The sequence below is a fragment of the Periplaneta americana genome, chromosome 7 (genome assembly GCF_040183065.1).
Source record: "Periplaneta americana isolate PAMFEO1 chromosome 7, P.americana_PAMFEO1_priV1, whole genome shotgun sequence".
NCBI classification, from domain to species: Eukaryota; Metazoa; Arthropoda; class Insecta; order Blattodea; family Blattidae; genus Periplaneta; species Periplaneta americana.
In genome coordinates this window covers 97,381,744-97,453,832 of record NC_091123.1, presented here as the reverse complement: position 1 = coordinate 97,453,832, position 72,089 = coordinate 97,381,744, and positions in this window count along the sequence as shown.

Genomic DNA, 72,089 nt, shown 5'->3' with positions numbered 1-72,089 from the left:
ATTATTTAGACTTCTATGCTCCAAAATTCGATTACGGTGGGGAAAAATACAGCATAAATGAGAAAAATTTCTTAAAATAGAAAACGCTATGTTTGAACCAAGATGCAAAGTCTGAGAATGAAATATATTATAATGATGTGTCATCTACTACAAAACAATTCCAATTTGAATCTGCTAGTACAAGCATTCGAAGACGTCCACATAAACTTTTCCGAGAACTGAGCGAAAGATCAAAACAGAGAAAAAATAGTCCACTTTTTTAAGGCAGTTCACCCGATGGAAAGCTTTCTGCTGCCCAGATGAGTTTCTGGGCTTGTAGGAAAAGAGATGCGGCTAATATTGTAGGAGAGCTTTCACTTGCATCACCTCAATGTGAGACAAAAAAAAAAAAAAAAACGTGAAAATTTGTTTTGCAGGAACGACCAACAATGTCACCTAAGAAGGATATCGGTTTGATTAGTCATTTACAATAAACTTCTAATCAATATAAAGAATTAAGGAAAATGCAAAATCTTGTAACATTTTATTCAGGTCCACCGTATTATATAGTGTGAAACATTAAACAGTTCAGGCAGGAAAGGGGACTACTTGTTGACATGATAAAGCAAAGCAATCGCAATAAAAACTACGAAAATACCGCAAGAATATTTTTGAGGAAGGTTTCCACTTCCGCATATATTACGAGAATAGATGGAAATCTAATAAGTCATCTACACATATAATATTAAAAATCTTTTCTTGCGAGATTGCAATATTGATAAACGGGGATTTGGCATGTATGCAAGGGAGATAAGGGAATTATATGTATTCTTGTAAAAATAGTATTATATGCCTACAACCCTTCACAAACTCTTGGCTCATGGGCAGAAGATCAAATGACACTATTATATCTACTGGTAAACTATATGAGGAAGCTCAGGAAACGAGTAACAAATATATTAGACTTTTCAGAGAAGTTTTCACAAGAAAAAATCAAGAAAGACACAAATACCGATCTTTTACTCAGGCTACTTATTTCTTTGGACCCTTACATCACCAAAATAAAGAAGTTAAGGAGAGAAAATCGAGGTCGATTTCAATAGTAGGCCTAGTGTTACAGTTACTCTCCGAGCCTCCATTACTCGGTGCTGCCGAAGGAGAGACTAGGAGCGAGAATACAGTTTCTGATGGGGATGCAGCTGACGTATGATTTACTCTTTCAATTTTAAGCGCATTCCACATTAAGAACATGAACTTTTTTCGAAAAGTTGTTTACAATATTACTAATTTTATTTTCAGTAAAATTAGTTGATATTTTCATTTTCAATATTAAAAACCTGTCCACTTCAATAATTGAAGGTACATACAAAATGTTATGCAAATTGAGCGATTAGTTTTCGAGAAATTATTTTTGGCCGGTTAGACTCTCTGAATTACACACTGTGCAGCGTGGTCTTCGCCTACTTTTGTTGAGATATTATGAAAAACTGTATACGCACTTATAAGTGCTCCCAAATATTGACAATACTTACATACGAGCGGATGGAGTTTAAACAAATAAATAATAACCAGAGTAAAGATATTAAAATTCTTAGAAAAATAACTTCTAGTTAGATTTAGTAAAATTTTGGACAACTTACAGTTTCAAATGTTTATTTTATAATCATCAATTATATTCTTTCTATCATCTTCCGCGACGTTCTTCTATTCATGAGAATTATATACATCGCAATGTCGCTGTATATTAAATTTCTTAAAGATAATATGTTTTTACACATTAATGGCATTGCACCTCTACATCGTGATTGCAGCTTGATAGCTTGAATAACCAATCTTTATTCTAAGATTGAATAACAGCTAGGTACTGCTGATTCTAGAACTATTGTTACGATTTGTGTGTCAATTAGTAAGCATCATAATAACATCGGTATCAATAACGTAATTTCATCTTGTAATGAACAAAATGGATTATCTTCCTATAAATAAATTATAAATATAAACAGAATTAATTAATTCTTCCCGTAACCCCAACAAAATAAATTGAAGAGTTGAAAAAAAAAACAATCAGCCCAAAAACATAGATTTTCAGGTGGAACAAAGAAATATCTGGCATAGGTGTTGTTGACACTTCAATTATGAACTTCATCATGCCATTCTTAAGATGTTGTAGAAACTTGGGAAAACTGAAGTATATTTTATAACTTAAAGTGACTCATAGGAACACATGTGTAAATGTAGGTAACTGTTCACAATGCTTGTTTTAAGAAAAAATACTCGGTTGTGGCTGAAGTGTGCCTTGTCCTTCAATTTTCTTTCTCTTAATTATATCCTGTATCTTCTCCTTTCTTTGCTTATGTTTCTTCCATGGGGTTACTTCTGCACCTAAAGATGACTCCATAACTAATACAACAATTCACGTGCGAAAGTATTTTTCTCTGAGATGGCTTTTCTCGCGTACATAAGAAGCAGTACTGCCAATCTACAAGAGTTTAAAATTGTATGGATAAATGTTTCAATTTAATAAGTATGAAATGGATATTTGTAAATGCTACCATTGTCCTGGCTGCAAAGTTACTATTTTCACAGAAAAAGTCTATAATCTATGGTTGTTTTTTGAAAACCACTGAAAATTTCCACTCCTATAACAGAGCCCTATAGTGTTTTTCCCCCTATCAACTAATTCAGTAGATGGTCGCTACAATAAGGTCACCATATCCTTAATACGCCCATCTCAAATTTACAATACTTTGGACTATGGTTCTTTTTTCAAAAAACTCTTAAATTATACACGCTATCATGTTGTTTTCACTAGGTACTATAAAGCAAGAAATCGTATGTTTTGTACTACCAGTGTACTTATTAACCCTTGCCACCCCTTTTCTTGCGAATGAGGGTGAGAGTACAGGTACCCGAAAGCAGGACTGTTTACACGGCGGGCGACTCACTCATGGGGAACTGATGCTGACATGACTACGATACATTAAAACAGACAGGCAATGAGAACTCGGTTTGACAGAACAATCACTGATTATGATCCTGAAAACATTTCGGTCCTTATGAGGTACAGGCCAGTTACTTTATGGTGACAGCTCTGGCCTGGCGACGCAGTGGTTTGGGCGAGTTCACTGTTTGTTCAAAGGAGTGTTCATTTTATTCTTCCCCTGGCTGCGCTAGCGGTCACATCTCGGGAGCGTTAGTATGAGCGTACAGTCGCGCTAAGGACGTACTACACCACCACTGTCTTGTATATTGCAATTTAGTGTGTTTGTTACGTACATTTCATTTAGTTACTTAAATAGTTGTAGTGCTTCTGTTTTGTATTGTTTAGTATGTAGTATTTATTGTCTACATTCACTGTTATTTTCAGTTTGTGAAAATGCTGCCTGTTAGAAGCAAACTGTAAGATCGGGTATTGCATTCGCAGTCGCGAGAAGTCGTGAGCAACGTGTAGCGCTTTATGAAGATAGTGTCGGAAGAAAAAAACTTAACGATTGTTGGAAAACTTGTAGCAGAGTTTACCGCTGTGTCTGAGAGCTGTGTTAGCCAAATAATAAGGGAGACTAAAGACATTGATAATCGGCGCCAAAATCAACTATGGACAACTTTAATGAAACCGTCATAAGACGAACCAAAGCACGAGTTCTGTATTTCACAGAAATAGCGGCCCACACTTAAAAAAAAATATATATATATATATATATAATTGAAATTGAAAGACTATCGACTTTCAGGGAGGTATCTCGACTTTGAGGAAAGTTATTTTGAAATTAGGATTCCATTGGAAAAAAGAAACACAAAATAATTGCCAAATTGTGATGGAGCATCACAGCATTATGGCCGATAGTTTGCAGTATTTGAGGAAAATAAAGAAGTACAGAGAAGAAGGCCGCTCCATCTTTTACATTGATGATGATGATGATGATGATGATGATGATGACGACGACGACGACGATGGGAAAAGTAACAGTGAAGCACTGATGAATATTACCGGTATTTCCGTATGAGTATATTTCATTGTTAATTAGTGATTCACTTTTAAACATAGTCATTCGATTGCTGCTCATTGTATTTCCACATTAGTGAGTATTGTTCCGAACTGCTGCTCATTGTATTTCCACATTAGTTTACTTCTTTAGTGTTTATTATTGTTCCGAACTCCTGCTCATTGTATTTCCATTAGTTTACTACTTTAGTGTTTATTAATGACTATTGTTCCGAACTCCTGCTCATTGCATTTCCATGTTAGTTTACTTCTTTAGTGTTTATTAGTAACTATTGTTCCGGAGTATGAAGTGAACACAGTGACAGGAGCTCAAAATTATGCAGACGCTGCAACATGCGAGAGAGCAACGTGAGACTTCATTTCTAATATGACTGTATTTCCCTCCCTCCATTCGCTCCGTCTCGGATCGGTCTCCCTCCCACAGTCGAACATTCTCCTCTCTCGCGTCGACAAGCTGTCACCATAAAGTAACTGGGCTGTACAAGAAAATATCATAGGCTAACTGGAAAAGGTTGATTTCCCTATTTAGTTACCAAGTGTTTCGTCCAAGCCCACGATATACGTTTTACAGATAAAGTAATAAAAACTCCTTTTTATACAGCCTTACTTTTCAGAAAGTATCATTGCTTCTGTATGAGATTTCAGATTTATTTTATAGCCCATTTCACATTATATTCAATTAGGCCTAATCGAGGAACTCCCAGTGATTTATAAAACTTTAATAATTTCGCTTTCTCCTTTCGTTTATCTCCCCAATCGCAACACTTTTCTAACTTGCAATTGAAATGGTAGGGAATTTGAGTTAAAAACTATATCTTCTATCTTGATCTTCGTTCAAGATTGAAAATTAATTTCTAAATGTTATAATTAGCATGCATGTTGGTAGGATCACCCACTGGAGTGCAGCATATGTAACTGCGAGTATTCCTCTTTCTCACAAGCCCTTTGCAATATAATTCCCGTCCAGTTAGGAAAAGGCGAGGTGTGAGGATTCTGCAGCCAACCATGAGTATACAGAAAATCTGATGTCCCCACCTCCAGCGTCTTCATCTCCAACCCTCTGCACTGGATTATGATTGTTTGAAGCGCGAGCAAAGTTTTAATTGCATTAATCTACAAAGCTGCTCGAAATAAACTTTATTTCCCCTCCAATGAACCTAGTTTCATAAAGAAAAGACAAGAGACGATTGTAGGATTCTAATATAATTGCTGGTGATAAGCAGTATCCTCTGCAAAATGCAATAAGCGGGAAGAACAAGTCGATTCAATGTTGTTGTGTTACGACATATACAATAGCCCCGAAACTCTTCCGATAAAACTTCGTTAAGTCCGTTTGCGTCTCCGCCACAAATCTTCGCTTCCTTCGTTAATGTTGGAAATTAATTGACGGATATAGACGTTAAACAGCAATTCAATTCTATAGTAGTATATTACAATTATAATATTTAATGGATTGCAGTTTTGGTGTATTTGAGAAATCAATGTGTTTACGTTTAAATACTGGTCTGCGAAGGGCCAAGTAGCTATGTTATAAGTAAACGAGGATGATCGACGACAGAATTCCACTTAAAACTTTTAGATTGGGCATGAACTGCAAGAGTGAGGAAGTTGAAGTTATTCTCACACTAACGATCTCATAAAATACAAAATAAATTATTGCCAATTAGAATAGAGTGAACAAGTAGAGTTACGAAAAGCAAACACACATAATTAACTGCATCAATACTGATGTAGCTAATGAGAATAAGAGAAGATTAAACTGTGATGGTTGGAGAACATACGCAATATTTCTATTATTGTGAATGGAGTAAGAAGAGCAAATATTATAAATGTTGATAATGATGGCTACTATGAAATTTGCGACTCGAATGATTATGGTTATTATGTTCTTCATGGTCACAATAATGAATACACATAATTGTGGAGAAATTATATTATTTCATCTCTAAATGAAAAGTAATGATGTAGAAAATCTCTATCCCTCATAAAAAGAGAGCTTTAATATCTATTGCATTCTGTACACTGTGTAATGTACAGTATGCATTGTGTTATGCTTATTCATGATTTTTTAATTCGGTATGGACATATTGTCGAAATCATTGACGCTATTTTTACTATTATGTACCTCTTATTTCAGATCTCTATGCAGAAATATTGTCACTCAATACAATATCATATTTTTATACAATTGCACAATATTATTCTGCGCTAATATTAGGATCTCCTATCCCATAAAAGTAAAAGTAAAAGAATTTGTATTAAGTAAATTTAATAGATCCACAATTCTCTTAGACATACGAATTAATACACAATTTGCAGCCGACAGCAAAAGATTTTACCTACATTTAAAACATCAATAAAGAGTTTTACAGGAATTAGAATTGAATTAGACTGGAAAATTAAATGACTCAAAAAAGAACAAAAAGAAATTGGGATATATTAACCAAAATTGAGTGCAAATGAAAGATATTTAAATTAGAGACAAACACATTAATATTTTATAGATTTTCATACGCATAACATAACTCTAAATTAAGATAGCTTATTGATCATCAAAATGATGACACTAAGCAATAAATTTCAACCTTTTGATATATACTCGAATGGAAACACGTGATTTTCTATAGCTAGTCTATGCTGAATTCAGAATTGAAAAAAAAAATCCAATTGCCGGTTTGCGGAATATTGTTTTAATTCGTCACAAAATGCATGAAACAGGCCTAATCGAATATAATTCTTGTAATTAGCTCTGATACAGATTCTCATAAAAATCAAAATAATCACAAAATAAATGTGAGGAATTGCAAGTTCGCAGTTCGAGTGCCTTTAGTGAAAAAGTGATTTATTATCACACAAAATAGGAAAATATATCACACTTTAAACATTTTCTACAAGACATACGGTTGTAACTGAAATGAGGCTTGTCATTAACTAGCACCCAAGAACAGCCCGCTAACATACTAAGGGACCAATTCCCTCTTTATCGGTTTTCTGTGACAGCAATCTACTGAAAAAACTCTGTCCGTGTTCATGACATACGGCACGCAGATTGGAATGAAAAAGTACAAGCGAGATTTTAGGAAGTGTAATTCTTAATATTTTCTCAGTAGTTTTCGAGCCCTACATCTTCTAAACTATTACTGCACAAAACCTTATATCGCATTCATACTGGTCTCACAATGTACAAAAACAAATATTCAAATATATTATGTCACGTATTTCTGGACTAATAAAAGTAATTTCTTTCAATTTATCTTCACTTTATCTTGGAAATTTTTCCAAGTAAAAACTTGAAAACCATACCTTCTGTGTTTAAACCTTCTTAATTATATAGGGTGCTATTCACAGACATTTCGCAGCACGTGCTACGAGCGTACTAAGCTAGCCCCGGCTATCCACTGGTTACTAGTACAGAATTCAAATCATATCCTATCGCTAACATTGGTTTATGAATACGAAAAACGCTGATCATCCACCGGAAGCCCGCGCTAAAAATGTCTATGAATACGGCCCATAAAGTTTAATTACATCTAAAGATATAGAGCGGCGACAACAAAATGTTATCCTTCTCAGTTACTGATTGATATTTTAACGCGTACCCAACCATTCCTTGCAACCACTCCCTTATTTAATCATTTTACTCTTTATTTCGACTGTCCCGTTCACATAAATAAACAGCAAAATTGATGAAACCACTATGCATACCTAGAAGTACCGTAACTTTACGATCTCTTCAGATTTACCACTAATATTTTGCGTTGTTTATAGATTTTAAAAATAAATTCACTTTATTTATATTAAGAGCATGAGAGAGCGGCAAAAATGTGTACAATTTACCGTTGCGTAGCAACACTACATCTAAACAAAACTTCAACTGATCAATGAAAAGTTGCAATCCTAGAGTTACTCAGGTCTTCCATTAGTCCACCAACGTCATTTCAATACACCAGTTCGTCGACTCTGTATGCTGTTTCTTTGACATCTATTTCAACCGTTGAAAATGATTTAAACTGAGCTCAGGGAATTAAATGAGACTGAAGTAGTGATAACTGAAAATTAGGATGATCTGTATTGAATTTCGGGTGTTGAAGTTCCATTTCAGGAGAGATGTGTGAGGGTTCATCATCTATAGTCCATACTCTAGTTTGTTTAGAATATTAGTAGAGAATGACCTAGTGGTACTTGCTTTATAGCCAAGGGAAGATTCGAATAACCTATTACATGTTTCTATTTTAAAGAGAAAAACTTACTTGGCAAATAGTACTGACTTATGATTGCCATTTAAATAGCATGGGCATAAGTTACAAACCACTGCAACATGTGTGCCTAACTCTTGTTATGGTCCCTAAACTTATTTCCAAATTATAATTCATATGCATTTTAGACAGAAGAAAATAGGAATTGCGTTAATATTTTGTCCTCAATTCGTCACAGATACAATGAAATAAGTTCGTCGAATTTGAATATTTACGAAACATATTAGAGCACTTACCAAATAAATCAATAAATACTATCACACCCGTACCTATCTACTCGTACATAAATTATAATCATTGTAAGCACTTCGGCGAAGATTTTACTTTTATTTTCACTCTCTCTTTAAATAATTTTTTAATCTGAACACAGTTAAATAAAACACATAGTTTAAAACAACACACTTTAGAGGGCATAAACAAAATACCAGAGTGCCAAACAGGTGTATTTCAGGAAGGTGGAAATACTACTGAAATTGTAAGTAAACGATAAAAATATCGTAGTATAAACAGTCGCTTTGTGTCTCTCTGTAAATCTCTAGCATGCCACAAAATTGTGTATACAATAGATAATGTATTTGGTTGGGAATATATGCAACATGAGAGAAACATATGGGTGGCTGCACCGAGAGCACGTTGCGTCTGTAAATATAAGTAAACGATTTTTCCCGAAGCATTTTGTGATATCGTAAATTAGATTTCACATTAGTGATTAGGGCAAAATATATATTACAATAATAATTTTTGTCAGGTGTAAATTTCATTCTAATGTTGTATATTCGTTTTAATATCTGTTCTGTAAGTCTGAATATCGAAACGATGAAGCCAAAGAGGAATTTTGGGATTCCTTTATGCGTGCTATAAAAATGAAACAAAATATTTATATTACGAAGTTTGTATCGTTTACAGATCTTCGTAGATAATATACGACTGACGATGGTATTATTCTACGCCTATTTTCATTCTCAATGCTCTTACTAACTTCCTAAATATTAAATGGGAGCCTACCAAATACAGTTGTTAATTTTGTGATCTGAGTTAGTAATAATTTATTGTCGCGCAAGAGAGAATTAGAGGCAACTAATACACTCAGTGCATTTATAATTAAAGCTGTTTAGAGGGATAAGTAATAGATCCCTAAAGGACCCGAAGCTCACTGTCAGTATGACATACAAAATTCATAATCGAATTACAGTATAGATTGTACAATGGTAGGCAAAAGACTGCCAAGTTGGAATATTTTTCTAACAATAGTGAATAGAAAGACAAAGACTGCCAAGTTAGAATATTTTTCTAAGTCCAATTAAGCATTGCGCATGCGCAACGTCAAAAGAGCCTATTCACAACATTGTTACAACATGACTTGTCCGATTGCTGATTGAAGCACTGACGTGAAAGAGCTGCGAATTAAGATGCAATATGTGCGAAAGATTTCTTTATAATTAGTAGAGGATAGATTTGAGCGTATATTTTGCATATATTATTCCTTAGTTGTAAATCATGTGCTACCTTTTATATAAATGCACTTGAAGTTATTTGCAACCAAATGTAAAGAGTTTATAGTGCTTATATTCATTCATTCATTCATTCATTCATTCATTCATTCATTCATTCATTCATAGTATTCTACCCAAGGGCAGTTCTTTCACTTCAGACGAATTAAGAAGCAGTATGAGTGAAAGATTTCTTAATAATTAGTAGAGGGCAAATTTGAGCATATTTGCATTTAATATTCCTTAGTTGCAAATCATATGCTACCTTTTATATAAATGCACTTCAAGTTATTTGCAACCAAAGGTAAAGATTTTATAGTTGTTGTTGTTGTTTTCTAATGCCAGGCGTTTGACAATAAAGTCATTTGACCTCTTGCACTCCAATATTTTTCAAAGATATTATCATGACCAGCCACTGAAGCACAGATTTTGAGGTGTTCCGAATCCATTTCGGATTTTATAGTGCTTATACAGAATGTTAAAAAAAGTATCCATTATTTTAGGAGGTGCTAGTATGCATCAAAACAAGAAAATAATGTATATTATTTTATTATTTTTATTATATAAATATTTCTCCGTTCCATTACTCTTTCATCGTAAGAAAATAATGTCTAATAAACATGGGTCCTACAACACATACTTTCTGAGATCTGAACACTTGTTCACAGGAGGTGCTCAATGTTATGTCCATTCATGGCAATGCATTCCTCTGCTCCTCGGCGTAAGGAATCACGCACTCTTTGAAATTTGTTTTAATGCATTAATAAGAAAGTCCTGATACCGATCCGCAGTTAATCTCTGTGGTAGGACTCATGGCCGTATTAATCTACCACCAAGAACACTTGCCCATAAATAGATTGAGAATCGGTGCTGATGCCTTGTTTCTTCAATTGCATGGAGATTTTCATCAGCCTACACATGCTGATTATGAAAATTCACAACACCATCTCTGCTGAACTCCGCTCATACCCGCAACCATACTTTTTCTTCAGTATTCCTTACGACGTATCATTATTCCATACCAGGGGTGCCAACTACGGTATGATTATCTGGTAGTTTGCTGTATTGTAGGGCAGAGAAATGCATTGCCATGAATGGGTGTCACATTGAGAACCTCCTATGAATAAGTGTTCAGATCTCAGAAAGTATGTGTTGTAGGACCCATGTTTATTAGACATTATTTTCTTGTTTTGATGCATACTATCATCTCATAAAATACTGGTTACTTTTTAACAACCTGCATTCATTCATTCATAATATCCTAGCCAAGGGCAGGTCTTTCACTGCAAACCCAGCATTCTCCAGTCTTTCCTCTTTTCTGCCTTCCTCTGTGTCTCCGTATATGATCCATATATCTTAAATTGCGTATATGATATATGCATATTTAAGTGGTTAATGCATATTTCAGTTTTTGGCGCATATAAAAAAGCACATTTCGATATTTTTAGCAATGTGGTTCTTAATCCAATAGCCAAAATTTGAACTATCGAAAAAATGAAATACAGAAGAAACTCAGACGGAACACATTACGGTAGTTATATTTTATTTATTTCAATCTGACTACATTCAGACTGAGAGCTGTTTTCGGCGAATCACTGTGGACACTTAGCAATCAACAAAGCACTCTGTAATCAAATAGTACATTGCTGGCTATGCAAATGTATAAAATTGGAAAGTCATGATGGATTAAGTTGATATTACAAGAACAGATAAATAGATACTCGAAACAAGAAGCCGTCTTATGGTCTGATTTCGACTTGCATACGATTTTGACATTTGTTACGAGAACACTACAATATGATCGGCAATTTGCTGTTTTCTTCTTGCCGACGTGGCCAATCAGACTATTTAATTTTATTAGGTATGGTGACAAAAATAAGAGAAACTTCGACATGTGTTGAGTGCTTTGTATTTTAGAGCAGTTTAGCCCCAAGAAAATGATTAATTTTGAATTCGTTTTTTAAACGATGTCTAACGAAAAATGTGCCAGAATTGTACTGCTTGCATTGGGTTTAAGAATAAATAAGTGTTCGCGTAGGCTTCCGCGGCTAGTGTACAGTCTGCCAGACTATTTCCTTATCCAACAACTGCTCTGAAGATGACCACAACACAGCGGTCGAAACGTCAGCCAATAACACCAAGACAATGCGGTAGAAGCCCTGAAGCTTATCCATACACCATGAAGAATAAGTAACTTTTAAGAGAATTTAGCTATCCTACACTACCAAGCGCCAATGTTAAATTTGCTTATGATCCATTATCACAGGAATTACGATATCACACTGACATTTTTACAGGATAAACATTAGCCTATAATGTTTCTAAGACAACTAACACTGATTTATCGAGATATGCAAGTTGTAGATATAGATCTGAATCTTTAAAATAATGTTGACTTTATTTTGTTTTATAATGCAAATGCCCCATTTTCTCACAAACTATAAATGATAGAAGAATGAAAATTTTAAACACATCGACAAAAATACATTACTGAACATTGATGTATATATTTCAGTTTTATCAACAATAATCTCACTAGAGGTTTTGATTTATCTAGAGAAAATCAAAACTGGAGTGGGATTTAATTGACCTTTACACGATTAGATGAAAGTATATAAAAATTAAAAGTAACTGAATACTCCAATACAAAAAAATATTAATTGACTAAGGAAAATACAACTGTCTTCATTATTGTACCACGGTCGACTTGATATTCCCTTCGCTTCTTTGTATACGGCCTTGACAATAGTAATCTTATTCTGAAATTGGTTTGTTTCTCAATTCCACCACGAGGCGCTGTCTGCAAAGAGTTGGTGTCCAAAGAAGAAATACTCAATATGAATTAAAATAAATGACTAAAGAGTAATAACGACATTTATAAATATTAGATAAGAAAATAATAAGTATTATGTTCAGTTCTGTTAATTATGGTAAAAGCGAGAGTTTAAAAGGAAGGAAGATAACACATAGTAACCTGTTCAGTTTAAGTAACATGATGACAAATACGTATTTTGTAGTTCATTCGTTGAGTAGCACCCCTAGGCTAAACTGCGATATTTCAAAGTAATCACTTAGGTAATTATTTACCATAACTTGTACTAAGTTGTATAATTTCACTCACTGCACTGATACATTCCACTTGATATTACAGAGTCAAGAATCATAGTTTCAAGATTTTGCGACTTAGTGGATTATAAGCTGCATTCTTCGAAGGAACAAGCTTTTTAGTCAAAGCTACTACAATGTTATGTAAAAGTGGCCTAACAAATTTCACAATTATGATATTAGCAAGTCGTTTTTGGCTGTCTTCATCACAAATTGACATTGCAAGAGAGGGCATCTACACAGCAACGGCTCAATTTCTGAGCACAAATTTTATAATATATTCCTTTTTGGTATTCTCGTTAGATGATTAAGCAGCTGATCTAGAATAAATTTTGTATGAATACTGCATTCATCGGCCTCTTTCTTTACATTTTCCAGTTCTTTCAATTAGTTGGAGTTTTTCGATTGTTTTCGTTATCTCATCTTGCTTCTCTTGTAACACCTGATTAATTTTGCATAATTTTCACATGTAATCTGTTAATAGGCCTATTTCTTTTTAGCTCGTCAAAGTTGACAACGTCTATTTGCGTCGCTTTATGGTCATTTTCAACTGGCAAGAAGGGAATGTCATTAACTGTTGCTGAGCCCCTCGGAACATCTTGTTCAAATAGTGAAAAACCAATATTACGTTGCGTTTCTTGGGTGGAGGGAGATCAGTTTTAGTAACTGTTCGTCATGGTCTTTTAATATGTCACTTTATACATAGGATAATGAGGGAATATTGTTGGCATAGCATTTGGTTTTAATCGTCTAAATTTCCCATTATTAGAATAATCTTCTTCCCTGAAATATAAACTACAAACGACTGAAGATGGGAGTTGCTTTTGGAACAAAGTCTTGGCGTGAAATCACTTTAAGCCATTTTCGCATCTTTCCCTTACTTACTTACTTATTTACTTACTTACTTATGGCTTTTAAGGAACCCGGAGGTTCATTGCCGCCCTCACATAAGCCCGCCATCAGTTCCTATCCTGAACAAGTTTAATCCCTACCATCATATCCCAACTCCCTTAAAACCATTTTAATATTATTCTCCCATCTACGTCTCAGCCTCCCCAAAGGTCTTATTTCCTCCGGCCTCCCAACTAACACTCTATATGCATTTCTGGATTCGCCCATACGTGCTACATGCCCTGCCCATCTCAAACGTCTGAATTTAATTTTCCTAATTATGTCAGGTGAAGAATACAATGCGTGCAGTTCTACATGTGTAACTTTCTCCATTTTCCTGTAACTTCATCCCTCTTAGCCCCAAATATTTTCCTAAAAACCTTATTCTCAAACACCCTTAGTCTCTGTTTCTCTTTCAAAGTGAGAGTCCAAGTTTCACAACCATACTGAACAACCGATAATATAACTGTTTTATAGATTCTAACTTTCCGATTTTTTGACAGCAGACTAGATGACAAAATCTTCTCAACCGAATAATAAGAGACATTTCCCATATTTATTCTGCATTTAATTTCTTCGCGAGTGTCATTTATATTTGTTACTGTTGGTCCAAGATATTTGAATTTTTCCATCTCTTCGTAGGATAAAACTCCAATTTTTATATTTCCATTTCGTACAATATTCTGATCTCGAGACATAATCATATACTTAGTCTTTTCGGGATTTACTTCCAGACCTATCTTTAAATTGAGAACTGCTTGGTTTGAAAGGGAGAAGATGGTAAAAATTTGATATTGATCCTAATTGGTAGATTCAACGTAATTTTCGTTCGTTTTATGTAGAAATATCATTCGTGCAACAACTTAAATCATAGATTAGTTTTATAAAAACATTTTGGGACCCAAATTTTGAAAAAATAAATATCAAAATACAGTCATTCATTAATCCCACAATGTATGCTCGCTTAGGTAGAGGATAGTTTCTTTTTATATTTATAGTCACTTCTTTCATTTTTTCTTATTTCTTTCACCTTGTGAGAGAGAAAACAACTGTGCGCCTTTTTCAGTTCTCTGTGAACAGTTCTGAACAGAGCAGCATTGCATTCTTTCCCTATACAACTGTATACTGCATAGCGCGCGGTGGAATAACAATGGCGGATTTGTCGGCATTTGCTGGCGCAAATGATTGCGGTACTCTGGATGTCCACGGACTATGATGACCAGCTATTTTCTTGTTATCAGTTGTGCCAACTATGGAATCTTCATTGAACTCTGTGGACGGTTACTAGTCAATAAGGCTTTGTTGATTCAGCTTCATTTTTATTAAAACAGTTGCATTCTACTTAAATTATCCGGATCCCAGTAATCAACGTCACTTGACGGATGATTTTCAATAAATCTTAATATTAAACAATCCCTTATACGTGACTGTCCATAATATCGTATAGCAGAAGCTATAACATAACCTAAATAATATAAACAAGTGTTAGAAAAGTTTTAATTAGGGATTATGAAATAAACAAGAAAAGTTTTAATTAACGACGATGAAATAAAAAATAAACATGAATAATTTTAAAAAGAACAATTATTGAAAGTACAACTTAAAATTTGAACTTTTTAGTGTTTGGTGGTTCAGTTGATGTTATATTGGACGCGTGCGTAAAAGAAGTGGAATTGGTTGATGAACATGGTTTATTCCTCAACTTATTCAGAATTTCCGACTGGTGCTCTTCATTTATTTGTAAATAGGGTTTCAAGGAAGATTCATATCTATGACCAGTGATCTTTATTAATTCTTGTTCTTGAATGCCAATGCGAGTCATATTTGAAACTGCTGTGCATCGACCGGAGTGGTTGGTAATTTTCTGTTTTTTTTTTTTTTTTGACGTCCAAATTAGTGCAGTTTGAAACGTTGGCAAACAAATAAACAAATGCCAAGGTAGTGATAAAACTAACAAATGCTAGGGAAGCGATAAAATTAAACAAATGCTAGGGACGCGGTAAAATTGTGCGATAAGCGGCCATGTCTAGTTGAAAGACGTTCTTTCGTACCGTTTTATTGGTCAAAAGTAGTATAACGTAGTAAAAATGTAATAGTCAGAAAAAAAAAAATTACATAACAGTAGCAAAATGAAATCAAATTTACTAAAAAAAAAAAAAAACAACAAAGTATTTTTACAACTTATATTTCTTGATAAATTTTCGTCACTTTACTTAGAAATCTTGTATCTTTATCCTGTTAAAAGTTCAATACGATGTCTTCATTAGTTCCTCAGATAATGGGTCATTAAATAATCAAACATAACATTGGCGTTATAGAGCAGTTAATCTCCTCTTAATAACTGATGGGTCCACACCTGTGGAGTAACGGCTAGTGCGTCTGGCCGCGAAACCAGGCGACCAGGGTTCGATTCCCGGTTGGGGCAAGTTACCTGGTTGTGGTTTTTTCCGGGCTTTTCCTCAACCCAATATGAGAAAATGCTGGGTAACTTTCGGTGTTGGACACCGGACTCATTTCACCGGCATTATCACCTTCATCTCATTCAGACGCTAAATAACCTAGATGTTGATAAAGCGTCGTAAAATAATCGTAAAATTACCCACTAAAAAAATAACTGATGTTGTCTCAATATTCTTATGTACAGTTGTCAAAAAAAAAAGTGGCCGCACTTGTGAACAGCGAATATTTTCAAAGTCCACTTCGGGTCGCGGCGATGTTACACGATGCATGTGCTTGTACAAGCAGTTCCGGAACTATGAAAGAGTTCCATATCTGCGCCTCGTAGACCAGCGGTAGAGGGCTTGTTTAACGATTGAAAGATTGTGGGTTCGGGCCTTCTTCAAGTTTTCATTTTATTTTTTAATCGTTCTTTAGCGATGTAAATGATATTCAAATTATCATTTATATCCAGTTATCGTTCTTTATGGATATCACTTTGTTCATATTCTGTTATCGTTCTTTAGAGATGTGAATAAAATTCAAGTCATCATTTGTATTCTGTTATCGTTTTATGATATGAATGATAATAATAATAATAATAATAATAATAATAATAATAATAATAATAATAATTATTATTATTATTATTATTGTATCTCCAATGGGGGTTAGCCCTATTTTACATATATATGTTAGGGCTATAGTTTTATACACAAAAAGATAGGCATAAAGGGGAATGGAAAAGAAAGTTAAATTAGCTTACGCGATGTAAACAAAACATAAACAATCCGTAAATTAGGCATTGCGATTGCAAAATAAATATCAGTTATCAATTTGTAACATACAAAAACATTAAAACACACATACGTAACACTTCTACAACACAAATATGCAGCTTTCCGTACCATACATCATAAATTAATACACAATAGTCACACAAACACAAACTATAATTACGACATTGCGACGACATCAAGCATCCCATAACCGACTCACATACATAACAAATCAAGCATCCGTTGCAACACATACACTTCAACATAGTAACCACACTTTTAAAAGTTACAAATTTGGTTCCAAGAAGAATAAATAGGACACTGTTACTAATTACTATTCTTCTACAATTTCTTAAATACATCTGTAATAAATCTGTGAAATTCCGATATGAATAATATTCACATTTTTTATATTCTGTTATCGTTCTTTAGCGATATAAATAATATTCAAGTTATTTATATTGTTATTGTTCTTTCGCAATATAAATAATCTGTATTTTATGTAAGTAATTATTATATCACAAATAACCATCTTTCTTTGTAAAATAGGTTATTTTATTTAGATAATTAAATACGTATTATATAATATCTTATATAAATTAAGCAAACCGATATTTATCATTTATATTCTGTTATCGTTCTTTAGTGATACTGTATAAATAATATTCAAATTATTTATATTGTAATCGTTCTTTAGCGATATAAATAACATAAACTTAATATTAGGTTTCGAAAAATCCAGTTGCATAATACTGGTATTAGTTTTTCTTTCTGTATCATTACATTATACTATCTTGAACCACAATAAAATGAAAAGGAGTAACGAGGAATTGAACCTGAGACGTTGACATCTAAATTCCGACGTTCGTCCGCTGAGCTACGAGGGCAAAAGTGTGGAAACATTTTCGGAAAAATTGGCCCAATGACACTCTAAAATTTTCTGATGATTCGTAGAAGCTAGTCCAGGATGCGGGGGGCAAAGGCTAATTGAGATTTCCCGGTCTCTGATCAAGTCAAACATCCTGATAGAATTTATATTTAATCCTTGCCGTGACTTTCGGTGAAGTCCGGAGGGCCCAATTAGTCAAATCCACTCTCCTCATCTCCACGCTTGGGCCCCCTGGAATTTAATAAGATGTGAAAGAGATAGTGGTGTGCGGAAAGCAACGGAATTTTACCGCATTTATGCCTATCCTTCCCAAGAAAAACTGCAAACATGAACAAAGGAAGCTTTTAATAGAAGAAGAAGGATCTTCTGCGGACCTCTGGAAAAAGAACTAAGGAAGAGACTAGTGTAGTGCTTTGTGTGGAGTGTGGCATTGTATGGGGAAGGAACATGGACATAACGACGAAATGAAGAGAAACGAATTGAAGCATTTGAAATGTGGATGTGGAGAAGAACGGTGCGTGTGAAGTGGACAGACAGAATAAGAAATAAAATTGTGTTTGAAAAAGTGAGTGAAGAAAGAATGATGCTGAAACTGATTAGAAAGAAAAAAAGGAATTGGTTGGGTCTCTGGTTGAAAAGAATAATAGACGACATTAGGATATGTGGATCATATGCGGAGACTAAGAGGAAGGCAGAAAATAGGAAAGATTGGAGATTGCTGAGTTTGCAATGAAAGACCTGCCCATGGACAGAACACTTATGTATGTATGTTCAGAATGCCTGGAATATCGTGTCTAAGAACAATCGCTATTTGCAAAGACTAGTCAATTCCATGAACACTCGACTGCAAGATGATCGAGATAAGAGGAAGGTAGATTAAATATTGAATTGTGGCTTTTTGTTTTGTTTTTTGAACGCTTAACTGTTTGAATGTTTTAAGGCCGACGCCAGTAAATTTGTTTTGTTTATGCCACGAAAGATTTTTTTTTTTTTTTTTGAGAATAAAATCTTTTTTCTTTCCATTTGCAGCCACAATATCATAATGATAATGTCATGGCAAAATATATTACTGAACCTGATGTTAATTACTAAAATAATCGTAAAAGAGAAAGGAGCCATTATGTATAGTTTGTCTCTCTCAAAAACAGAACAAAAACGAACATAAAAAGCACGAGGAGGTTGTATTCGAACGCAGGACCTCATGAATAAGAGGCCTGAACGCTAACATTACGCTATTGAGTAACACACAGAATACTTCAATTATAACTGTAGATATCAGGCAACGTGGTCCAACAACATGTAACATCACCTGTCTCCGAATTGTAACGAAGATACCCGAAGGGAACTTTGTTTCAGGAGAGCGGCCACTTTTTGTTTTGACAGCTGTACAACACAAAAACAGTAAATAAAAGTTAATTGCTTAACATAAAATTTTATGTACCATACGTTTTTTTTTAGTACATGCTCTCTAAAATAGTTGCTTTTCGGTCTGTTATCAGTCCAAATTAGTGAAAACACTTAGGATTGAAGTTTCAGTTACAGTTGATTTTCACGTTATTTCTTGTTATTTTCTGTATGTATTTCTTGCTTACATTAAAATTATTACGTCATACTTAGTATTGGATTGTTAGTGTGTTGCTTTGTAAGTTGATAATAATTATTTTGCATTCATTGTTGAACTGCGCCCGGACACGAGCTATTTTGTTCATTCGGGTTATTAATTTACATTTTCTGACATTAAATTACACAAACTAAACAAATAACAGTTACGTCCCTATCCGGAGTTTACGTACGTAATTTTTGTGCGAAGATTTATCCCCAGATTAGCTCTCGAAGTATTGCACCGAAGCTCAGTACATTTGTTTGCTGCCGTCTTCCTCTTACCTGCAAGATACACGGTGAAAGGTAGTTGAACAAAACCCCCCACCTTAAGTCGCTGACCGCATGAGGTGTTGGGTTCTACTTATGCGGCGTTGAGACATCTAGAAATTGCCGACAGCACTTTCGAAACACTTGTAATTATCTCACTATCCGTAAGTCCTATAATTTTTTTTATGCTCGACCATGCCGAAATGTAGTAATTATACACCTGGTAGCAGTCCTTTAATGCATGTCATTAAAGTACACCTACTCATTAAAGTACAGGTGTTTTCAGCCAATGAAAACTCAGCTTACAGGTATTCAGCCAATGACAAGTCAGCTTTGTACCGTTATAAAACAGCAAGTATCGATTATTCTCGGATATGCAATCGAAAGAGAATTAGGGAAAAGTCACGGAGGCTGGAAATCCAATACTGTCGCAGAAGGTTATGTTCTGTTACTATAATAATTAGCGTTAATTGTAAATAATATTCAAATAAATTCAATTTGTCATCTTGTTTTTCAATGTCGAATTCAATAATCAAGGTTATACCAAGTTTAACGGGATTACACAATGTCAATGACATTATTGTTCCTCGGAAAAGATCAATACTTACGCCTCTGCGCACATCTCACAATTCACGACCTAGAACAAGGTCACTTCCGATCTTGTCAGATACAAATAAAATGTATACATCTGAATAATTTCAAGTTACAAATATGGTCGAGCATAAAAAGTCGTATGAAACTCGCCTATAATGGTAATTATGAAGCTCGTATGAATATTACTATCATTATAGGCTCGTTGCATAATGTACTATTATTTGACTAAACTTAGTCTAAATAATGAGTTCTATGGCTCCTGTCAATTAATGTAATACCTTACTTTCCACCCTGTGTGTTTCTATAAACACACAGGGTGGAAGGTAAGGTATATATATATATATATATATATATATATATATATATATATATATATATATATATATGCACTAGGTGGGTCGTAAATAATGTAATTAATTTAAGTCAGGGATGTCGAACAGCGCTCTCAAACTGTGAAACGAATAATACTGTTTCCTACCGTAGCCGAGCTGAAACGACAGTCATTCAGCTCGCTGTAGCAGTGTTCTGTACGCAGTGTGTTTATCAACTCTGGCGGCTGGTATGGATATGGAACGACGGTTCAATAGTGAGTGAACAGATAAATATTTATTTATCTTAAAGGATGGAAAGACACATTGCTTAATATGTAGAAAAGAACTTGCATACATTAGCCATCATAATATTAAAAGGCATTTTAATTCTACACGTCATGCTGAAGCTTATGGACCAGAAAAGTTATCCGGCTGTAGAAGAATTAAAATCAAGATTGAATTCAGAAAACCTTCCATCATCATCGAGTGTTAGTAGAATAAGCTTGGTTCGTGCTAGCTACAAAATTTGTGAAATTATTGCAACGGCTTCAAAGCTATTTACTAACAGAGAATTTGTGAAAGGCTGTCTCATAGCTGTTGCAAAAGGGATATGTCCGAAATACGTTAATAATTTTAAATCTATATTTTTGTCTCGCAATATTTTTGCACAGCACGTCTCATAAACACCAATCTGGTTTCAGAACAGGACACAGTACAACAACTGCCCTACTCAAAGTGACTGAAGACATGCGAGAAGCAATGGACAGAAGCGAGGTGACCATATTAACTCTACTAGACTTCAGTAAAGCATTCGACTCAGTTGATCTTGACCTACTACTTGTCTGACAACTGCATTAATTGGATGGACTCTTATCTTCGTGATCGTCAACAATGTGTCTCAGTACAAAATCGGTTTTCCCCTTGGCGATACACGAAAGTAGGAGTACCACAAGGCACCGTGCTTGGACCACTGCTTTTCTCCATTTATATTAATGACGTGACTACAAACTTACATTGCTGCAAGTATCACATTTACGCAGACGACTTACAACTCTACATACACTCACGACCAGACGAAATTGACGCAACTATTGGCAAAATTAATCATGACTTGAATCAAGTTTCTTCATGGGCGAAAAAGTTCAGACTTAGGTTAAATGCTAGTAAGTCACAAGCTATAATAATTGGACATAAGAGACTACTGAACACAATGAACGACAGACATATCCCAATTATTACAGTAAATAATGCCACTATTCCGTACCATTCCGTCGTCAGAAATCTTGGCATTTTCTTGGACGAAAACTTAAATTGGGAATGCCAAATAAAGGAAATATCCAAGAGAGTGTGCTATACCATGCATTCACTTAACCCATTCAAAAACTTCCTCCCGCCAGAATTAAAACAGACTTTAGTGCAAACCCTCGTACTACCAATGTTTGACTATTGCGACATAATATTTACAGACTTGACAACTGACCTTTCGAACAAGGTGCAGCGTGTGCACAATATGTGTGTTAGATTCATCAGTAATGCTCACAAATTTGACCACATTACACCCTCATTCAATTCTTTATCCTGGCTGCAACTTAGTAACCGTAGAACACTTCATTCGCTCTCTCTTCTGTTTCGAGTTCTCTACACTTCTACTTCAAATTATCTTCGTTCCCGGTTTAACTACTTATCCTCCAGTCACAATCTAAACACCAGGTCACAGGAGAGCCAAATCCTAGCAATTCCTGCCCATAGAACATCCCACTATTCATTCTCTTTTACTGTCTCAGTTCCTCGTGAATGGAATTCTCTACCTCAGAACATTAGGGGCTGCCAGACAATAACCACTTTCAAGAAAAGGCTAAACGATTTCTTACGGGCGCAGTCAAATTGAAATTATACTTGTGATCGAGCTTAATAATTTAATTTAATTTAGATATGACTATCATTACTATTACTATTATTATTATTATTATTATTATTATTATTATTATTATTATTATTACATAATTATTTTATTGGTGTTGTGAAAACCAAAAGAATTGTCATTGTATTATATTAATTATGTATTATATTGTCTTGTATTTGTAGTATTGTATTGCTTTGAATTGTATTGTATTGTATTGTATTGTATTGTATTGTATTGTATTAATTATGTTACATTCATAGCACTGTAGTAATTTTTTATCATACTGGTTGAGTGGAAGAGAAGCCCGAATGGCCTTAACTCTGCCAGTTAAAATAAAGCATTATTATTAAATAAACCATTATTATAAATGGGAGATATCTTGGAGGAGAGGAAGAACTGATAGCAAGATGAAAACTAACACTTATTACTCACTACAGCTGTTGATGAAAGTACCGACCGGAAAGATACGGCGCAGCAAGCTACAGTATATTCATAAGGAGTGTCGATTCAGATTTCAATGTTCATGGAGATCTTGTAGATGTCATTTCATTAAAGGATCGAATTCGAGAAGGAGATATTTTTGAATCTGTAACAAAAACTATTAACAAATTTCAAGTCATGCTTAAAGTAATTAATTTTATACATAACAACAGTTCACGTTTCTGAATTTGAAGTTTCACTGCTACAACACATACACAAAAAGTTGATATTTTAAACATGATATTAACAACATTATTATTATGATTTATTTCCGTCACTAACGAACAACATTCATGGAATGACCCAGTAGATAAAACATTATTATTATTATTATTATTATTATTATTATTATTATTATTATCATCATTATCATCATCATAATTCATCCTCAAGTAGGCCACATTCTTTTTCATCAGACTTTATCAAATGCAAATCTAAACTGAGTTCCTAATCAATTGGTAAGATGTATAAAAGTTATCAAAGTACCAGCCGCCGCAGTTTCGCTTTTGTTTACTATCATTCGACCGGACTGCCTGCTACCCGTGTTCAACCGTTGAACGGTAAGGGAGGAGTGAAGGCTCTGCAGTTCACAGCTCGAGAGCGCTGTTCGACATCCCTGATTTAAGTTGTTACTCTTTGAGATATTTCAAACAAAGCTATAATTTTGCTCGTTTTTGTTTGCTTTTGACAAAAATTGTTTTATGCGAAGTATTTCACAGCGTGTTTTGAGAAATCCAGTGATTTAATTCAAAATATGCTCAGTCAATTAAAGAGAATAGTGTATTTTGATAATGTATTATTGAAAGGATGTTAGTTTTGTCTTTTAAATGTGAAAAAACTTAATCCCAATAAATGCATTTCAAAATTCCTATGGAGAAGGAAAAGTTACATTTGTCCGAAACAAATTTCTGAACATTTAAAGAAGAAAATTAAAATTATTTGAACCATTCATTATTATAATACTGTACTCTCTTTAATTGACTGTGCATTAGAGTTATGATTTTTTTTACTTTTTGCAAAATAATTGATTTCCTCTATCATAAATCTATGAACTTTTGCTAAAAATTAATGAAAAAGGTTTTAATTCTGTTTAGTTATTCAAAAAAGTCACCCCAACACTAATTTTCTAAAATCGTATAGCGATATAACTTTGTGGATCTTCTAGAATTTTCTTGAACATGCTGGAACTTTCTGAAACATTCAGGATATTTCTACAAGTTCCTGGATTGTAAAATATTTTCGAGCCTTGAGGAATATTCTGGAACTTTGTAAAACCTAATAGAAGTATGTAGATGGCGTGATGCTATGGAATTTCTACTTTATTTAACTCGAGTTTTCCGCTTTTTTGAAGAAATTGGAACACTTACGCAATACCTAAAATACCTAATTTAAGTAATGAAAGATGAAATTCCCGAGCAATACTAGCTCTTTTGGCATTTAATCTTATACCATAGAGAAGTCTCTCACTACTCGAAATTTGTAGATTCATTTCTTACAGATGGGCGGACCATTGGTTTGCTGACCAAATGTAGGCTACAATGCAGCTGATTATTAGAAGCTATGTAGCAGGTTGCAGGTTCATGAAAAGGCATTGAAGTCTGTGAAAAAGCTTTGGAATCAAAACGCATCGAGATTGGAAATTCCCAAACAAATCAGTGTGCAGAACGGGAAATCAAGAGCCATCACGAACTTTATGAAGTCTGTAAAAAGAAGGAGAAACTTCAGCCTAGATTTATTTTGTCTAACAACATATAATTGTTGTATATAATGCTGTAATTATGCTAAATACACCGCAATGTTTTTGTGATATACTGTAACTGTTCGTACTTGTAGAATTCATGTGTGAGTTTGTATTTTTGTGTGTTTTTTAATTCCTTATGCTACCCTGTCCTATGCAATACACTATGCTATCAATAAACAGTGATTCAACAACTGAATACATACTATACAATTATATCGTTAGAATTGAAAAAACAACGGTTTTAAAACATTTTGATTTCATTACTCTAAACGTATACGATAACATTGAATTTACGGATTGGGGGTGACTTTTTCTGAACTTCAATCAAATTAATACCTTTTTCATTACTTATGAGTAAACGTTCATCGATTTATGATACAGGAACATGGGTTACAAAAAATTCATAACCTACTGTGCATATTGGAAATTAAATCAATGGCTTTCCCAAAACACGTCATGACACTTTTCATATACAGTAATTTTTATCTAGAAATGGCAGAAAAAACGAGCAAAATTATATTTATCTTCTTTGTTTGAAATATTTAAAAAAATAATACCCTGAAATTAATGACTTTACTTACGGTTCACTCTGTATAGTTCCAGGAGCTACTTCCTTTTTGCAACGAAAGGATTGGGAGCTCAGTTCCAATTCCACTGTAACTTACTACTAAATTCTCGGAATCAAACCGTTCTTGCACTAAAAGATCGGCCATATTTTTTAACGTATGAATCAAGCAAATATTAATTTGAACAAAAAGTAGAGCCAGCCCCTTTCTGCAGAGAAACTTCAATTTTCCTATTTCATGGTGGAATATCAATCACTAGATGCGCAATAGAAAAATATATCACGCTGAAAGTGTACTTAGTTGTTGGTAACAAAATTTGAGGTCTGCCCTCCTCGAGACCGATAATGCAGAGGTACAGAAGTTTAGGTCCCGTTACTTATTATTTTCCCCTCCTTTTTGATATGATATTCTATATCTAAATTTATCGCTGTAATATATTTACGGATATATTTCTCCTATATTTAGATAACATTATGTGAATTATTATATCGATTCGTTCCTTAATGTAGCACTTTACTATGGGCGATACATCAACATTATCATTACCGTTGTTTGCATTCTCAGCCACGTTCAGCAATTTCCGACAAATGAATATTATCGCTCACAGTAAGGGAGGGAATTGCGGTAGAAATCGATAATTATGTTACTCAATTTTTTTAAATCCACGAGAACCACATCTATAAATATTTTTTCTATATCCGCGTCACAATTCATATTTAGTCTTTATTGTTGCTTAAAATCGTTCATAAAATTGTCATAGCAATATTCACATCATTAACTACTTTCTTTTTATAACAGTTCTACGCCGTAGTATTAATATTAATTAAAACACAGAATTTCTTGAAGGAAATAAATATTTTATAGATCAATAACGCAATCCTACTTATGAATATTAAAGTTAAATATAAGAATGAAATGTAAAATTTAATCAACTATCGCGGTCTGAGAGATACGATAAAATAGAAACATAAAGTGTAATCAACTTAACTGTTTATAAGCTTCCTCTAAAACATCTGCTGGTAAATTGATTTCCACATTTAACAAAAATGTAAATAAATTCAACAAACCAAACTATGACGTCACGATTACAGTGATCAGAAATTTGTTAAGTAATGTATCCATTTCGTATTTATTAATTCTGTTGTAATGCTGTTGTACAAAAAACTGTTATTGCATAGGTCAAAATGAGAAAAATTGACTCATGTTTGAAATATAACATTATAAACTAATTTCATAATATAGTACTATAAAGTAATGATTATAAACGTGTGACATAGAGAGGAGGAAATTAAACAAGAATAAACCAAACCAATTTCGAAATGACATCTTTAAATGTCTTAGGCAATATTTACTTTGTAAGCTACAGTGACATTATGATACAAATGGGAGAAAGATTTCCATTAAAATTGTATTATTCCTCAAGTTCAGTTTCCAGAAATGGTACAAGCTCGGAATGTAGGATAATTTGATGTTGTTAAGGTGGATGGGGTTGGATCATTTTTTGTGCAGATGGTGTTTTATTCCGCAGCTAAATACACTTGCTAAATTCTACAACTGAGTGTGCAAAAACAAAATAATAGTAGCATTTGATGTGTTTTGTCTGGGTAGAAAATTATTTGCAATAAGGGTCCGAAGTTTAATTTAAATTTATTCTAAACGCATTTTTATCACTTATCTTTCTTTACCCACCAAACAACATCGAATTTTACTTTTGTTTACTTCATTTTACATCATTAAATGTCACCAAGTGCAATTATCAAGAGCGATTATCTTAATCACACATCATTTCCTTTCTCAATCTTCTCATAACTTCAACACAGATATACAAATGTGATCATGTAAGTTAAAAAAAGAATATCTTAGGCACTGCACCAGTTTTACTCATATAAATTACCCTTAGATTGAGAAACAATAATCCGAAACTCATGTGTATTGAACTTCAAATGCACACTAAACGTAAAGGCTGTAAGTGCCAATATTGTTGAAAATTATTTAAGAAAAAAAAAAGACTATGTCCTTGGCTTAATCCACTAAAAAAAATGATGTCTCATAGTAATTTTATTTAGGCCAAAGCTTCTCCCATAGACGTTAAGAACGTATGATATTACAATAAACTACTAGTCGTAAAAGAAAATGTTTTATTTGTTTTTTTTTTGGCACTTAAAGAATTTTTTGTCCAGTCTTCAAATTAACATCTGATAGGCCTATATAATAAATAACCACTACATATAACTTCGAATATTTCTTTAGTGCTTCTCCACTTTAGCTTAATTCAGAGAAAAATGTTCATAGATTTAGTAAATATACCGTGATATCCACATTGTCTGTCATTATCCAAAACGTGTATGCGAAAGATGTCGCATAGAAACTTTGTATAGGCCTAATAAAATTGATCTGTTAACTATGTAAAATGTTTGGCAATAAGATATATTTGAGTATTATGAAGGCTATAATAAATCAAACATTTGCATACAGAGCGTGCATATCTATTAAAAATTGAAACAAATGCATGAAGTAGCCAGATTATTTTATTAAAATAAATATAGTTAATAAATTACAATTGTCATCCATTTTCGACGAATATTAGTGCATGTACCTAGGGAAATGTTTCTGTTAATGAATTTATAGTAAGTCTGTTTCTTACTTCAGAGTGGTATTAAGATTGGGAATAGTAATCACGCAAGTGGTAATTAATAACTTTGACATTAATGTTATTGGGAACATACCGATTTGTGTACATTTTTATTTCGTACACCGTATCATAAAAGAAGGAAGATTAGAGAGGAAAATTTTAGAGACTATTTCTACTAAAAACCTTAATTTTTTAATATCAAATGGTGACACGCTAATATTTACCTGAACATTATTATTATTATTATTATTATTATTATTATTATTATTATTATTATTATATTTCACGAGCAACATCTCAGCATAAATTAACTCGTTGGTATTGAATATGAGCAAATATCTGCCCAATGGTTCAAGAGAAATCTTTATACACAGACAGATAGGATATGCCGTAAATAATTTTTACACGATATGATACCGGGATTACTGACAATTTTATTTGTGTGAGAATCTATGGACAAATTTTTACGGCTTCACAATATTTTTTGTACTTAATATAATGAAGAAATGAAAGTCTCTCTCAAGTCATTCCGTGGACATCTAACTCACTACAGCTCGAAGAGCAGACAACAATATTTAACCACTCAACCAATATTTTGGAAAGGAAAATCCTGAGTAAAAAGCCCTGGACCTACAAGGTTGGCGAGTGTAAAAAAAAAGACTAGCCACAAAATGTACATTAATGCTCAAAAGAGCAGGGTGATGACAGCCTAACTTAGACATGCCAGTTATATTTTTATATTTAGTTTCTTACTTTTATAATAATGGCATATAATTTTGTAAATAATTTAAATATGTTGTTCAGTCTTCCTTTTCGGTGTCAGTCAACCTACGGTGAATATTTCTTAAGTCCCCCTGGTCATGTGGCTTGTAGTAGAGTAACTTCAGTAACAAACTGTATTTTGGCATCTTTAAAACATGCTGTCTCCATTTTTATGGTAATGGATCATCAAATTCTGACCAGAGCTATGGCAGGGATTGTGCAGGCCGGACAATACATAAGTCCGTTGTTCACTGGTTATTTTTACGTTGGAGTGACTTATAAATTCTAATGAATTTTAGAAGTTTTGTGCTCATCCGTGACTTTCAAGGAGATGCTTGACGTGCCTGCCTCCATTTTCCACACATTTCTGGTATCTGCTTAGCAAATTATTCATCACTTTCTTTAATTCTTTTCAAGAAATTGAATTCATCTCATGATGGATGTTATCATTTAGTTCTTCGCTTCTTATCTTGAACACTTCCCGTTTCCCGAAATTTATAAAATAATTTATTAATCCATCACGACTTGAAACTCAACCACCTGGAAATTTATCTTAAAATAATCTACTGATAGCACGAAAGGATTCTGTACGGACAAATGAATCGTAAATAAGCACCCGATGCAGAATAGAAAAATTTGGCCTATTATTTGCCATTTCTTATTAGCAAACTCTATAAATTTCTTTGCTTGCAATGTTCAAACAACACTGTTCAACATTAACCAATATATAAAAAAGGCAATGGAACAAGTCCAAGTAGTTACATTTTGTGATCTCACTAAAGCATTCGATTGTGTTGATCATAATTTAATTTCATCAAAATTAGAATGTTATGGTATTCGAGGGAACACACTAAATATTTTTAGACCTATCTTCATGGCAGAAGTCAATTAGTTGCTATAGGTGAAAATTGGTCAAGTCTCACCACTACACATTATGGGGTTCCTCAAGGCCCAATAATTGGTCCTCTATTATTTTAATAGCAATAAATGACCTTCCAGAATTCATTAAAGCAATAACAATTATGTATGCAAATGACACTACTTCCCTATTTTCTTCCTCTGCACTAAATCAATTACATGCTCTCAACAACGACACTATCACAGATGGCTTTATGGTTTGAATCTAATGGTTTCTTGCTTAATCAAGAAAAAACTATCAACTTAACTTTCAGCCTAAACTATCTAATAAATAGGACAACAGACTCAACTACACAAAATTTCTGGGACTTTTTATAGACTCCAATTTAACATGGAATAAGCACATCGAATACATATACACAAAGCTAGCAAGAGTATTATATTTGCTAAAGAAATTAACTACTTCCGTTTCTCAAAATTATTTAAGATGTGCCTACTTTTCTTTCTTTCAGTCGATAATTCGATATGCCCTAATTTTCTGGGGAAATGGAACCAAAATTGGAAGCGTCTTGATTTTACAAAAGAAGACCATTAGAATTTTATGTAAATCAAACTATCTAAAACACTGTCGGCCACTTTTCAAACAATCACGGATTTTAACAATCATAAATTTGTATATATATGATCTAGTACCTTACACTCGACAAAATATCGACAATTACTCGTTAGTGGCCAATATATATGATCATGAAATTATAAATAGTGAACAAATTAATGTTCCATATTGTAGATTACACAAGAGCAACACAAACTTTTTAATTATGTGGATGAAATTATATAATAAGCTCCCAAGTCAATATTATAAATTACCAATAAATAGTTTCAAAACTAGATTTTACAATTGGTTATTAAATAATTTTTTTATTCTGTTGCTGAGTTTTTCAACACAAATTTGTATGATATTGTATTTTAATAAATAAGTGTAATTGCAATTTAGTTAGTTTTCTTCAATTTAAGAGTTTCAAATTATTTCATGTTTTCATTGTATCACTTAAATTTTACTGTTTCTGTTATTAGTGTTTTTTTAAATGTATTTATATGTTTTTTTCAATGTATTCTGACGAAGCCTAAAATTGTATGTCTAATGGCCAAATAAATTGAATTGAATTGAACCGTGTCACGTGAGAGGTCAAAACAAGTTAACTCGCCTGACCACTTCCCCTTCCGGCCGTAGGCGTTGCCTTATCGGATGAGGCAGTTCCCGCCGCACCTCTGGTCAGAGGATAGTTGGATGACCTAGTACTTACTTACAAATGGCTTTTAAGGAACCCGCACGTTAACTGCCGCCCTTAAATAAGACCGCCATCGGTCCCTATCCTGTGCAAGATTAATACAGTCTCTATCATTAAATCCCATCTCCCTCGAATCCATTTTAATATTATCTTCCCACCTACGTCTCGGCCTCACCAAAGATCTTTTTCCCTCCGGTCTCTCAACTAACACTATATATGCATTTCTGGATTGCCCATCTCAAATGTCTGGATTTAATGTTCCTAATTATGTTAGGTGAAGGAACTTGTGTAACTTTTCCACTCTCCTGTAACTTCATCCATCTTAGCCCCAAATATTTTCTTAAGAACCTTATTCTCAAACACACTTAATCTCTGTTCCTCTCTCAAACTGAGAGTCCAAGTTTCACAACCATACTGAACAACCGGTAATATAACTGTTTTATAAATTCTAACTTTCAGATTTTTTGACAGCAGACTAAATGACGAAAGCTTCTCAACCGGATAATAAGAGGCATTTCCCATATTTATTCTGCGTTTAATTTCTTCCCGAGTGTCATTTATATTTGTTACTGTTGCTCCAAGGTATTTGAATTTTTCCACCTCTTCGAAGGATAAATCTCCAATGTTCATGTTTCCATTTCGTACAATATTCTGGTCACAAGACATAATCATATACTTTTTCTTTTCGGGATTTACTTTCAAACCTATCACTTTTTTTGCTTCGAGTAAAATTCCCGTGTTTTCCCTAATCGTTTGTGAATTTTTTCCTAATATATTCACGTCATCCGCATAGACAAGAACCTTATGTAACCCGTTCAATTCCGAACTCTGTCTCTTATCCTGAACTTTCCTAATGGCATACTCTAGAGCGAAGTTAAAAAGTAAAGGTGATAGTGCATCTCCTTGCTTTAGCCCGCAGTGAATTGGAAAAGCATCAGATAGAATTTGGCCTATACGGACTCTGCTGGAAGTTTCACTAAGACTCATTTTAATTTATCGAACTAGTTTCTTGGGAATACCAAATTCAATAAGAATATTTCATAAAACGTCTATCTTACCCGAGTTATATGCTAGTAGTTTTGGATTTTGGTAACCATCTTTTACACAAATGTTTGCAAGTCTAAAGGCATTCAGATGGCTTTCTCAGCAATGGACATACCCGCTAAAGACTAGTAACTGATGAGAACAGTACCATATTCTCGAAGAAAACATTGAATGTAAAATAAATGAAGATCTGAAATATGACTGAAAATTGATTGCTATTTCCAGAGATGAAACATTGTGCCAAAGAGCCAATATGTAGAACATATTTCTACAGATCACGAAAATGGTCGCTAATCCGGAAACAAGAGAATATATTGAAAATGTGCCAAGGAGGATAGTGAGGAAGTTACTAGGAATAAAAGCAAAGAGAGATCACTATGAATCAAATTTCATGAATGTAAAGATTACGATGTAGATGTGTTTTAATATATGTACGTATATTTGTGGCAATGTTAGAAAAAAATGAACACATTAAAGAGAGTACAAAGAAGAAATGGAACAAAAACGAAATTGTAAGTTGAATAGTGAACTACTATCGATTTTTGAGGAAGAATAAAAAGAAAACTTCAAGCTAAAATGTAGATAATTTTAGTTATATAGATTACTGAAACTTAAAATATTTTTTTCAAAATATTCTTGGCATTTTTTAACACGATCTCGTACAAGCTTGAGTCAGAAATTTATAAAATAGATTTTCGTAGTAGCTATAAAATATTAACACTCACAGAAAAAATATGCCCAACTTTGCAAGATAAGAAAGGCGTCAGTTTTCAAACATTAGAATCATTACAGCACTGAAAGCTAATGCCATAAGAGCCCCATTACCCAGACATATCACGAATTACTACGCAGTTACAGAAACGAAGGTCCCATGAAGTTGAAAACTTCTCTAGAAAGTATTTATTCAAGTCACCGTAAAAAATAACTCCACGTTTTTGGCCTCATATTCAAATTCATTGTCCTTTTAGTTCTCTTTTTTGTATTACTGTGGATACAGTCACGCTTTAGCACAAGGGAGAATAATATCTACGACTGTCCCATCGTCGCAGAGTCAGCATCCTACGGGTTTGCCAACACGCAATTGTGGTTTTAACATCATGCAGCCCTGCACGCCGCAGAAGTTAAATAGACCAGTTGTGCACATAAAAGATACTCATGATTGTAACATTGCTAGCATTAGCTAGGATAACAGTATACGGCATTCCCCTGCAGCACCTAAGCAATAAAATTTCAGTGAATTTGAATGTGTCGATTATCTCGGTTTGGTGGTTGTATCCACTTTAAATATCTTTGTATTTAAGCTGCAAACGACATTTATATTTCACACTTCCCAAATAGCTACCATAAATGGAATAAAGTGTGACTTATATCAAGTAATAGGATCTATGTCATTACAATTAATAGAACACGCGATTTTAAAATTAAGAAGAACAGTTTTCAAAGTAACGTCAATGTGCAAACAATACGGAAAATAAAATAATGCAACCAATTTTAAGTGTTAATGGAGCGAAATATGACAGAATATGGATATTTGAATAATACGGTTACAAATTTGAGTATTATGCACATATTTTTACAAGCTATCTAATAATATGAAGTGATAAAAGATCCTATGCTGAAACACTTCAAAATAATATTGTCTTTGTGTTAATATGGAATTCTTAAGGTTACTAGAATTTTACGTTATCCGCAAAATTGGTCATTATAAAATTGTTTGCAAGACCAAAACATTGTAAAAACCAGAGAAAATTCTAAACTAGAATCTTAGATATTAATTTATGTAACTTATTTAATTTAGATGTTGGAAAGAGTGTCTGAAGGAAGAATGATGCTGAAAATGATCATAAAGAGGAAAAGGAATTGGTTGGACCACTGGCTGAGAAGAAACTTCTTACTGAAGGATGCAATTGAAGGAATGGTCAACGAGAGAAAAGTTCGGAGCAGAGGAATATATCAGATGCGGATGACGTGAATATGTTAGGAGAAAATCCACAAACTATTAGGGAAAAAACAAGGGAATTTTACTTGAAGCAAGTAAAGACATATAGGTTTCGAAGTAACTCTCGAAAAGAGTCTCGTGACGAGAACATAGTACCAAATGCAAATATGAAAATTGGAAATTTATCCTTTGAAGAGGTGGAAAAATTCAAATATCTTGGAGCAAGATTTATGAATATAAATGAAACTCGGGAGGAAATTAAACGCAGAATAAATATGGGAAATGCCTGTTATTATTCGCTTAAAAAGGTTTTGTCATTCAGCCTGCCCTCAAAAAACCTGAAAGTTAGAATTTATAAAACAGTTATATTACCGGTTCTTATGTATGGTTGTGAAACTTGGACTCTCACTTTTTGAGAGGAACAGAAGTTAAGGATGTTTGAGAACAAGGTGTTTAGGAAAATATGAGGGGCTAACAGGGATGAAGTTACAGGAGAATGGAGAAAGTTACAGAACGCAGAACTGCACGCATTGTATTCTCCACATGACATAATTAGGAACTTTAAATCCAGTCGTTTGAGATGGGGAGGTCATGTAGCACGTATGTGCGAATCCAGAAATGCATATAGTGTCAGTTGGGAGGCGGGAAGGAAAAATACCTTTGTGGAGGTCGAGTCGTAGATGGAAGGATAATATTAAAATGGATTTGAGAGGTGGGATATGACTGTAGAGACTGGATTCATCTTGCTCAGGATAGGGACTGATGGCGTGCTTATGTGAGGACGTCAATGAACCTCCCGATTCCTTAAAAGTCGTAAGTAAACAGCACAACATTATGATACATGGATCCCATGCGAGTAAGAGGAAGACAGAAAATCGGAAAGACTGGAGAATACCGGGTTCTCAGTGAAAGATCTGTCCTTGATCATAAAACTATGAATGAATGAATTAAGTGAATTTAGTAGAAAAAATGCATCTAATCAGAAAAGTATGATTCTACAAGATGAAAAGAATATAAGACGCACTGGATTAAAGAGTATTATTTGATACGCAATATAAAACTTTTTCTCTCGTTCAACATGGTACTGAACTAAAATTTGTTTAATAGTTGGGAAGATAACAGAACAAAAATATTCAGAATTTCTTGCAGCAACTCGAAGGATTATAAATCCAATTATTATTACGCATGTCATGATGAGCTTTTGGATCTTAGAATATTTATTTTGTGATGAACTAAATAAAATCTTTAAAAGTTATATTTATTATATATAAATACATATAATGGTCATTTCTATAGATCACAAATTTCCTAATTTGCATATCATAGTCTATCTTACGTTTTTAAAACCCAAAAACCACTGGATTAAAATACGAAATGTGATTGCAATTAGCCGTTTGGGTAGTCCACCGTGTCCTGGAACTTGACATTTCCAACGTTTCGGAAATAGGTCCCATTATCACGGTAGGGCCAAAGAGGTCGTCTACTCTGTTGGGCTCGTTCACCAGGCTAATTCGGACGACTTACCTCGATTATGGAACCTATAGGTTCGCTCCAACAAGCAGTTCATGGATCAGTTCATGTACGGTTCCTGTACCATCTTATGCGCATGCGCTAGTTGAGCATCTGCTATGGGATTGAAACTGGACTGGACGCTGTTGGAACGCTTTCGCGGATCGTTATGTACTAAATCCAGAGATGCTATAACTGCGATCATCTTTGCTAAGAACGAGATGCTTAATTATTATCGTTTCGCAGCTAATTCTAATTGCAGAAAATAGAATTTCGATCATTTTCTATAAAAAGATGACAAAAAATATGGAATGCAAGAATTCCGATAATTCAATGTCGTGTACTGGGAGATTCTCATCTAAAAAAATTATTTTTCATTATTAATTTATGTACGTTATGTATTATACTTTTAATCAAAGCTGCATGTTGATATTGTAATTAATTATTTCAATACCTAAATAATTTCCATTCCCTTTGTATTTGCCGAAAATTTAAATTAAATCTCTAGTTTTATTATTCATCTGCACTGTCACTTTTCATCTTAACCTCAGTGATGTGAACAGTCGATCATGTCTTTCTTCATTTTTTTTTATTTTAATGTGTTATTTTACGACGCTGTATCAACATCTAGGTTATTTAGCGTCTGAATGAGATGAAGGTGATAATGCCGGTGAAATGAGTCCGTGGTCCAGCACCGAAAGTTACCCAGCATTTGCTCGTATTGGGTTGAGGGAAAACCCCGGAAAAAACCTCAACTAGGTAACTTGCCCCAACAGGGATTCGAACCCGGGCCACCTGGTTTCGCGGCCAGACACGCTGACCGTTACTCCACAGGTGTGGACTTTCCTTCATTATCCAGGAGACATTGGTGTGCTTATGCGCATGCGCGTCTCGCGTACTCTTTAGTACATGCCTCAATCCACCGACTACTTATGACCGTACCGAACCCGTGTCAAATGTTTGTTGGAACGCCCGACTGTAGTACATGTTTTCGGTTCAGGACTGGTTCGGATTGTGTTGGAACTCCTTTTCTGTACTGTGCATGCTCACGATAGTTACGGACGGTTCCTGACTGCTGTTGGAACGAACCTTATATGTAGTTCCGAAACGTTGGAAATGTCAAGTTCCAGGACACGGTAGATTACGCAAAAGCCTAATTCTAATTATATTTCTTATTTTCATGAAATGGTTTTTTCACTTTCAAAAACGTAAGATAGACTGTAGTACTGAAAATACGTAATTTGTGTTCTATAGAAGCATCCGTTGTATGTATTTATATCAAATAAATGTATTTTTTTTAAGATTTTATTTACTTTTTCACAAAACAAATATTCTGAAGTTCAAAGGTCATCATGATATATGTATTAATAATAATTATTGTATGTAACTATAATGCTTGGAGTTGCTGCAAGAAATTCTAAATATTTTCGCGCTGAGTTCAGTTCAGATTTACCGATGTTGAAGGCGAGGAAAAATTTTATATTATGTATTAAATACTATTCTGTAATCCAGTATGTCTTGCATTCTTTTCGTCTTGTGCAGTCATTCTTTTCTGAATAGTTGCATTTTTTCTAGATTAAATAAAGTTAACGAATACTTTTTGTCTATGCGCATTCTTTAACTCCATCTTTATCATACCCATTGCTAGTATAAAATTATGACGAAGATTGCAACTGTGAAATGCTTCCTCTAGGTATGTCAATTTTTGTGTGTCAATTTATTAAAATATTTCTTAATTTATTATACTGCTACCATCATCATCGTTCCTGTTCCTCATCATCATCATCATCGTTATAGTAAACATCATTATCTGAATATAATCAACGATATAAATCTAACTGTCAATCTAGTCGAAATTAAAACCGGTTTAAACTCTTAACACATTAACAAAGATACTGTAAGGCTGTAATGTATAAAAGAGTAAATAAATTAGTAACACGATTTTTTATTTGATATCTTCTGTTAGGACAGTCTTAAATCAGTTATACCTTTTTACGGCTAGTTTCATACACGTGATGCAGATCATTTAATTGATTTCAATGTGTGAGTAGATAGAAAATCTGATATTTCGGAAGTACTTACTGGTTTAATTATCGTGACACAGGTAACAGTGAACCTATTGTGCTGAAATAACATTATTTCGATCTCTAGAATCGAAAAAAATAAATTAAACTTTTATTCCGAGGACCCGTCTTCTATTTAGCCTCGAATTCACTTTCTCCATTGTTCCCTCCTTTTCCCGTCTGGAGCCTCTGGTTTTTCACAGTACATTGGCCCATAAAGAAATATGCCCGTAAAGCAGGAAACTGCTGCCAGTTAAATGCCATGTAGGAAATTTGGTATGGTGTGGAACAGCAAACTTTGCTAGGATCTTCCAAAACTGGAATAGAATCGTTACAAGTGTGATAAATAGAGCCAGCGTTCAGTCACCGACACACTGGGAACAGATTGGCTCTATACAGAGTATAGTGCACAGCAAGCTGCAAGTTTAACACTTTCAGTTTCTAATTAATGTAGTGTAGTATGAGTATGTTGAAAGCTCTCAGTGCCTTCCGTATATGCTAACGCTAATCGAGTCCTAGGCTGATTGAAGCTGTCGACCACTATGACAAGTTTAATCGCACGATCACTTCATAAACAACTCTTCACTCACCACACCTCACTTAAATCAATTCAGATTTGCATATCAGGAAATAAGACAGTGACTGTTTTGTAAGAAATGAACCCTAAGCGTTTGGAGGTTAACTTGCTGTTAAAAGAATTTGACGAGAGTATTTCAGCTTGAATAAGGTAAATAATATCAGATATGCTATTCTGAAATAGAGTAGACAAGTTATGTTTCCTAGAGAAAAATTAAAAAGAAAATGTACAATAAAAATATTGAAGTATTTCTTAAGAAGACTCAAAACAACTTTGGTTACTGCTACTCGGTCACTGTTCTATTAGGCTTGTGTAATAATATTGTTCTTAGCTAATAATATATCCGAAGAAGTCGAAAACAATATTTTGTGGTATTTATAGAGAAATAAATTAACTAAACCTTCTTCAGGAATAACACTGCGTAAAATAATTTTGCGCCCTGCTATGAAACTATTTTAACTTACATAAGTTAGGAACAGTATGGTAGATAAGAAAATATGGGTTTCGGCAGATGAAACAGCAGTGATATAACTTGGACATTATTTTATAGGTCATGTTACCAGTGAAAAGTTGCCATCTAATAGTATGACGTTGCAGATATCTCTGATATTCCACATTGTTAGTTTGTACTAGTTATTTCTTGGTGGTTGAAGTTATTGCAAATACAATCATTGTCTAATGAAAAGAAAGGAGAAATGTTTCATTCGAAGCAGTCAGATTACATAGTTTTTTTAACATTGCAATGCCTTTCAACATGATCGCTATTTTGGTTTATATAATTTACAATTCTACAGAGTATCCTGTTTGATTTAAATTTTATTTTAAATGCTGAATTTTTTATACAATTATCTTAGAGTTTTTTCCTTAAAATAATATCCATTGTATAGGCTATGATAAACTCTTCATATTTGATTACAATTTTTAACACTTATATTTAATTGATAAATCTACTTAGTTTATTGAAATTAAATAAATTCACTGTGTTAATATTTCAATTGTGGTGTTATCTTCCTGATTGACTAGTTTCAATGTAATTTCAATCGTCCTCTCAATTCTAGACAGGATGAATTCTGGAATTCAGACGATGATGAAAATTAGGGTAAAGGTTGGTAATACTGTGATACAAGTAATATTGTGATAGTTCTTTATGAGAATTTATTACAATGTTACTGAGTGAGAGAAGGACCAATTCTCTACAGAAACTTATCCACGAACATTCCCTTAATAAGTTTATGCAAAATAAAAAACCGTTCTTCCTCTCGCTCAGTAAAATTGTAATGAATTCTCAAAAGGAACTATCACAATACTACTCATATCACAATATTACCAACCTTTTCACCTTAGTACACGTCTTATCTTTCCACACATACACATCATGTAGAACGTGACCCACCGAAGTGGTGTGAAACTAGAAAATGGGCCACAGTCTTGCCTCCTATCCGCAATATGCGGTTCGTAAAGTGAAGTGAGTAGGTGGGTAGGCATTACATACATACACATACATACATGCATAAGTACATACATATATACATACATACATACATTTATTGAAAGCATTATTTACAATTTCATACGGTTTATTGTATCAATCGGCTGTAGGCCTACCTGCATAATGTATGTATTTTGATACACAAGAGACGCGAAAGTACCTACACCTACCTTCCGCTTCTGCCCACAGCCTTGAGCATAATAATAAATAGAGTCAATGCTTATCTCAGTTGTGTTAAATGTGGCCAATTACTGGACTTCACTGATACATCTACGACAAAATTTTCCCGTCTTTATCATTCATTCGAAGAAAGTTATGCTAACAGTTTCATCATTTTTATAATAAGTTACATCTTCATAAAATATGCAAATTTGAACCCATAATCTTCGGATTGGATAGCAATAATGACAACTACATAGTCAGTAAAGTTCTGTGGAACCGATTCTGTTGTGTTGATTATGCTTTGGACAAAACATTGCTTACACCGAGATATTTCCGACACCATATTTTTGTATATCCGAAACGCGAAGAGATCAAAGTCCGACCCAGAGACAGTACAAAGCGAGTGAGTGCATTTGAAATATTTATTTTAATCCTACAGATACCTGATATCCTTCTGTAACTTCGATATCCATATACAACATGAGATATGACATTTCTCTTTATATGTGATTACTGTCTACATCTTGCGATGACAGTTAAAATGTGATTCCCAATATGAATGCATGTTTGAGATAAGATCAGCTTTCGTTTCATTACTAACAGAAGCAAGAAATATGTTGTCGTGAAATAGGTACTAGCATGCATGCGTAACACCATTCTAATCAATCACAAATATCATAATATTTATTTCAGATACTCTATACAACAAACAACATGAAATATTTATTTCATTCCCATAAAAGACAAATACTTTGAAAATATTTTGAAGTAATGGTAAATAACTTCCAAGTAACGGAACAACGTGTAATACCTAAGTAGAGGATAATCTATCAAGTACAGGGTGCGTCAGAAAGAACGGATGGATTTCACATGGCAAGAAAATTGTAAAGATTCATCAAATCAAAAATTTATTGTTATCAACATATTCACCAATACATGCAGTTTATTTATGTAAAACAACATTATCCATATGATGTCCTTGGCTTTCAATACAGGCATCGAGGCGTTTTCTGATGTTCGTCATCACTTTCACATTCATAGCTAGTGCAATTGCCACGATTTCTTCACGAATCGCTGTCTTCAGTTCGTCCAGTGTATGTGATCGATGTTTACAAACTTACGCCTTCAAATGATCCCAAAGAAAGAAGTCGCAGGGCGCGAGATCTTACCGTAGCCTCGGACAATCTCAGTGCAATAGAATTTCGTCCAGGTGATTTCTTCTTTAATGTTGAACCTGTGATACGAAATGAAGCCTCCCACCGCAAAATTGTATTCCGAGTTGGAATCCTAGCGTGACATCCGATGTCGAAATGAGTCCTGAGTGGCGATCACAGACTCTTCATTTTTCAAAAATGTCTCTACGATGAAAGCACGTTGTACACCAGACCAACACCATGTTCTCAACTGAAACTGCATTCTCTGGCTGACCCAACAGTCGTGGTCCCCCTCACTATATATCTCTCCTCGTTGCGTATCGATAGTTTGAAATCCATCCGTTCTTTCTGACGCACCCTTTATAAGTTGAAATCAATAAAATTGACATATAGGTATAGATATCGATGTTGTACAGAAGGTACGACCTTTATTTTATTTTATGTGGCAATTTGAACATATTTCATTGCTTACCAACTGCGAAAAGGAATGATACATTACATTACATATTGATACCGAGTCGCTATCAAAGCGAGCGGAAAGTCTTTGAAGAATTCTACCGGAACAATAAATGAACTCATTTCCTAAGCGGTAACTTTCGACATGCCTCTCATCTTTCAATATTTTGATTTTTGATTTGATACTTGCCTATACCGCCAACAGTTCCTTTTTCAGGGCGCGCCAATCACCATGTCGTTGTCGCCAATCAGATTCTGTTTTTCGTTAGTGGCAGTTGTAAGTCCACGTGGAGTCATTTCCATGTTGCCACATTGTGTACTAGCTATTATTAGTGCCGCTCTGTTTATGTAATATATGGGGATCACTAAAAAAACAGAGTGTATGTAAATAATCCTCGCACAATTGAACAACTGAAATATAATATTCGTGACGCTATTAGTGCAATGGAGCTCATGAATGTGAATCATGGTTTTCTACGACAACGTGAACTCTGTATAGCGCAAAATGGTCCACACTTCCAGCAGCTACTCTCATGAGGATGAGTACAAAATTCTGTAATTAATAGGCATATAACATATAATAATTAATATTACATTACAACATATTATGGTTAGTACAGTAAGTATGCATGTAAGTTTTAATTAGATGAAGCGCAGTGAGTTTAAGGGCCCGGTTACCCGCGGTCGTTCAAGCACCGTGCCACCCAGCGGTAGAAGAATAAACCGGTACTTATCGCTGGAACGTTCTGTAGTAGGCACATACGTTTTTATTGTTTTACAGTGACGGAGAGGACTGTGACAACAGCGCATAACTAGAAACTCCCATCCCCGCGGCTGGTGTTAATTATTCAAAGAAAACCAGCTTCCCTTTTACCGCCAGCGTTAACCTTTACAAAACTTGAATAATGATACAAACAAAACCGCTTAGGTATCTAGTGGTCGATGCAACGTTATCTAAAATTTAACATAAACAGCGTCAGCCTCATTCAGCTACATAATTTATTCAGAGTCGAAATTCAATGTCGAAGAGAAATAGCTGACGAATCTTACCTACTGCACTCTCATCAGAGAAAGGGTACTTTCGCGTTTCTTCAGCAGAGCTGCCAGATTTACTTCCGTCACGGAGGTTTTTTAGTAGGTTATTTTACGACGCTTTATCAACATCTTATGTTATTTAGCGTCTGAATGAGGTGAAGGTAATAATGCCGGTGAAATGAGTCCGGAGTCCAGCACCGAAAGTTACCCCGCAGTTGGTCATATTGGGTTGAGGGAAAATCCCGGAAAAAAACCTCAACCAGGTAACTTGCCCCGGGAGTGAATCCGGGCCACCTGATTTCGTTGCCAGACGCGCTAACCGTTACTCCACAGGTGTGGACTCTCGGAGGTATCCATGAAAAAAATTTATCTCTTCTTCGGCCGCGTTTGTCATCCCGACGGACAGTACGATAACCAGAAGAACTCACAATAATCACAAGAACGACGAGGGTGATTATATTAAGATGGATAAGATTAAATTTAAACTAGTTTTCTTGCGTACCAATGGCATGAGGTATCTAAATGCACAATCGGAGACGAAACTTCAGAACCAAGCTTATTGAAATTACTTTTTGTGGCGGAAAGTTGTTGCATGTAAGACGTTTTTCCAGAATACTTCTATTCGTCATTCCGAAATTCACCATTTTTTCATTATTCGTTTAAAACATTCAGGATAAGTTCACTGATTTAATATGCATTTTTCATGTAGTCCAAGCAAACCCATGTCCATAAACACGTGTCTTTTCTAATCTTTATCTATAAACAAACAATATACGAGAGGCAATGGAATTAGGGCTGTGGTGTTGTGGAATACTTATTCGGTAGTTTTGTAGAATAAGAAAATCGAGCATTTTACTTTAGTAACAGCCATAGCATTCGTCGGAAACGAAACATGAATAAACGAATAGGAATCGAAGTATTTTTTTTTCCAAGGTTACAAAAAATTATACAAAACTAATTAAATTCCTTTATGTTATGATACTAAAATATGGCTCTAAGGTACTGATAAGAGTTATAATTGGTGTGAATGGTAATTTGTGATTATGAAGTAAGTATTTAGCTAGAAGTTCCAGACTTGTGAAAAAATTGGTGTAACTTCTCTTAAACGCTCTCATTTATTTACTGAAAAAGTTATTATTCACTGATACTTGCATTTCTTTACTGAATGCCTAATCCTTCAGTCATTCACTCATTCTCTAATTTCTTAACTGAATATCTTATTCTTCGCTCTTTCAAGCCATTCTTTTTTGTCTAATGACCTAAAATAAATTGTTCCAAGAAGAAAGATAAGTTAATAAGAAATTTTCTTCGTATGTCACCATTATTTCCAAGGTACGTTGTACTCGTATTTGCATTGCCATAAGTGTTATTCATCAGCAAAAGACATTCATAAGTAGCGGGACTTACTGGTCTTGTGGGATCGTGTTAATATGGCACAAAGTGGTTTCTCTAAACAACACAATAAACAAATACACATGCTAGGTCTCTCCAGGACAACTGTATTCGTAACAGAGTTTAAAGGATTGTTTCCTCTTTATAGTAACGAAGTGTCAGATTAGAAGTACAAGAGAAAGAATTTATAATTTATTTTTGGTACGACAGTAACCCTTTCGAAGTAAGCAAAAAGACAAGCCAGCAAGGTCGCTGACAATGAAGATTTTCGAAATAACTTGCCTAAAGACATTGGCACACCAGCAGAAAGTACCTACATCGAAATTTCGCGTTACATGTACAGAAAATTGATCACGTATTGAATAAATAATTGAAACTGCTATATGGCACACAGATCTATTTAGATCTAGTTCGTGATGGTCATTGATGGTGAATTACCTATTTCATAAATGTTCAATTTCTTCCAGATATAATTTCAATCTGTTATACAAGTACAGTATCACAGACAGAGTTTTATCCTTAAACTTCCAGTCCGTTATAAAGTTTGGAATTCTACAATTTCGGTTTTTCTTCATAGCCTATGCAATATGTCACTAGGTACCGTTATTTTTTATTTTAGCATTTTAAAACATTCGTTATGGATCTTTATAATTACATTCAACGCAATAATTTTTAATTAATCTTAATTTCTATACACAATCTAGAAGTAAATTATTTTTTTAATCACTTCTACACATCGTATAAGAGAAAAAATATGTTGAAAATATTGATTGTAAATGCAATATTGTAACATAAACTAGCTGAACAACGGGCTAAGAAGGAACTGTCTATTGAATGATACACTGAAAATATTGGTGAACGGCAGAAAAGTTCGGAACAGAAGTAATTATCAGATTATAGATAATATTAAGGTAAGTGGATCGTATGTGGAGAGAAAGAGAAAGGAGGAAAAGAGTAAATATTGGAGAATGCTATGTTTACAGTGAAAGACCTGCAGTTGGGCACAAAACTATGCCTGAATGGATGTATCAATATGCATGAAGGCATGAAAAAATAAATAAATATATATATATATATATAAACTGTAATAAAAAATGTGTCTAAGTGCAACGTACATCAGAGTCCGTATAGGCCAATTTCTGTCGAATACATTTTCTAAAGTAAGGAGATACACTATCACCTTCAATTTTTAACTTTGTTCCAGAATATGCCATTAGGAAAGTCCAGGATAACAGACAAGGTTTGGAATTGAACGGGTTACATCAGCTGCTTGTCTATGCGGATGACGTAAATATGTTAGGAGAAAATTCACAAGTGACTAGGGAAAAGACGGGAATTTTACTTGAAGCGCGTAAATGAAGTACAATCCCGAAAAGACAAAGTATGTGATTAAATCTCGTGACCAAAACACTGCACAAAATTAAAATAGAAAAATTGAAAATTTATCCTTTGAAGATGTGGAAAAATTCAAATATCTTGGAGTAACAGTAACAAATATAAATGACACTCGAGAGGAAATTAATTCCAGAATAAATATGGAGAATGCCTGTTATTATTCAGTTGAGAAGCTTTTGTCATCTAGCCTGCTGTCAAAAAATCTGAAAGTTAGAATTTATAAAATAGTTATATTACCGGTTGTTCTGTATAATTGTGAAACTTGGACTCTCACTTTGAGAGAGGAACAGAGATTAAAGGTATTTGAAAATAAGATGCTTATGAAAATATGTGGGGCTAAGAGAGATGAAGTTCCAGGAAAATGGAGAAAATTACACAACGCAGAACTCCACGCAATATATTATTCGCCTGTTGTAATTGTTGTTCACCCTCCATAGCATACAACGCCGACTAAGTTATACATATTTCATTAAGCAGACTTCAGATGCATACTAACAATTGTTGCTTTTCCTCTGACGCATATCTTCAAGTGAAATGTATTGCCTGATAATAGATATACATATCAGCCAGAACCTCAATCAGAGGATGTGATATATTTAAGAACATCAAATCCAGACGTTTGATAAGGGCGGAGCATGTAGCACGTATGGAGGAAGTCAGAAATGCTAATAGAGTGTGAGTTGGGAGGCCGGAGGGAATAAGACCTTTGGGGAGGCCAAGACGTAGATGGTAGGATAATATTAAAATGGATTTGAGTAAGATGGAATATGATGGTAGAGACTGGATTAAACATCCTCAGGATAGGGGCCGATGGCGGGTTTATGTGAGGACGGCAATGAACTTCCGGGTTCTCTAAAAGCCGTAAGTAAATAAGTAATAAAAAGAATTGGGTATGTTTAACGTAATATTAGGTAGGCTGCATTCCTTCTTGGAAAATACACTAAGACCACTTGAGTGAAGTATTAATTAGCCATGTCGAAATATTCGTCTACAGCTGCAAAGGAAAACATATAGTGCTTCTTCCTATAATTAAGTGTTCATTTTACGAAATGAACATCTTCGATGCCCAACATTCTGAGTGATTAATCTTGTATTGCGTGTAATGAATATTAAAGTAAATATTTTACAATACATTATTTATACAGAGACAGACAGAAGACTTGTTAAAAATAGATTCTCAATCAGGGCACAAAAAATATTACAGTGAAACTACAAACGAATTGGGCAAAGGATGAATGCTATTTCCAAAATTATTTTAAAACAAAATCTTGTTAAAATTGTCTTAATATAAAAAGTTATATGCTCGAAGTATCCATATCGTATTCTGTGGTTCAAATTTTCATATAACATAAATAATATTATTATCAGATAATCTTGCAGCTTGACAGTTTAGTTCCTTCATTTAATCTTCCAACTAAAGTCAGAACTTTACATTGATCTAAGTCGACGACATCCTCTTTTCTAGCAAACTTATTGTCAAGCTAAATGATGTAGATGAATTTCATTGAAGATATACCGGTGCTGGAACAAACTCTAAAACTCTAGAACTTTACTTTTACTATTACTTTTGCTTTTACCATTAAATTGTTCATTGGTAATAATTCAAGTAATATTACGCCAGTGTTTCAGAAATAAAATATTTCAGTTTTATAATTCGCCACATTTTGTATAAGTGATATTTTCCGACAATCCCAAGCTAAATTATCCCGAAATAATCATCATTAATCATATTTGTGGTATGTGACTAGAATTGTAGGGTGACCAGTTTTTATGAAGATTTTATGTTTTAAAGCATATTTTCAATTATTTAATTTTTCAAACTTTTCTATGTTACTTAAAGTTCCATCATCAGAACATTACTCTATTACTGAATAAATGAATGAATGAACGAACGAACGAACGGAGTCAGCTATTGTGCTATGAAATTTACATTCGACTTGAATAGCTTTGTTCGGAGTAGCTAACAATGTCTTCAAAAGAAAAGGTGACATTTTCGTGAACGTGTGATCTGTTAGTAGTTTCAAAATTTTGGAAAAAAAAAATAATTTCAGTACATTGTTAAGAACAAAAAACATAAACCTAATTAGTTGCTCTGTTGTGTGGCATGCAAACAAGAAAACAAATTATAAACCAAAGCGAGTAAACAAACTAGAGAATAAAGAAACAAATATTATAAACAAGCAAGAGGTAAGCAAAAATTAAAAGAATCAACCAAACCCCGAACAACGAATCACGTTGTCTCTCAAATTGGGTGGGATACTCAATAAACGTCAAAGATATCATAACACCTTGCTTTTGTGTGATTGTTTGGATGAAAGTTAAAAAACAACTAAAAGGAATTTGAAAAATTACATTACCATTACGTACGTTTTCTAAATAATGTAATAATACATTACTATGTTAATACTCTATTTTAACTCAAATATTAAACAGCACAGTAAAAATATCTTGAAATAAATACCGCTCAACATACATGGAGTTCTCGTGGGCGTGATTTTGGAATCCCATTTGAAATGTTAGTTCCTCGATAATATTGACCAAATGATTGCTAATTTTTAAATAATACAACCCTTCAACCAACACAAATCTTTTAATTTGACATTGCAAACTACACTTCCATTTGACTTTCTCATTTGACGAAGTACAATGAGAAGTATTTTGCCGTAGCCACAAATTAAATTCCAAATTTTTACTAAGATACGCTTTCTTAGTACCTCTGATACCAATAACGCCATGTTAGGTATGTTGCCCGTCTATTTCTTTGGAACATTGTGTACAGTTTTTCCTTCTGTGCTATTGCACCAATTTTATTTATATACATTATCAATGAAACAAAAATTGATCAGGAAAATACACATATGAAGTTTAACAAATATTTCTTAAAACAAATAGTCTCTGCACTTGAAATAGGCTCCACGAGAGTTTCTTCTTGATTACAAATTCATTCAAATTATACAGTCAAGGGTGGTTCACAATAAACCTGGAACGGAAACGATAACGAGAACAGAAATAATGTTAAAATAATGTCTTTCATTGATTTATTTTAACAATATTTCCGTTCCCGTTATCGTTTCCGTTCTCGGTTTATTGTGAACCAGCCTTTAAGGGGATACACGTCTAGACGAGATATAAGAGAAGGGATTAAAATGGTATGAGAACATGACTTAGTTTTCCACAAACGATAAGCAAGTGGAACACAAAGAGTAGAATTAAAAGCGTAAGACCTTTGAGAGTATAGACCTTCTAGCTTATGTGGAGAAAACTACGGAAAATAAGAAAAATATAAGGAAATGAGTATCAAGATAGCAGGATGACATTTGAAACGTCAGAAACTACTATAGAAGCTGTTAAAAATAAATAAAGTTCATAGAGTGGAAATGATTGTTAAATTAAGAGCGAGGAAGAGCAATTTGTAACTCCTCCCCAAACTTGTTGCGATTCTTCTTTAAATGGCCGGTAAGGCTTCTAACATCTATCTAAAATTTAACAAAGAATACGAAGAAAGAGTAATGGAACGGATGATGACGCAGAATATCTGCATGGAAATATCATATGTACTTCGGTACACTAAAATAATATATTTAACAAAGAAGTTGTTACAGTACTAATTGCAAGAATGTAGAACTTCATGACGAAGTTATGTTGACTATTTCTTTCATATGACGGCATTCCATTTTCGACCAATGAAGTGTAATGAAATTTGAATTCTAACCAATCACAGTCATACATCGCGATAATTTTGGCAGCTCGATTTATCACTATCAGTTTATCGCATAGTCGTTCTTTTGTTTAGTCACTGTCGCCAACTGCTTCCCGGTAAATCGATGAGCATGAATCCATTGTGCTAAATAAAGTGTGAAATCCTACTTCCACATCTACATCTTCTAATCCCATGTCCATCGTATCTAAAGAAAATGACACTCTTTCATAAGAACTGTTCATTTAATTAATGTAACTATTAATCAGGTTATTTGTAATTATATTATGTTTAAATTAATATATTATTTCAGCAGATAATGAAAATGAATTTGTTATAATAACAAGAGAAACGCGTAGTACATGTAATTAACATTGTTACATCTGTATTTCGCTTTTCTCAATTGGCATTACTAAATTACATCCAATTTCTTTATTGCAGTAATCGATATTCATCTATTTCAACTTCACAGTGTCTGAATAGCTTAACTATTCATAAGTATACAATTAATAACATTTTATGAGCAAATTTGAGAGATATATTATTTATATTTTTATTTTACTCGCGAAATAGACCTAATAAATGTCACTCGAGGTCTGAGATTACTCAGATAAAACCATTATCTTCGCTCTTGGATTTATCGGGAAATCTCAGACCGCTTGTGACATTACTATAGATAAAATATTCATGGAGAATTCACGAAATTATGACAGCTAAATCTGTTGCAAAGACATAAATCTCTTGACGAATCCCTTGTATTTCAATCGGCTGTATGGAGTGAAAAGGACATAAACAAATTATTTAGTTAATTAATAAACAGAATTAAGTGTTACTTAGAAGGTGAAGAAGATCGAAACAGTGTAAAATTCACACTTAACTGACGTGCATGACCAAACTAATATCTTAAACAACAGAAGTATTGTAGAAAACAAATTATACATATATCCACTACATGCCACACGTTGGAATAAAAAGACCGCATACTTCTTTCAACCTTCCAAAATTAATTTCAAATTTGTTTTCAACCTTCCAAATTTTTGCGCCCATTGAGCTACAGATGCTAGATCTTAATTCTGGTCACAGAATCATTGATTGTAGAGGTTCGGGAGTGAATGTTAAGTTGTAAATCATCAGCGTATAAGTAATGTTTAGAATATTTTAAGACCTTTGTTACGTCATTTATGTAAAGTGTAAAAAATTATGGCCTTGAGAGATTCTGGCCTTTACGGTACGCCAATTCGAAGAATGTCCACAGGCTGATAGACATTATTGACGTTCGCGATGGTAGGAATCGAATCAAGCTAACCTCTCGAAATGTATTCAAAACGATTTGAATGCGAATACTGCAGTATGAAATGTAAATACAATGGTTAATATGACATAGATATGTTAGGATGAAGCGTAGCGTAACCACGAAGTAACATCGCTGGCGGTTTATAAAATGGATAGATCTACTGATACGGTACTCATTTATTCATTCATTTACTTACTTATTTAGTTACCGGTACCTCTTCCTTTATTTATTTATTACTTTAGTTCTTTATTCCTCTTTCACTTATTGTTTTTTTTTCCTTTCCTTCTTTCTTCTTATTTATTTTCTTATATAATTATTTATTTTTATGTCTTTATTTCTTTCTTTCTTTCTTTATTCATTTAATATTTAGTCTGGTAGAGATAAAATCATTAGGCCTTTTCTTCGCTTCTATCAGGGGATTACAACTACAATATCAAGAATGCAATTGAAATTAAAATTACAATTAATAATACATGTACAGTCACAATAAAATCAAAGTACTAAAACATTATCTGATTAATATAGACTGGACAATTTATTGTAGAATTTAAGAAGAAAGAAAGTGTTAGTTGCTGAAGTACAAATTAAGCGTAAAATAATTATCAGGATATAAAATTTTGGAGATTGAAGTATTTTATGCTACAGTAAGAGCATTACAGAACAAGCACCGGCACTATATTTAAAGTTCTTCAAGATTCCTAATTAGAAGAACTGTTTCTTTCTTTCAAATTGTCGAACGTGCCATATAGTTAGTATGTGAAAACACTGAACATAGTTAAAAATATATAGCATTGAGCTACATTACACACCAGGCATGCTCAAACATAATATATTATAATACCGTTGGAGATTAGCGTATGCAGCTAAAAGAAAATTTAAAGAAATCCGTCTTCAATGAGGTAAGTTGTTTTTAGAAAAGTAAAGTCTTGTGTCTGACATTTCCCTTATTATTGCAAAACATAGAAAATAAAACATAGGCCTACATAAGGAATTACATGAAGCAAAATCGTAATAGCATTTCGTTGTGTAGATAATATAAATATTTGTCTTTTCGAATCAGAAAGTTGTTTTAACTCCCTGATTTCAAAAGACAAATTGAAATGAAGTCATTAAATATTGTTAAAACACAAAATAAAATGTGTAAAGGAAACCATTTAGTTGTTTAGAAGATACTCGTATAAATATATTATAAAATATACAACTCTCTCATTTTAGGACATAGTATTGAAATAAAGTGATACTGTAATCTTGTTAATAACACTTGGACAGTGGTTCTTAATCTTTTTTCAGTCACAGACCTCTTCTAAAATCTAGTGAAAGTTATGGACCCCTGCCTAGGAAAATGTCAAAAAAGCGAGAAGCAATTTTAGATAAGCCTCTGCTTTTTACGTTGAAATAGTATAGTGAATAAACATGTTAATATTTTATGTGACTTACACGGACCCCTGAAGCCCATCCAAGGACTTCCAAGGGGTCTATGGACTCCAGGTTAAGAACCCTTACACTAGGGCTCGTATTCATAGACAATTTTAGCGCGGGTTTCCGGTGGATGTTCAGCGTTTTTCGTATTCATAAACCAGTTTTAGCGATAGGATATGATTTGAATTCTGCACAAGTAACCAGTGGATAGCCGGGGCAAGCTTAGTACGCTCGCAGCTCGTGCTGCGAAATGTCTATGAATAGCACCCCAGGAGATTAGCGACTGAATGACTACCACTGAACTCCTCTTGCCTCATGTTAAGAGCAAAGCTTGCCCAGTACTTGCCCACCCAGCCCAGGGCACGTCCAATTTCTGCCAGCCTGACCACCTATGATTTAGAACCTCTTTAATGTGTGTGCCTGCATGCGATTCTGTAAGCGAAAGTCTCTAGACTAGGGACGTCGCAAATATGTTTCACCTTTGTGGGGTATAGGTGAGGACTATGTATTTTTTTTAAATGCCACAGTGAGGTATTAATGTTGTAACAAGTCAACTATTCTCGTTGGGTTATTGGGTTATTTTACGACGCTGTATCAACATCTAGGTTATTTAGCGTCTGTATTATATGAAGGTGATAATGCCGGTGAAATGAGTCCGGGGTCCAACACCGAAAGTTACCCAGCATTTGCTCGTATTGGGTCGAGGGAAAACCCCGGAAAAAACCTCAACTAGGTAACTTGCCCCGACCGGGATTCTAACCCGGGCCACCTGGTTTCGCGGCCAGACGCGCTGACCGTTACTCCACAAGTGTGGACTCGTTGGGAAAATGTCCTTGCACTTACACACGTATTTAATTTTCATATAAATTAATATACTATATATTAATATTAACCTTATTTATTAATTTCATGTCAATTTAAAACAGGAGTTGCTGACCACAGTAGGAATGGTAGTGTAAATTGACGCGTCTATTGTTGTGGATAGCAACAAATTTGTCCACGACGGTGTCCATGTTGAAATTTTTGATTAGCAAATTCACTTTCTATACAAACAGTTTTTAGGCTACCTAAACACTCGTTTTCCATTCGGTTGCGGAGGTTTTTATTCTCCGTATACACGAAAATATGCCTTCACATAAAGCACTATACCTTCACATAAAGCACTAGATAACTCAGATGGAATTGTCAATGCAAATGCAAATGCAAATGCAATAGTAAGTAGTTTGAGTAGTTCATGAAAAGCTAACTTAAAAATTCACAAATTCAGCTAATGATTTTACGCATTCTGAAAATTAGATTCATGGCGATTTACTGTCTTAGAAAGAAGTTTCAGTTTCGCTTCAAGGCTTTGTGTATCACAGTGATCATGTTGGGCAAATAACTTTGGACTTCATTCATTAAGAAAGATGGAATGAATGAAATCGCTGATAGACCGTTTATTAAGACCCGCCATAACTAAAACTGCATTCATTACAATACTGCTAATACTACACTATTAAAATACTACTTAGAGCACTTTACTGTTTATCGTCACTTCACATTTTCAATGACAAACGGGTAATATGCGAAAACTGCAGTCACATTATGAAATGTAATCAGAACTAACCGAAACTACAAATTTTTTAACCTATTGCAAAAAATAGCGACTTCCATTGAATCCAACAATAACTCATGTATTATGTAGTACACAACCTCTACTAAGCGAACATTTTCAAAGACTGCCACTTTGACGATACAATTCAATAACTAATACGAATCAATATACCTAATCGATATATTTTCATATTCAATAAATTTGAAATATCGATCGAGATCTTCAGTAGCCCACATCACATACTGGTATTAACAGATTGATCAGCTTTATGGGCTTTGAAGGCAAAAACTTTTATAAATTTCACTACGCTGCCATCTAGCGACTGCAGAAGTTATCACGTTATAATTCTCATTTGAATTGCATACAGCAACTTACTGTACTTTCATCTAGTGGTCGTTACTAATTGACAGTAGCGATCCTGTAGCCTATTCCACAAAGGTATGGTGTTGTACACTGGCGTTCAAAGATAGTCCTATATGTCCCTACTAATCGATAGTGATCGATAATTTTTTGTGTAAGTGTGGCTTCTTTTGTTATTACTTCTATGAAAGCCGACGATAATAATAGTCAGTGTTGCTAATCCTACATAAATATACTCGCAATATACAATTCAATATTTTAACCCCCTCTTTGATTGTAAAACAACATTGGGTTGAGTTGGAAACCGCTGATACTATCAATTATGAGAAAATCAATGCTTAATTTACATAATCATTTTCCTCGAATCTTCTTTAATCGCCCCCAATAATGACGCCACCTATTGAGAACTAGCGGAACTATTTCAAAGTTTGGTTCTGACTTATTCCATGGTTAAAAAGTTTGTTTACACGATCATAAAATCGTAGGTCAGATATGGTTCAACGTCAGTGTACATTATAAATTATTGATAAAAGATGTTATAAAGTAGGGCTTCACAAATGCTCAAAATTGCACGCGCGCAAATAGCCGTGTAACGGTGCAATCACCGTGCAACAAGATAAAGACTACTGTTGTGCGGTATCCAAATACATCTTCCGCGATTACTGCAGTAAGTTTAGGGGCTGTAACTAGACAGCGGAGCCGGAGTTGAAAGGTTACGCAGTTTAGCTAACGATCTTTTTTGTTCTAACCTTCATAATAGTGTTGTTTAGATAAATAAAAAATACGTTTGTTATGTTTGGTTAGGCTATATTCGATAACTAAAATCTTAGGTTGGCACAACATGTAAAAATAATTGTGTGGTATCGATCACTGAACGGAGCTTAACTTTCTTTACTTTAAGCTTTACTCAACTTGTATATGTGAACGATTTTTTTTCTATCCTCAAGTGTACAAAAACAAAATTGCGGTCGAGTATTTCAGATGCTAATTTAAACCTTATTCTCAGGGTTTCTGTCAGTCTACTATTGATCCTGGTATAACTGGTATCATCGCAAAAAAACCACAACGTAAGAAACATCACTAGGCTACGTTTTATATTAAGTGGTATTATTTTTCTGTCAATTAAAAAAAAAAACTTTCATGTTACCTCGACACACTTCCTGTCAGATATTACTTAATAAAAGCAAAAATTGTAAATAAATATGTAACTAACATTTTATTTATTTCGCCGTCACGTATACAGTTTGTACCGAAACACCCTCAGTATTGTTTTGTTAATACACGTTCAAAGTGCATTGCGCAGTACAATGCACTCTGTGAAGTACTGTTGTAAAGCAGCCTATGAAGTTGTATCTTTCTGTTCCATGAAAGAATTAAAGTGTTTTGTACATTACCAATGAATCGCTACTAGTGACGTCATGTTAATAAACATACTACGTCATAACATGAAGCAATTGGTCATCTTTGTATTTCATTCATCGACTTAGGTTAGGTTTGTTTCTTATAATCGTAATGTATTTAGGGTAGGTTATGTAGCAAAGATTCGTAGATTCTAAAAATTTCGAAACTCTGGAATGTTATTTATTTTAGTTTACTTCTTTAATAATGAAAAATTTACTTCCTTATTATTATCATGTTCTTCCATGATCCCTGCATAATGCTCCTTGAAAGTTGCCCGTATTAGCAAACAGATTCTGCTAATAACGATCTTCACCGTCAAACTTAATTGATACAACATTACGAACACTGCAAAGTTATTGAAATGGTGTCAAAGGAGATGAAATTGCTTTTTTTAAGAAAATAGAAGCAAGAAAAGATATTCTATAGCACATATGTATCTTTCATTTTAATCGGTGTGTTCTTTTGGAGAGTGGTTGGATCTAATTATGGGTGATGGTGGTGAAGCCTACAAAGTAGGACTTGTTTTACACATCACTTACGGGCAGAAGACCTGTGCATGGGATTTAAGAAAATTCTGATAATATAGTACAACTGTATGTGTAATATTGCTCAATAAATCCATATATCTATCTACTTATAAAAATATATCTTAATTTCATGAAGTAATTATATCTAAATAGCATTAATACATGTATGTATTAGTACCCTTTCATTAGAAGAAAATACTTGACAATTCACTATTAGTTACAAAATACTGTTGTTGTTTAGTCAACTGTCCGAAGACAGGTCTGAACCTCACAAATGATTCCAACAAGACATCACTTACAAGGCAACTGGGCCAGAAGATGATTGATAGAGTGACCAGTCCCTTCCCCCCTCCATTGTATACATCCCCGATTAGCTACATGTACACTAATCAGACTTCAGATACATACAAAAAATTATTCTTCCTCTGATACATATCGTCAATTGAGATGTACTATCTGATAATAGATGTACGTATCAGCCAGAATCTCAATCAAAGGCATGAAATACTGTTCTGGAACATAATCATTAAACTTCATTGGTAATTTGTAGATATGGAGTAGTAAAGTGAAGGGTGCGGCAAAATATCCTCTCTAATTTGAAGTTTAAATAAAAGAAACTGATGGATCAAAATAAGGAAACTGTATTACTATGAATGGTATCTAAACAGTGGGAAATTTAGGTTTACATGCTTTGCCATTGCGATATCAAATGATATGCGCAAAACAACAAGAATTGAATAGGACATTGACTACAAGGAATTGACATTCAATTAGTGCAAATCGTAATCTGTAACGAATTCCAACATGCCGTGGACGGGTGAAGAACGTGCTTACGCTGTGGTATCGTTTCTGGTAAGTGGTAATTCCGTTGTCTCTGCCCAGCGTGCTTTTCGGAGACGCTTCCAAATTCCCCCTCGTGGGGCAGTTCCAGATCGGAAAAGCATTAACTTGTGGGTATCACTTTAGAGCAAGTGGTGGCATGATTAAAAAGGGAGGAGGAAAGCCACGCAGCGTTCGAACTCCAGAAAACATTAATGCAGTAAGGCGTTCATTTCACCATTCTCCAAAGAGATCTGCTCGAAAGACGCCAGAGCTCTTCAGTTATCTGATCGGAGTGTGCGTCGAATTTTGCTCCATGATTTGCGATTTCATCCATACAAGATGGTCGTTGTTCAAGAATTCTTTCAACGTGATTATGAAAATCGTGTGAGATCATTTGCAAATATCCTTCAAAATGTACCTGAAGATGCTGTAGTTATTTTTAGTGATGAAGCACATTTTCACTTATCGGGATGCGTGAATAATCAAAATTTCCGATATTGGAGTGGATAGAACCCTCGTGAACTTCATGAAAAACCTCTACATAAGACCGTGTTACTGTATGGTGCGCAGTTGCAAGAATCGGGATACTTGGTCCTTACTTCTGCGCTGCAGATTGACCAGGTATGGTTTCAGCAGGACGGAGCCTCCTCTCACACAGCTCAGATTTCTCTCCAAGTCCTGAGGCAGATATTTCCCGGACGCTTAATTTCTTCACGTGGCGACGTCCGCTGGCTAGCACTATCACTAGACCTTGCACCCTGCGATTTTTTTCTATGGGGGCAGCTTAAGGCTGAGGTGTTCAAACATCGGCCGAGGACTTTGTCGGACATAAGAAATGCAATACAGGAAGAAATTGGCCTTATTCCTCAAGAAATGCTAGTTAGAGTGATGCAGAAATTCCGAAGTCGCATTGGACAATGCATTGATAGTGAAGGACAACACTTGAGAGACACGTTATTCAAAAAATGAAAAATTCCCACTGTTAAGATACCATTCTTATTAATAGTTTCCTTATTTTGATCCATCTGTTTTTTATTTAAACTTTAAATTAGGGAGGATGTTTTGCCGCAACCTGTACTAATGTAAGAAGTCTTTTGTGAAATAAAGTGCAGTAGTTTTACTACTTGCTATAGAATTTACTTGTAATGTACAACACCATACTTTTGTGGAATAGGCAGCTAGTTCTTCTCTTCCACATGTTACCGTTTTTAACTTGGGGATGGCCGCTCTGTTATATATGCCCTATCTATGTGATGAAGACAAGTAGCCAATCACTGCACACAAAGCTACTCACAGCCGCTGCGGCTAAATTTAAAACTAGTATGAGATATGGTGACCGGGCTATGTACAATTGCGTCATGATGGCAATGTCAAATTAAAGACAGATGTTTGTGTGATAAGTTCTATAAGCTATTCTGATATTAATTGAATGCAGTATCAAAGAAAAAGCATGAATAGGCCTACATTGTCATTAATAAATGCATGATTTTGAAAATAATGAAAAGTAGGCTATTGTTAGAAATTTGCACAAGATGTAATAAACCCGAATGTATTTTTGTGTTTTTTTGGGGTGGGCATGAAATTTGTCGATTGCGCGGAAACCATCCCTCAGCCACCCCTAGCGCCGTCATTGCTCTAGACTCCTCACAGGGTACAATATGCCCGTGCTTCCTGGGTCTTAACAGGAGCGACACCACCCTACTATCCATCTGAACACGGAAACTATGTGTCTGAGATCCAGTGTCAGACATTTTACTTCCTAGCTTATTGAAATCGTACTGAAACCAACGCTGAGTAAGTTCCGGCGATTTTGGAAGTGAAAATGGTTGGGCCTATATTTGTAAAGGATTTTTTAAGGATGGATTTGAAAACTTTAGTTAGCTATGGGGACTATCAGCAAAGCAGGGAGGGAACGTTTCTTACTCACCCCACATTCGTTCGATTGGCAGGCAAGGGGTAGCGCAGTTGTTTTGCTAAGTCAAGTGCAGTGGTGGATTCGACACACCTTGCGCGTCAGTAATTTCTCCGCTGTTATTTCTTGTTTCGAAATCTTTACAGTCTTTTATTTATATGAAGTACATGTGTCATATAATAATTATTACAGCCACCTACTGTGATTAGGCAACTTATATATTCTTCAATTGTATAGCCATTCTTTTATCATGTGCACGAAAAATGTTTGAACTGTCTTATGATCGACATAATAAATTGTTTCTTTTTAAAACAATAAAGAAAAAACAAAGCTCCATTATCATTTAACTGTACAACATATTAAAAAGTATAATGATCAAAATAATAAATTGTTTCGTCTTATAAGCAATCTTTAACGAATTCCCCATCTGAAAAACAGCGGTTTCTTTTAGCTATAAGCCAGGATATTCAGTAACTTACGCGTATATTTTCTGTCTGGAGGTTTCATTCTGGGGTGAATTTGACTTCGATTTCAGTTCATTAAGTCTACATTCTCTTTCCAACCTTGAGAGAAATATATTTAAAAATATATTACAGAACTGATGAAATCACATCAAGTAGGCCTAATATGCACTCAAATTTTCAAATAAGTAAGTTCAGTTCCAGATACTTTATAAAAATAATAAGTAACTAAGCCCCGAAAATACCATAAAATATCTTGTTTTGTATCTTTTCACAAATATTACGAAAATAGCTTTTAAAATTGTAAATTAATACCTGTAAGATCATCAAAGTCCGCTTTATGCTTCCGATCAAAGTGGCGTTTAATATTGAATATTGAATATATGCGCAATTTTAAACCCGCGTATTAAGCAGCAGACTTTCTTCTTTTTGTAAGTAACAAAAAATTCTTTCTGGCGCTCTTCCTGAAATTGACGTCCCGAGATCGAAGCCATATCCGCCACTGAATGAAACATGTCTTTACGAAGCACCAGGCGGAGGAGATGGTCGGTGGAGTGAGGTAAGGAGGCTTTGAATGCAGTGGCCCTTCGGAGCCATTTTTCGCCGGGTTGCATTTTATACAGATACATTTGAAGAAAAGACAATTGTTCGAAAATGTAGTAAATTAGCCTACGTCTGAAATGAGAGGTACGCTGTAACACAATTGCAATGTTGTGGTTTCTAGAGAAGGAACGAAACATAGAGTTATAAAGCACACGATACGATGTAATGTGAAAAATGCAGAAATTATATTAACTCAATAACGACTGAAGAACAGTGAATCACAACAAATAACGAAATAAACACAAAGATTTCATAATGTAACTTCGTTTGTACGTCGGCCATTACGCTGGCCACTGACAGACCAGTACTGAATCACTAAAAAAAAATCACCAGGCTTTGCCCAGCTCATGAAAATCCTGCACAGATTCCTATATGCTAGGCATAAAAAAGTCCTGTCTCAGATTCGTATATGTAAGGTGTGTGTACACTAGCGTGAAACGTTTGTAATATCACGTAAGTTATGTTGATATGACTGAGTAAAGAACTATAAGACAATTGAAAGTGGATAAGCTGAGTAAGAAGGGAACTAACTCATCGCTAGTTCAGCCGAAATCGTTTTAAATACGAGGTACGGGTTTTCATGCAACTCAATCTGTAAAGGTGCATCTACACGGTTCAAATTTCCATAGGCTACGTTTACGCACGCAATCTGGGGAGGATATTGAAAAAATCGAGTTGAAAACGAATGTTGAATTAAGATGCATGCGGATTTTGTGTCTACGCGATGCGTCGTGTTGAACATTATCTTCACGGTGTCCTATATATATTAATATATTAGGTAATTTATCAGCTGTCGATGTTCCTTATGCCGTTTTTTCACTTACATTACTCTGTTGCATTCCCGTCTTCTGTGCCGCATGCTGCGCTGCATAAGTTGCCTTCCTCTTCTAAATATGCACCAATTCCATCTTTTCCATATCCTGGGTATATGCTTAGAATGCTTTGTAAGAACGGAATGAATTGTTTGGCATTTAGAACAAAGAAATGAATCGGTATGTAAATGCGCGGAGTCTATACCTGCGGAGTAATGGTTAGCGCGTCTGGCTGCGAAACCAGGTAGCCCGGGTTCGAAACCCGGTCGGGGCGAGTTACGTGGTTGAGGTTTTTCTGAGGTTTTGCCTGAACCCAATATGAGAAAATGCTGGGTAACTAACGTGCTGGATCCCAGACTCATTTCACCGCCATTATCATCTTCATTTCATTCAGACGCTAGATAACTTGAGGTGCTGATACAGCGTCGTAAAATTACCTACTAAAAATTAATGCGCAGACCTCTCATGCAATGTCAGCGTGATCCTTACCTGGATTTATTTCTGCGTGTGCATTTAACATCAAATCAAGAACAAATGAAAAGTTCTCTTCGTGCTCCGGTTACACATCTTGCATATATGAAGGTTAGTTTGGTTTCCTATTAACCAAGTCCGCGCATGCGTAGATAGCCAAGATGAGTCTATTACGAGCTGTATTGTACTATTAGTGATCCATATTAGTGCCCTCTTTTGTTTCACTTTTTTAATTTATACAAGAGATCAGAAACATACAGTAAAGTAAGTTCAAAAACTACAGCTGGATCTACCAAATCGCTTCATAGCGTAGTGGTAAAGCATCTGACTACAAACCGAAAAATTATTAAAATTATCGGATCTAATCTCGGCGTCTGCATATGTGATAAGTTAATATAAAAATATGTAGTGATATTACGTTACGAGATAAATAAAAGTATGATAATAAAAGAAGAATACATAGAGAAACACGAGATAAGGTAAAAATAAACAGAAGATGGCGAAAAAGGGGGCGATATTATAACAAAAAAAAAACTGTATTTTAATTTCTTATTGACAAACTTGATTTAACGTAAGTGCAAAAACGACCTATGGAACATCGCCAGCTCATAAGAAATTATAAATCCAATACTTAAGCCTACTTAATTCGTAAAATTGTGGTCGAACTCTCAATAGTTATTCGTACTTGCTATAATCTTCAATAAAGCTAATCGTACTTACCGCCATTTTCAGCTTATAAGGTCCACCATCACTAAACAAACGAATTTTCAGTTTATTCACGGCCGCCACATAAAACAATCAGATGGTCGCTACATGCTACTGTAGAACGAAAGACGCACAAGATTCACATCGGTGATGGATAGCTTTCAATTGCAGCACGTGCTCTCATTTCTAATAAAAGCATGCACACTTGAATGGGTTTCGTTCACTCTTGCATGCATTCCTTGAATGCTTCGAGTTGAAAGAAAAGTTGAAGCGTGTAGATGCACCTTCATGAATGCGATTCCACTTTTTAGGGGTAACATTCATAAGACTGGGATCGTTTTGAATTCCCGTTTTCATGAAGGTAAGCGTATTCAAATCTATGAATATATAATAATTATTGTACAGTAGTTTAACTTCGAAACTCTCCTTCTGGTAACATATCTTACCTTTGCTTGTGAAGATATTTGCCTGAAATCTGTAGTACAACTACAATCCAACTTTCACAAAAGAACAGATACATGAAATGCTGAGCACTTCACGTCTACACACACAATTATCACAAAATACGAAATACCCGTTCTTCGACAAACCGCACTTTCAAACGACACGGAAAACTATGAAATCAAATTCTGCCCAAAATTCAGGGTTGCCAAGTGAAATGTACAGAAAGTCGCCGAAGAGTAGTGCAAAAGTCCCTTGTTAATCAATTACTAATAGATAACATTTTTATTTTTGTCGTTAGAGAGTGCTGGAATAGTCGCTAAATTCCTATATAAGTAATAGAAAAATTAAAATAAAGTCGTCAAAAACAGTCAAAAGTCGCTAGTTTTAGCGACAAAATCACTAAATTGGCAACACTGCTTAACCTTACTACGCAATAGTGTTCCAATTGACATAACCCCTCTAAGGAGGAATTGAAGGGCTTGGTGCAAGAGGGCGGTAACTCCAAAATTCACAAAATTTAATTTCTTCTGCCTACATATAGCAAAATATTACTGGCATGTTTGGTACAAGAATGAGATAGATCCGCTGAAAATTAGGCATGTTACAAGAGATTGACGCTCATCTCATCTGCGTGTTTGGCGCAAGAGGGAGGTATTAAATTCTCTCTCCTAAAAAAGTGGTAACATGGAGTTATCCCTCTCTTGCACCAAACCCTTCAATTGGAATATGCCTGTCAGCGTTGGAAAGTCACTGTATCGGCAACTCAAGGTCACAGACGGTAAGTCTGTCAAGAATTCAAAGACGAATGAGAAAATATAATGTAAACTATAATGACTGCACTATGTAGGAAGTGGAAACAAAACTTAAGAGGTCTTGAATCTAGAGCTAGTTACACGTAAATTCTGCTGCGAGCTAAAGCAAGATACACTGTCACATTTACCTTTTAACTTTGGTCTAGAATATGACATTAGGGAAGTCCAGAAGAACAGAGAGGGTTTGGAATTGAAGGGGTTACATCAACAGCTTGTTTATGCGGATGACGTGAATATGTTAGGAAAAAATCCACGAGGGAAAACGCGGGAACCTTACTGGAGCCATGTAATGAGTTAGGTTTGGAAGTAAATTCCGAAAAGACAAAGTATATGATTATGTCTCGTGATCAGAAGATTACACGAAATGTAAACATAAAAATTGCAAATTTATCCTGTGAAAAAGGTGGAAAAATTCAAATATCTTGGAGCAATACTTATAAATATAAATGACACTCGAGAGGAAATTAAACGCAGAATACATATGGGAAATGCGTGTTATTATTCGGTTGAGAAGCCTTTGTCTTCCAATCTATTCTGAATAAGCTTACTTTCATATAGGGACAGAAATTAAGGGTGTTCAACAATAAGGTACTTAGGAAAATTTTAGGAGCTAAGAGGAATGAAATTACAGGAGAACGGAGAAAATTACACAACGTAGAACTGCACGCATTGTATTCTTCACCTAACATAATCAGGAACATTAAATCCAGACGTTTGAGATGGGTAGAGCATGTATCACATGTATGTAGGTTTAGTCGGAAGACCTGAGGAAAAAAGACCTTCGGTGGGGACAGAAACGAAGATTGGAGGATAATGTTAAGATGGATTTGAGAGAGGTGGGATATGATGGTAGAGACTGGGTTTTATTATTATTATTATTATTATTATTATTATTATTATTATTATTATTATTATTATTACAGCACTGGTTATTATAAGCATTGAAAAATTGTGAAACCATTCGCCACCGCTTCCAACAAGTAAACGTTAGTCATTCCCATTACACGCCATGAACACTCGTGAGGTAGCGAGAGAATGTTTCCACGTGCACAGACAATCGGCATTAATGACAGTAGTGATGTCAGTCGTACGTGCAGCCACGCCCTGTCGTTATCCTCAAGGAAATGCCAATGGTAGTCATTTATGTTTTTTTTTAGCAGGTTATTTTACGACGCTGTATCAACATCTTTAGCGTGTGAATGGGATGAAAGTGAAAATGCCGGTGAAATGAGTCCGGAGTCCAGCACCGATAGTTACTCAGCATTTGCTCACATTGGGTTGAGCTAAAACCTCGGAAAAAGCTAAACCGGGAACTTGTCCCGACCGGGATTCGAAACTGGGGCATCTGGTTTCGCGATCAGACGTGCTAACCGTTACTCTACAGGTGTGGATGTCATTTTTGTTAGAATCTGTATAAACCTCAGGGTCATCGTGTGATCGGAAGGGTTAAATGAATGGAGAAAATTCATGACCACATCGGGAATTGAACCCGCGACTTTATGGCGTGTAATGTTATTCATTAACCCCTACGCTACATGCGTGCCCCAACAAGAAAAGGACTTGCGATTTACGACTATGGACTCAGCTGGTATTATAGTCTTTGAGAGAATTTAAGTACGTTTATATTGAGTCAAACTTTGTGACATGTCCTAAATACATAAGAATTATACTTACGTCCATTTAAAACAGAACCCTTAGCTCATTTGTCTTCCAAAACGTAGTAATTAAAATCAGTACCCAGGAACTTTGTAGGCTGTGTGTGAGGCTCGTAAAGACATGCTACAGGGGTATATTATTGCTCTTGTCAAAAAATATGTCTTCCGGCTTTTATTACATACATAGAACGGAATATCCATAAACACGCGATCCTATATGTAAGAAAATAAAGATACCGGTCATGTTCTCTCTCTTTCTTACAGTTTCATAAACGAACGTATTTTATAACGAAGCACTTAAAAGTTCGATTTATTTTAGTTAGATATTCATTGTTATAATATAATGTCTTTGAAGACAGTTTTTATTGTTTCTAATTATAAATTATGTCGAACTAGCTTCGTTTTATCGACGCAGAGAACCTTCGTGTCTAGAAACAACGGTGATCGCACTCATATCTCAGAGCAATGTCTTATCACTTTGGTCTGTAATGTAATGGGTTTACAGCTCTGCCGTAATGCTGATCCTAAAGGGAGACGCACGTTACCGTGTCATATCGTCGGTCTTCATATACGACACGTCTACGAAAAAGCATTAACGCTGCTTGAAAACCGCGGTCGTCACTTGGAATCTCACACAAACAGATGGATATTTGTCAGTTGTCATCTGATGTCCTGTGTGTTCTTAGGTATTGGTCTCCTACACCTATAGAGCCATAGCATGAACCCACATAAAAGTGTTCAGTCTAGAATAATTTAGACGTAGAAATGACTTAAGAGTAAATATCAGACTATGCTGATTCAGAGGAAAAAATGTATGAAAGTAAACAAAATTTGACATTGACTACGAGTACGTATCCACCAAGAGCTATCCTTAGTGTTGAGAATTACTTACACCAAAAACCCTAAAATATGCATGCACTTAAAAATGCCGGAATATGCACTTATAAAGAGTGTCCCAACAAGAACGCCGGATTTAATAATATTAATAAATTCAACAAAACAGATAACAGTTCCGCCTACCCAACAACAAGATAATTACACAATGTCCCAACAATGTTTTGTTGTTATTGGATGGTGATACTTTTACATATTTTTGTATCTGTTTTTGTTGCATTTATTGACACTAACTTATCCTAAAATTAAATTTTGTACGAAATAAGGGCTTTGAAATTAGTATTGCAAGAAAACCAGATCTTGTAACGTGAGTTATTTGCTTACTTCTTATAGGATTTACAGTATCATATTGGAAATACAGTAAACAAAATGGTAATAAGTTGTGATTTCCTAAGACGCAGGACAGAAGGATACATTACAATAAATGGAAATCATATTCTGCATCTCCTATGATGTTGATGAATTTAATACTCATATCTCGGAATATATTAAGTTTGGGACCTATGTTTATTACGCTTTCTTCTCTTGTTTTGATAAATACTATCATTACTCAGGTTCACACCTGTGGAGTAACGGTTAGCGCGTCTGGCCGCGAAACCAGGTGGCCCCGGTTCGAATCCCGGTCGGGGAAAATTACCTGGTTGAGGTTTTTCTGAGGTTTTGCCTGAACCCAATATGAGAAAATGCTGGGTAACTAACGTGCTGGATCCCAGACTCATTTCACCGCCATTATCATCTTCATTTCGTTCAGACGCTAAATAAACTGAGATGTTGATATAGAGTCGTAAAATAACCAACTCAAAAATCATCACTCAGAATAATAAATGATGTTTGTTTAATGAAAAGTACATTGAACATATAATAATGTTAATGAACAAGTAGGAGGATATGAATTTTAGAACTCATGTTTATGTTTATATTTATGTTTATTAGACTATTTTCATGTTTGCCAACTCACAAAAAATTCAATGTTTTTTAAGACCCCATATACATAACTGTGTAGAATGAAGTTGCATTAAAATAGATTTAAGTAAATAAGAAAACATGTTATGCGTTTTCTAAATAGTGAATGGTTAATTAGGAAATTATTTTCGAGTGAAAAATTGTTCCAGGAACGGGCATCGAACCCGGGACCTTTGGTTAAACGTACCAACGGCCTACCAACTGAGCTACCCGGGAACTCTACCAAACGCCGATCCATTTTTTCCCTCTATATCCACAGACCTCAAAGTGGGCTGACAACCATCAAGCAACCAACTTTGAGTGCACACTAACTCTGTGTGACTTAAAATGCGGTTTTCTGTTAAGAACCAGTGATATGTATTATGCAAATCGAATTTTCAGGTATAACTCCCTGTAAAGTTGACTTGAATAATTTCGAGGGAGAAATTGTTCCGGGCTCGGGTATCGAACCAGGGACCTTTGGTTAAACGTACCAACTCTGTACCAACTGAGCTACCCGGGAACTCTACTCACTCAATATTGGATGCTTGACGGTTGTTAGCCCATTTAGAGGTCTGTGGATATAGAGGGAAATAAATTGGATCGGTGTCTGGTAGAGTTCCCGAGTGCCTCAGTTGGTAGAGCGTTGGTACGTTTAACCAAAGGTCCCAGGTTCGATACCCGGCCACGGAACAATTTTTCCCTCGAAATTATTCAAATCAACTTTACAGGGAGTTATACATGAAAGCTCGATTTGCATAATACACGTCAATGTTAGTTAACAGAAAACCGCAATTTAAGTCACACATAGTGTGCACTCAATGTTGGTTGCTTGACGGTTGTCAGCCCACTTTGAGATATATGGATATAGAGCGAAAAAAATTGGATCGGTATCTGGTATAGTTCCCTGGTAGCTCGGTTGGTAGAGCGTTGGTACGTTTAACCAAAGGTCCCGGGTTCGATGCCCGGCCCCGGAAAAAATTTTTCCCTCGAAATTATTAAAATCAACTTTACAGCGGAAAGCTCGATTTGAAAAAAGGAAATTAGTCTGAAAATATGCGTAGTATGGCAACAGCGCATCGCCGACTCCCCTACAAATACACAAACGAACCTCAGGTCTGAATGGCAGCATTCCGTCCCCTAAACCACGTCCACACTATGCCGGCGCTTGCCAACTCGAATCCGACTAGCGCCTGTCCGCTTCAAAGAAAGCCGCGCCATTTATAAAAACAGTAGGCAATGGGGAGTATCGATTAGCCTCAGGCGACGTTAATAGAGATTCAACACTCGAATAAGATGGTGTGGTCAAATGACAAAGTCACGTCATTGATCGATTTATACCGTTCTCGGTCTGTTTCGTGGGATTGTCGATTGAAAGAATATAATTGTCGTAGTGAAAAGCATGGCACACTCATGGAAATTGTCAGTTTTGATGTGGGAAAAGAAAACATTGCAAGACAACTAAAGAATCTAATTTTCAACCGCAGCGTTAACAGCTAGACGTTCATGATCTAGAATGGCTCTTTTCAGTGAAGTGTCACTTGCTGATTTTCGACTTTGTGAAACTGAAGTCTCAAAAGCACTACTCGACATTGGAAAAAAATTCTGGAAATAAACTTCATATCTGTACTAGAGATTCAATTCGTCCACATTGTCCAACATTAAAATCTTCATCAAGTTACTTCCTCCATATCGAACTCTACTTCGGAGACTGAAACATATCACCAGTGAACGATGTTGAGATACCAAAATATTGGCTAGATGCGGTTACACGTTTAAGGAACACAGGATATGGGATGATGTTGGGATGGAATTGGAAATTGAATGAAATTTACGGAGGGGGACACTATGGCCCAGCACTGCGACCTGTTTAGATCTATTGCTCTCACCCTCTAATGTCGCATTCCCAAACCCACACCGGCTGACCACACCAATGTTCTCTGTGTACCCAGATTTCGAGCAGGCAACCCCACTCATCCGTAGGCCAGCACCCTTCGTACGTCGCCAGCCGGTGATCGGGGAATGCTATGGAATGATAACGAAATGGAGAAATGGTGACGGAATGAAGTAATGGGGAAAAACGGGAGAACCCTGAGAAAAACTCCAACTGCGACCTTGTCCGCCACAAATGTCACAATAGATTTTACAATGGAGGACGTCGCGTGATGGATTTTATTTTTTATTTTAGTGCGTTATTTTACGACGCTTTATCAACAGCTTAGGTTATTTAGCGTCTGAATGAGGTGAAGGTGATAATGTCGGTGAAATGAATTCGGGGTCTACCACCTAAAGTTACCCAGCATTTGCTCATATTGGGTTGAGGGAAAACCGTGGAAAAAACCTCAACTAGGTGTCTTGCCCCGACCGGGAATCGAACCCGGACCACCTGGTTTCGCAGCCAGACGCGCTAACCGGCGTGAATGGATCTCTATTCATTCGAAATATAATGGGTGCGGGCTTTGTATTGTTTACTGCATTATAATAATTGTTTCGACACAACACGCCTATTTTCTGTTTAAAAAATAAACCTTTCTTAATTCTTAAAGAGTTCAGTTGTGATCTAGCAAAGGTACTGTGAAAATGTATTAAAATGTCTCCAATAAAATGTGGAAATTTGCCTCTGCTAGTAAAAGACTTCGGAGATGACTATTTCTTCAAAGACGAACATGTATTATAGTGTAAAGTGTGTATGTTAGACATAAAAGTTAGTAATTGTCATGATTTACAAAAACATTATGACTCTAAAAGACACATCAAACATCTCAAATTGTTTAATGATTTGATTTTGGACCAGTCCACTTTTTATAAAGACATATCTGATGTTGATATGTGCGAATATTCCGTTCCATAAATTTGAGAATCCACATTTTAAACATTTCATTGAAAAATATAAGTTTAGAAAATTGCCGAATCCAACAATATTTATCCTCGTGTTATAAAAAAAAAAACTTTAAATTTTAAACGATCAGCTGTTGTTAACAATACAACTGTTAATCCAAAATCGAAGTGTGTTCTTGAAAAAATCCTGCTTATTCGAAAATCTGTGAAGTAAAATATGAATTAAATCTTGAACAGGTACAAGATTATAATTGTTGTGCGCAATATCTTAGATCAGATTACTCGCTGAACAGAGGACTATTGCGTTCGACTCCCACTAAGTACCATACTTAAACTTATCAGGATTTTTGACACCACCATTTTTGTATTGGAAAAAAAAGGGAACGATTGTACTGAAAGTGCTGGTTCTCTCAGGATATTATAGGAAAAATATTTGGTTCGTCAACTCAGGTTCAAGATTGAATTAATTATGAACAAAACTATATTTGATTTATTAAATTTACAAAGAAGCATGATGGATTAATTACATGATATATTCCTAGACGGAGCTGACGCCATTACGATGTTTCCTTCCTTCAGCTATTTTCTTCACTATGACTGTCCCTCGTCCTTCAACAAAATGTTTTTATGTCCTCTTACGGCATCCCGGCCATGGCATCACCCACGCTACCCAGTAGGTGAGTTGGGCTTTAAGACCTTTTTCATTTATACGTACTTTAAGATGCCATCTTAATCAATCATCTATTACAATTAAATCAATTCTGTGCAATACGGCAATAAGTCGCTTTGTAGGGACTACGCGTAAGAAAAGAGTTCGAACAATGCGTGTTTTAATTTAACCAATAAAAATGCATGTTTAATTTCACTGGACCAATGTGATTAGTCCAGCTGTGATTCGTGGAGCAAGAATACTTTAATCGCAGTCGGTGATCGAAAGCACGAGCAACATAGTCTTTATCTAGTCATCCGTTCACCGTACTCAGGAGAGAAATGCTGGTTAAGCACATACTTCGCAAGCTGGGACTGCTTTGCATTTCCTGCTTAATACAAATAAGATGCATTCACCTTTCGTGAAAATTTTCCAGGATTGTCTCGAAATTAATGCCCAAATGGAAATCATGCTATAGGGCTTGCTTAAGCCTTGAGGCATAACATAATAAATAAAGTCTATTTCAAATTGGCACCTATGACATGTGTGATGTCTCAAGGATATTTTATTGTTTGAGTGAGAATCGGAACAGGTCTCTACTTAACAATTTACGAATGTGCACAGTTGTAAATTGCAACAAAATTAGTGACACTTAAAGTACACCATTATTATTTGGAATGCATCACCCTTTTTTACAAAGAAGAGAATAAAGTAAGTCGCTTTCTTAAATGTGTGTTATACCCTACTTGTTTTAGAAACCTTATTGTACCGAGCAATGTTTTGATTCAAGCACAGCAGTACTTTGTAGAAGTTTCTGTACTACTTTCTGTACTACCCTGTGTTGATGTAAACAACACGACTTGTATTACTCGGGACAAATAGGAATACCGCTGTTCTTCGAAGGCGTCACTATCATGTTTATTTGCATGTTACGTTGGGAATGGCGAATGGGGGAGAAGAGAGAGAGAGCATGTACACAACCTGCAAAGATGCAGTACCTACCTATTAGAGACATGTATGAATAACTTGGAACGTGAACTTATGTCGAAGATATAATCGTAGCAGAGAATATTCGTTTTTTCACTGCTGGGATTTCCTTATACTCTGCATGATATTCTAAAAATATTCTACGGATGACACAATAATCAAACCCGCCAGGTTCACATTTCTTTTGTCATTTCCGATTTTTGTTGGGTGTTACAATTTGTGTGCCCGATCGCATTCTTTTCCTATATTACTCACCGATTTTTCCCTCTTTTCGATTGCTTTCGCTGTTCTTTCCAAAACACTTTTCAGCGGAATAGCTAAAGCACCCTCTTTACAGAACTTAAATACATAGTATATTTAGGGTTAACATGAAAAAATTTAAAAGCAGGGCATTTTATCAACAGTAATCGCACTAGAGGTTTTGATTTATCTAGAGAAAATCAAAACTCGAGTGGGATTTAATTGACTATTACACGATTAGAAGAAAGTATATGAAGATTAGAAGTAACGAAGTACTCCAATACAATAAAATATTAATTGACTTACGAAAATTCAACTGTCTTCAAATGTATTATTCTATCATCTCCAAATTACAAATACGCTAGATGGCAGTAGTGTGTTATGTTTAGCTATTTTGTTGTTATCAGTTGTGCCAACTATGGAATCTTCATTAAACTCTGTGGACGGTTACTAGTTAAGAAGTCTTTGTTGATTTAGTTTCATTTTTATTAAAAAGTTGCAGTTCACTTCAATTATCCGGATCCCAGTAATCAACGTCACTTGACAGATGATTTTCAATAAATCTTAGTATTAAACAATTTATGATACGTGACTATTCATAATATCATATAGCAGAAGCTATAACAGAATCTATTATAAACAAGTGTTACAAATGTTTTAATTAGGGATGATGAAATAAACAAGAAAAGTTTTAATTAACGACGTTGAAATAAAAAATAAACATTAATAATTTTAAAAGGAACAATTATTGAAAGTACAATTTTCAAATTTGAAAGTTTTAGTGGTTGGCGGTACAGTTGATGTTATATTAGACGTGTGAGTAAAAGAAGTGGAACTCGTTGATGTACAGCTGTCAAAAAAAAAAGTTGCCGCACTCGTGAACAGCGAATATTTTCAAAGTCCACTTCGGGTCGCGGCGATGTTACACGATGCATGTGCTTGTACAAGCAGTTCCGGAACTATGAAAGTGTTCCATATCTACGCCTCGTGGACCAGTAGTGGAATGCTTGTTTAATGATTCAAAGGTCGTGGGTTCGGGGGCCTTCTTCAGGTTTTCATTTTATTTTTTAATCTTTCTTTAGCGCTGTAAATGATATTCAAATTATCATTTATATCCAGTTATCGTTCTTTAAAGGATATCACGTTATTTATATTTTGTTATCGTTCTTTAGAGATATGAACAAAATTCAGGTCATCAATTGTATTCTGTTATCGTTTTATAACGATATGAATAATAATTATTATTGTATTTCCAATGGGGGTTAGCCGTATTTTACATATGTATGTTAGAGCTATAGTTTTATACACAAAAAAGATAAGCATAAAGAGAAATGGAAAAGAAAATTAAATTAGCTTACGCGATGTCAACAAAACCTAAACAATCCGTAAATTAGGCATTGCGATTGCAAAACAAATATCAGGTATCAATTTGTAACATACAAAAATATTAACAACACACATACGTAACACTTCTATAACACAAATATGCAGCTTTCCGT